This window comes from Schistocerca nitens, chromosome 5 (assembly GCF_023898315.1).
Source record: "Schistocerca nitens isolate TAMUIC-IGC-003100 chromosome 5, iqSchNite1.1, whole genome shotgun sequence".
Taxonomy (NCBI): Eukaryota; Metazoa; Arthropoda; class Insecta; order Orthoptera; family Acrididae; genus Schistocerca; species Schistocerca nitens.
The window spans coordinates 198,479,723-198,551,811 of NC_064618.1; the positions used below are offsets into that span (position 1 = coordinate 198,479,723).

At 44.3% G+C, this 72,089-nt stretch overlaps 1 non-coding gene across 1 annotated transcript; it reads right to left on the bottom strand.

The window, feature by feature from the left end:
- Positions 1–14,854: 14,854 nt before the first annotated feature.
- Positions 14,855–15,009, bottom strand: LOC126261362 (5.8S ribosomal RNA). The gene has a single exon (XR_007546683.1). It is a non-coding gene; the product is annotated as a 5.8S ribosomal RNA (ribosomal RNA).
- Positions 15,010–72,089: the final 57,080 nt, after the last annotated feature.

Here is a 72,089-nt window from a genome sequence, read left to right on the forward strand (position 1 = left end):
AATCGTGTGAAGTGTTGCAAGGATCGTTTGCAGCTGTTCAGGAAGAATTCGCAGGACTTTAAGTGACGTTTCGTCACTGTGGATGAAACATGGATACATTACAATACTCCTGAGACCAAACAACAATCTAAACAATGGATTACCAAGGGAGAATCTGCACCAAAAGAGGCGAAGACCATTCCTTCGGCCGGAAAGTTTATGGTGACTGTCTTTTGGGATTCGCAAGGGATAATCCTCATCGACTATCTGGAAAAGGGTAAAACTATTCATCGTTATTGGACGGTTTGAAAACCGAGCTGCAATAAAAACGACGGCAATTGGACCGCAAAAAAGTCCTTTTCCATCCCGACAATGCACCAGCACACACCTCACCAGTTCTGGTCGCAAAATTAATGGAAATAGGATTCCAACTCGTTTCACATCCCCCACCCCTTCTCCAGGCGTCGCTCACTCGGACTACTATTTGTTCCCCAATTTGAAGAAATGGCTGGTGGGACAAATATTTTGTTCAAACGTGGAGGTGCCTGTAGCAACTAATAGCTATTTTGCAGACTTGGACAATTCCTATTATTCGATAGGGATCGACAAATTAGAAGAACGTTGTACGAAGTGTGTAAGTGTATAAGTCTAAAAGGAGAAAAATAAAAAAGGTTTACGCCAAACACGTAAGCAGTTTTTATTTTTGCATGGACATTTCAAACGCCCCTCATAGAGAGAGAGAGAAAGAAAGAGAAAGAAAGACAATGCACCACGATGGAATTATCCGAATGGAACGGAAATCGGTGTATATGTTGTAAATGCACAGAAAAACGAATGATTAGAGCTGAATGATTTATTCAAGAGAAAGACCTCCACAAATTGAGGTAGGCAAGCAATTATTTGGCTCGGCATTGATTGATAAGAGTTGTTAGATGTCCTCCTGAAGGATATCGTGCCAAAGTCTGTCCAATTGACGCTTACATCGTCAAAAACTAGAGATGATTGGAGGGCCCTGTCGACAATGCTCCAAACGTTATCAGTTGGCGAGAGGACCTGCGACTTTGCTGTCCAAGAAGTGATTTGGCATCACGAAGAGAAGTAATAGAAACCCTCTTCGTGTGCGGGCAGGCGTTCTTCGTGAAATGTAAGACAAAAAACGAAGGACGAGAAAACAGGACATAGAAAATCGTCAACGTACCGCTGTGCTCTGGTAGTGCCATGGATGACAACCAAGAGTGATGCTCTGGGGTGCCATTTCTTTTCATAGCACGACTTTTTTACTGTCATCCACGCCACTCTTACAGCACAGCGGTATGTCGACGATATTCTACGCCTTATATTCTTAACGTTCATGACAGGGCATCCCGAGCTTACATGAGAAAACCATCACTCCTGGTTGCCGGGCTGAATGGTGGGCGAGAGACAGGTTGGTTCCCCACTGCTGTATGGGGCGTCTGCAGACGTGGCTTTGCTGGGCTCAGCTTGCAACAGGACTCATCACTGAAGACAATTGTGCTTCAGCTAATGAGATTCCAGGGTGAAGACGTGTCTGAAGACCCTCCAGGCAGCCATGAGACACCAACCTGACTGTCACTTGCCACATGGCCCGACAACCAGTCCGTGCTAATTCACTTCATAGGACGACCCCTTGATTTGTCATCCGCGGCATCCTTACAGCACTCTCTGTTTTGTTGTCCTCCATGACAAGCCATCCTAGACTTCCATCTCAGCAACTAATGCCCGATAGCACACGGCGATAGGCTCTACTTGTTGCCGTACCTTACATTGACCAGCACGTTCACCGGACTGCTCACCAATTGAGAGCATTTGGAGGATTACGGCCAGGGACCTCCGACCAGATCGGAATTTTGAAGATCCAATGCGTCTATTGGACAGACGTTCGTGCCGTATCCGTAAGGACAACATCCAGCAACTCTGTCAATCAAAGCCAAGCCTAATAACTTCTTGCATTAGAGCTAGCGGTGGACCACCGTATTATTGACTTGCTCAGTTCGTGAATCTCTTTCTCTTGAATAAATCAGTGATTCTGAAACTGTAAACATTTATTTTTTCTGTACAAGTACAACACATCTATCGATTTCCGACCATTCGGATGATCCCCCCGTAGTGCGTCGGTCTTCTTTTTATAATTATTAGAGTGCATTTTCAGGAGGTACACCTACAGCTTGTAAGTATTTGAAAAATATTAGGAGTAATTCGTCGAGCTGCTGATGAAATTCTTTTTTTAACAACCAGTTTCGGTAGACAGACCATGAGTAGATTCGTGTATACCAACGTCAAATAGTATATAAGTAGCCTTACAAGATTAAACTATTACAAATATGTTAAGTGGTGCAAATGCAAACGACAGTACACACGTAATGAAATGTCGAACCCACTCATAAACGCATGTACAGCATCGTATTAGGCGAATACAAATTCAGTGACGTCGGATAATCAAACTATGAATTTGTCACCGAAAATAAAAACATGGCACATAAATTGGTTTAACGAATTATATGAAATGTAGATTAAAACTGAAGAAACTGCAAAAAGGTGGGAATTTGAGGACATGGGACCTGGATAAACTGAAAGAACCAGAAGTTGTAGAGAGCTTCAGAGAGCATTAGGGAACGATTGACAAGAATCGGGGAAAGAAATACAGTAGAAGAAGAATGGGTAGCTTTGAGAGGCGAAATAGCGAAGGTAGCAGAGGATGAAGCAGGTAAAAAGACGAGCGCTAATAGAAATCCTTAGGTAACAGAAGAAATATTGAATTTAACTGATGAAAGGAGAAAATATAAAAATGCAGTAAATGAAGCTGGCAAAAATGAATACAAACGTCTCAAAAAAAATGGTTCAAATGGCTCTGAGCACTATGGGCTCAACTGCTGAGGTCATTAGTCCCCTAGAACTTAGAACTAGTTAAACCTAACTAACCTAAGGACATCACACACATCCATGCCCGAGGCAGGATTCGAACCTGCCACCGTAGCGGTCTCGCGGTTCCAGACTGCAGCGCCAGAGCCGCGCGGCCACTTCGGCCGGCGTCTCAAAAATGAGAGCAACAGGAAGTGCAAAATGGCTAATCAGGGATGACCAGAGGACAAATGTAAGGATGTACAGGCTTATCTCACTAGGGGTACCATAGATACTGCCTTTGGAGAAAAGAGAACCACTTGCATGAATATCAAGAGCTCAGATGGAAACCCAGTTCTAAGCAAAGAAGGGAAGGCAGAAAGGTAGAAGGAGTATATAGAGGGTCCATAAAAGAGCGATCTTCTCAAGGACAATATTATAGAAATGGAATAGAATGTAGATGAAGATGAAATGGGAGATACGATACTGCGTGAAGAGTTTGACAGAGCACTGAAAGACCTAAGTCGAAACAAGGCCCCGGGAGTAGACAACATTCCATCAGAACCTCTGACAGCCTTGGGAGAGTCAGTCCTGACAAAACTCTACTATCTGGTGAGCAAGATGTATCAGACAGGCGAAATTCCCTCAGACTTCTCGAAGAATATAATAATTCCAATCCCAAAGCAAGCAGGTGTTGACAGATGTGAAAATTACCGAACTATCAGTTTAATAAACCACTGCTGCAAAATACTAACACGAATTCTTTACAGACGAATGGAAAAACTGGTAGAAGCCGCCCTCGGGGAAGATCATTTTGGATTCCGTAGAAATGTTGGAACACGTGAAGCAATACTGACTCCACGACGTATCTTAGAAAATAGATTAAGGAAAGGCAAACCTACGTTTCTAGCATTTGTAGATTTAGAGAAAGCTTTTGACAATGTTGACTGAAATACTCTCTTTCAAATTCTGAAGGTGGCAGGGTTAAAATACAGGGAGCGAAAGGCTATTTAAAATTTGTACAGAAACCAGATGGCAGTTATAAGAGTCGAGGGACATGAAAGGGAAGCAGTGGTTGGGAAGGGAGTAAGACAGGGTTGTAGCCTCTCCTCGATGTTATTCAATCTGTATATTGAGCAGGCAGTAAAGGAAACAAAAGAAAAATTCGGAGTAGGAATTAAATTCACGAGAAGAAATAAAAGCTTTGAGATTCGCCGATGACATTGTATTTCCGGCAGACAGCAAAGGACTTGGAAGAGCAGTTGAGCGGAATAAACAGTGTCTTGAAAGGAGGATATAAGATGAACATCAAAAAAGCAAAACGAGGATAATGGAATGTAGTTGAATTAAGTCGGGTGATGTTGAGGGTATTAGATTGGGAAATGAGACATTTAAAGTAGTAAAGGAGTTTTGCTATTTGTGGAGCAAAGTAACTGATGATTGTCGAAGTAGAGAGAATATAAAATGTAGACTGGCAATGGCAAGGAAAGCGTTTCTGAGGAAGAGAAATTTGTTAACATCGAGTATAGATTTGAGTGTCAGGAAGTCGTTTCTGAAAGTATTTGAATGGAGTGTAGCCAAGTACGGAAGTGAAACGTGGACGATAAACAGTTTGGACAAGAAGAGAATAGAAGCTTTCGAAATGTGGTGCTACAGAAGAACGCTGAAGATTAGATGGGTAGATCACATAACTAATGAGGAGGTATTGAATAGAATTGGGGAGGAGTTTGTGGCACAAGTTGACAAGAAGAAGGAATCGGTTAGTAGGACTTGTTATGAGGCATCAAGGGATCACCAATTTAGTACTGGAGGGCAGCGTGGAGGGTAAATATCGTAGAGGGAGACCAAGAGATGAATACACTGAGCAGATTCAGAAGGATGTAGGCTGCAGTAGGTACTGTGAGATGAAGAAGCTTGCACAGGATAGAGTAGCATGTAGAGCTGCATCAAACCAGTCTCTGGACTGAAGACCACAACAGCAACAACAACAACAACGAATTATAAACAAATCACTTAATAAGAAATAAATGTTTCGTACTTATTCATAGTTACTTGTTGTCACTTCCTAGTTTCAATTACACCGTCAGTATACAAACTGCCCTAGGCAGCGCACATTTTCATGTTATATGAGCAGCTGGTGTTACCTCTATCAACTGATTCATACCACATACAGCAGATTGCACAGCTGATCATTTGCTTGTATAACCAAAGATGGTCACACATGTCTTAGTACATCGATATGATTACGTTCTTAAGAAAACAGAAACTTTGTGTCGTAAGGTACGATAAGTTGTCATGACAGGTATTCTGTATGTGGCACCTAACAACAACTTACATCTCTTACAATCACGGTAGTGGTTACAGAAACAAAATTCGTAAAAGTAACAACTTACGTACAGACATGGACGCTAGTGCGAAACAAGCTAGCCGGCGGCGGTGGACGAGCGCTTCTAGGCGCTACAGTCTGGAACCGCGCGGCCGCTACGGTCGCAGGTTCGAATCCTGCCTCGGGCATGGATGTGTGTGGTGTCCTTAGGTTAGTTACGTTTAAGTAGTTCTAAGTTCTAGGGGACTGATGACATCAGACGTTAAGTCCCATAGTGCTCAGAGCCATTTGAACCATTTTTTTGAAACAAGCTAAAGCCACATTACACATTTGTACTGGTTCCGTTGTACAATGCCTTTTAAGGAACAGGCCGTACAGATACGTAGATTGTATGCCTAACCGAATTGTCCAAATACAGTACAGTATAAAAGATGTAACATGCTCTATGTCATAGAAAGCAGTTCGATCAACGTCTCAAATTGCACACTAAAGCTGCAGTTCAGTCTAATGTGATCAATTACACTGTCCAGTCACATTACTGTGAACATCTTTTCAGCACGGACGTGCAGGAAGAGAGTCAGTGAGCTTCTGGAAGGTACCGACAGGGGTCTGGAGCCATACCGGCTCCTACGGCGTGGCCAGCTGCGCTAGGATTGTCTGTCGAGGATACTTGGCACGTGGCACGAACAGCCCAGTTGAGGGGATCCCACAGATTCTCGATTTATTTTAAATATCGCGAGTTTGGTTGGCAGGTGACCACGGTAAATTCATCCCGGTGCTCTTCGAATCGCTCACGTACGCTGCAAGCGGTGTGACATGTTACATTGTCCTGCTGATAAATGCCATTGTGCGGAGGAAAAACAGACTGCATGTAGGGTTGGACATGGTCCCCGAGGATAGGTCCATTCTTGTAATGGAATTCCACGAAAACATTCTCCAAACCCTGATCTTCCCTTCCCCGGTATGGACACTTCCGACGATTTGTGTGTTGGCTTTCAGTCGTTCCACACCTTGCACACCAACGGCCATCTGTCATCTAGAAAGGCCATCTGTCGCCACATAATTGATGCCCACTTGCTGTATTTGTGTGCAAATTCCAGCCTTCGTCGCCGTTGAGCAGCATTCACTATGGGTACATAAATCAGACACCTGCTGTGGAGGCCCATACGCAGCTACATTCACTGGACGCTCTTTGAGGATACACTGTTGGAACGCCCTTAGGTTCAACGCCGTAGCCGTCATTCACCCCTGACATCTTTGGCTCGTAGTGAAGCACAGTCGCCCTGGCGATAGTTTTCGATAGCGCCTTTTTGTTGTGCACGGTAGACTTGAACCACGGCGGCACGCAAACAGTTTACAAACTGTTTACAAAATGGTTCGAATCGCTCTGAGCACTATGGGACTTAACTTCTGAGGTCATCAGTCCCCTAGAACTTAGAACTACTTAAACGTAACTAACCTAATGACATCACAAACATCCATACCCCAGGCAGCATTCGAACCTGCGACCGTAGCGGTCGCTCGGTTCCAGACTGTAGCGCCTAGAACCGCTCGGCCACCCTGACGGCCAACGGTTTACAAACTTATCCGTTTGGAAAATGCTTCCACCCTTGGTCCGAAAGGCAATGATCATGCCCTTTGGAGGCCATATATATCGCTCCCATTTCCGCATTACGACAACGCCTGCATTGAAACTTCCTGGCAGATTAAAATTGCGTGCCGGACCGAGACTCGCCCGCGATAGGCAAAGGCCCCGAGTTCAAGTGCTCTACCATCTGAGCTACCCAAGCACGACTCACGACCCGTCCTCACAGCTTAATACCGCTATCACCTCATCTCCTACCTTCCAAACTTCACAGAAGCTCTCTGCTAACCATGTAGAACTAGCACTCCTGCAAGAAAGGATATTGTTGAGACGTGGCTTAGCCACAGCCGGGGGGATATTTCCAGAATGAGATTTTCACTCTGCTGCGGAGTGTGTGCTGATATGAAACTTCCTGTCAGATGAAAACTGTGTGCCGGACCGAGACTATAACTCAGGACCTTTGCCTTTCGCGGGAAAGTGCTCCACCAACCCCCGCGCTGTTTCCCGCGTACTCCCCCCATCCCCCCCCCCCCTCCCTGACACGCTTTATGTACACTCCACTGCTAGCACTGCACTCTGTGTAATTATTGCACGTAGACGTCGAACGTAGGAGGAGGTCACATTGATCCAACTCGACCGCGTGAAGTATTACAGGATAACGGAGACTTATGCAGTATTAAAAGCCATATTGTATAAAGTAGGCCTATATAGCTAAATGCTGTATATTACGACACATTTAACTTGAACCTTATGTAGACATCTTTAGCATGAGATTGAGTCCTATGAACAGAACGTCAGATACCATGGCGACATATCCCTGCTCTTCCTGCAGTTGGTTTCAAATGATTAAAAACAATACGGCAGCTATTTTACAGATGTTTTAAATTAAATAAAAAGAAAGATGTAATATGCTTGAAACATCTCTCTGAATATACAGTGTGGGAGAAATAGTTGCGTAATGTGATATTAACGTAAAATTAAGATCAGGCTTATTGATATTGTATTGGAACAATTAGATGGTTATGCTCTGAAATATTAAATGAAGAACCTATTTTCCAGACCAGTCGGAATTTTTCCCCAGATGTGTGCAAATTTCCAGTACTTCCAAAATATCCACATGGGGGGCCTTTGTCAGCTCGCTTCAACAATTGTAAACAGTCCAATACATTACCGCGTTGGTATTGTATTACCTTATCCAACTGAGCGAAAATAGACACTCCACTTTAGATGTTAGCAAAACATAAAAAAATTTTCACGGAACAGATAAAGGAGAAACAATTGATATGGTTGGTTGGTTGGTTGGTTTGTGGGATTAAAGGGACCAGACTGCTACGGTCATCGGTCCCAAACAATTGATATGTTGGAAGTTGTTAAGATATACGAACATATGATAAAGCACCTAACATATATATTAAATTATCAGACAGGCTTCTGAAATAGGTGGTTTTTCGACAATTTTAGTCGTATTTTCAGTTCTATGTGAATTGTTTTCATCGTCACGAAGCCTGACGGTGTTTCCTGTGCACTAGTGTGTTTCCGTGTTTACTGTTTGCCAATATTGTAAACACTTTTAACACTACACAACTTTGTATGGCATAGAATTTTTAGCCAAAGATATAGAATGTTTCTTACTGAGGCAGCGAGGAACAGATGTTGTTCCACTTTATGGTCTGTGTAGTGGTAACACGTAGAAACCACTTTTAAGAACGGCATATAACAAAAAAAATTAAAAATGATTTAATAATCATCAAAGTATTTACACAACAGCAACTAAAAACTGGTTCTAGTAGTGATGATTACAAGTACACTCAAGTTCAGAAAAGAAACAGAACACCTTGAACGACTGTAGACAGGACGTTCATATTCATGTACGTTAGTATGTTCTGTACAAATGATTACAATATCGCGGCGCAACAGCACCTGGCGGTAAAATGTGCCTGCTGCTCTCGTTATCACCATAAACCGATGGTAATGGATCAGTGTGACTTGAGTAGACGTGCAGGAGCGGCATCACAATGACTTCATTCGCACGAGACATACAGTATCAACTCAAGGCTTTATGGAAGGTGGTGCTAATGGGTACAACCACAAACCACAGTTGTTGCGTGTTCAGGGCACTCCGACCAATATGACCTTCGTGAATGGCATCCTGCGACCCATACCCTTTCTGCACAATAATCCAGACGCCACTTTTCAGCAAGACAATGCACGACCACATGTTTCTGTGCCTTCTTGGCGTCACAGGATGTCAGCCTTTTGCCCTGGCCCACCATATCACCAGGCTTGCTGCCAATCGAAAATGTGTGGAATATGGTGAAATAACGGGTACAGCGCGGTGATCCATTACCAGCCACCACAATGAAATTTGGAACCAGGAAATTGCAGCATAGATAGCTATGCCACAAGTAGCCATTCACTCCTTAAATGCGTCGATGCCATCACGCATGGAACTAGTTATCCATGACGCACCCTGTTTCTACTAGGCAGCAGGACACATGCTGAACCGAGGCGACTAAATTGCTAATCATATCTGCAGAATATACTTAACTGCATGTCCTGTGAATATGTGAAGAGCCTATGTCTTGCTGTCTAAGGTGTACTGTTATTTTCCAAATATAAGTGCTTCTATAACACGTAGATTCTTGTTTGAAAATGCATATACCATGATCTATATTTCTTCAGCAACAATTACCTTACATCAGGCAACTTCAGGAAAGCTAAGTAAATATAAAATGTTCAAGAACTTTCGCCTGCGATAATTCTTCTAAATTGATTTGGTTTGTGTACCAAAATATGGGACGGATACCTCTAAACAGTATGGTTCAAATGGTTCAAATGGCTGTGAGCACTATGGGACTTAACATCGGAGGTCACAAGTCCCCTAGAACTTAGAACTACTTAAACCTAACTAACCTAAGGACATCACACACATCCATGCCCGAGGCAGGATTCGAACCTGCGACCGTAGCAGTCGCGCGATTCCGGACTGAAGCGCCTAGAACCACTCGGCAACCGCGGCCGGCCTAAACAGTATGTATGTTGCTGTTGTGTCCGTGGGACTCTATTTTGTTCACCTTTGCTGTCAATAGCAATACGGGGTGCGATGACAGTTACAAGTTGCTAGGCCTGGTGGAAGGGACTGAGTACATAATATTTTGAATAGGATTCCGTGTCCGGAAACTCATCCAACGGCGCTATACAGCGTAAAATTGTAGGCGCCAGCGCCTGCAGATGTATGTATATACAGGCTGATTCCGTGATGATATTACAGATCTTCTGGGATGACGGAGAAGGGCAACTGTATCAATTTTAGGTTTGGGTCCCAGTACCGGAAACGAAAGAATCGAAAGCTAAAAGCGAAACCCGTTTTGATACCTCTGACACTGGAATACTGTTACTGTTGTTGCGAAGATTCTAAGCTAGGCAACTTTGGGTGGTAGTATGGACAAAAACAAGAAATAATGCCCAGCAAACGTGGGGTGTAAAATGCATACCTTAAAAATTATGAGCAATTGTTAAATAGAGCGAAGATAAGCAAATGCTCATAGCTCCTCGGTAAGCCTTTTAGAGCCCGTGTTTACTGAAAATGATTTCCTTGTTGTGGTCGATGCTACCACCTCTAAAAAGTGCTTGCTCTACAAGCTTAGCAACAACAGTACCAGTACGTGTATTCCACTATCAGAGTATCAGAACGGTTTTGACTGATAACTTTCGACACTTTCGTTTTCGGTACAGTAGCCCTTATCGTCGAAAAAAGTCTGTAACATCACTACGGAATCGCCCTGTATACACAGGGTGGTCGGAAATTCCCGTTATAAATTTCTAGGACACGTAGAGGGTAGTGAGTACATAACATTTTGAATAGAAACCTATATCTGGAAACGTATCGTTTACGTTCTACGACAGTTTCAATGCAGATGATTATCTAATTCACACCCACGTGAGGAATGTACTTGGGCGTGTCCCGGTACAATTGTTGCAATCCATTTTAAAAGAATACAGACTCGTTCCGTTATTACTTACGCATTTGCATTACAACATTCACCTTATGGTTTACATTAGTCAAAACAAGAACCCAGCATCTACGGGACCACCGCAACGTACCGATGCATTACAACAGCAGATCGATGTGGCGACCAACAACGTTGTAACATTGCCCCTCTGACGCATGTTCTGGTACACCCTTTCCATCCCACCTGGTGTCTCTTCAATGTCTTGTGCAGCGACCAGAACTCGTGCCAGCAGATCTTCCTCTGTCTCTACCGGTGTCCCATAAATTAGGCTCTCCATACGACCCCCACAAGAAGAAGTCCATAGGGGTTAAATCCGGCGATCGTGTCGGCTACGTGGTTGGACCACCACGGCCTATCCATCTTTCACCATGCCGTCTATTGAGATGTCTCCGGAGAGCCAGTGAAAAGTGAGGTGCTGCTCCAGCATACTGAAACCACATTTTATGACGGGTATTCAATGGCACAGCTTCCCAGAACGGGTCCAGTACGTGTCGTAGGAAGTCTAAGTATGCGGGACCCGTGATCGTGGATGGAAGGAGGTATGGTCCAATCACATGACCGTCCAGAATACCTCCCCACACCCTTAATTCCAAACCTGTCTTGAAATCCCTGAACATGCTTGGCATGAGGGTTTTCGTCAGCCCAGACATGGCTATTTCGAGCATTCAGAACACAATCCCTTGTAAACCTACATTCATGTGTCAAGAGAACTCGACGTGGAAACAGGGGTGCGTCGATGCAACGGTGCAGGAACCATGTGCAGAAGGCGACGCGTTGTGGAAAGTCTGCTGGACTCATAGCGTGTACCCTCTATAAGTGGTACGGATGTAATCGTTGCTCATGCGGGACGTCAAAGACGGTACTGTGACTAGCAGCCATGGCACGAGCAATTGTTAGCGAACTCGTCGACGGTTTATCTTAAATGCTACGCCGTATACCTTCTTCATATTCGGGAGTGCGGCGACGCCATGGAGCACCACAGTCCTGCCTCCTCACGGTGGAGGTATCCGTTTCTCGTAGCAGTTGTGTAACTTGGGCAAACAGTTTGTGCGAAGGAGTGTGACGGTGTGGAAAGTGTTCGTGATACAGCCGACTAGCAGCTCTTCCGTTACCTCCGGCTTCGCCATACACAAGGAGCATGTCGGTGTATTCCGCAAATGTGTACTGCACCATGTTTCCTCTATCGGAGATGCACAGGGATTGACTCGGTCTCACAGCAAAACGGACAATAAGTGACATCTGGGGATCGTTTGACGTAGTACACGTCATCGTGTCTACCCTGTTGCATACCAGGACAGGGAACTCTGAGACGTTTCTCTTGCCCTAAGCAGACGTTGAATTGAAGCTGTCGTAGAACGGAAACAATACGATTCCGGACATGGGATCCTATTCAAAATGTTCTGTACTCACTACCCTCTACATTCCTAGAAGTTTGTAACGGGAATTTACGACCACCCTGTATATACATTTACAGGCGCTGGCACCTATAATGTGACGCTCTGTAGCGGCGTTGGATGACGTTTCTAGACATTGACTCCTCTTCAAACTATTATGTACTCAGTCCCCTTTACAGGTCCTAAAAATCCGTAATGCGAATTTCGAACACCCTGTATAACGTGAGTAATGTGACGCTGCGCGGGCTTCTTGAAGCAGTTTAAATTATACATTCACCGTGTGTTGTCAGGCATTCACCGAAAATTCTTTTTGTATTTAATTATTTTTGACTGCATATGATTAATTATCTAATGGTATGCAGGTTCGGAAAAATATTTTTCGTCGTAATCTTTACCGGAAGTCATCGTAACATACGCTCTGAAAGCCAAGTTAAAACAAATGACAATCGCCGCGGGAGTTGCGAAGGCTTCAAGCTTCATTTTTCAGTGGCCGGCCATCGACCAAATGAATATTTTATCCGATGACGTGAAAAATCCCGAGTCGCGCGAAGAACAGTCTTTAGCGCTGTTGAGATTTCTGCGACGTAAGTGCAATAAAAGATAAACGTATAGTTAGTCGTTTTTCAAAAACAAATTTTACAATAAGAAAGTAATCCAATTTGTTGTATAACATACCATATATCGTACTCTACTAGTCATCGTCTAGGCGGGAAAGTTCTTGGCGGCACAATACAAACTTTGTATCACTACACAGTGTCTCCCACTGCCCAAAGTCATTTACTAGGGAACCGCTGTGAGAAGAAGGCGACTGCTGCTGCCATCTCTGTATTCGCTGATTTTGCAATGACGATGTGCGAGTTTCTTGATTTTACGCGAATACACACTAAAATGATTACATATCCACTTGGACGACAAACTGAATCGTGAAGTTTTTTCCTAACAAGTACGAATAAACTCTGAGCAGCATATGAAGCTATGTCCAGGTGGGATTGATATTTTCAGCTTTCCACTACCGCCAGTGTTCACTCATATTTGTTCGCAACGCTTTTTAGAAAAGGAACTGCAGAAACGAATCTACACGACGTCCCACGCCGAGACCACGGCACAATAATAGTTGCGGATTGTCAGTTCCTTCTTTCCCGTCGACAAGAGTTCCGTAGCTGCACGGATAACACGTGCATCACAGTTTGCAAGCGAAATGACGCAGTGACTGGAAATGTATTCCAGAGTTAAAGTACGTGGGATAATGCGATTCCTGTCGACAAAGTATTTAAATTGAGTAGAGATTCACCGTGGAATTCTGGCGATATATGCATCAAACACAAAGTCGGCTCCTGCTGTAGTGAAATAGTGTCAACAATTCGACCAGGGCTGCACAGACGTGTGTCCAGATCTTGCTTCATGCCATTTCCATCTTTCTGGCAGTCTGAAGAAACGTCTGGGGGGAAAGAAGTTTACCATATTCACGCAGCGGTTCCTGAATGACTCTCACACCTGCCTCCGGTCATCCAGATTAATTTTTTCCTTGATATACCTAAGTCGCTCCAGAAAAATCCTGGGATGGTTCCTTTGAAACGGCATAGCCATTTTCATCCACATCTTTGACACAATCCGAGCTTGTGCTCCATCTGTAATGACCTCGATGTCGACGGGACTTAAACCCAGTCTTCTTTTCTTCCTTCCGAATGACTCCGTGACCAAGGAGAGGATTTCTGTAGTCAATGAACTGAAAGAAAAACGTTCTGCTAGTTGTTTACAGCGACCGGGTGTCGTGTACGAGGTGACTTCAAAAGTATGTTACGCATTATTAATATTACGGCAGGTAAAGTAACTTTTCTTCGCTGCTGTACTATACTTCGAAATCACAGACATACATGACACTATGTGTCATCACAGTCGCAAATTCTCTGTAAACAGAAATCAGAACGTTCTACCACTTGTTCAGTTCCTTGACTATAGATCTTCTGTCTTTGGTCATGGAGACATTCGAGAAACGTTGTGAGAACGTAATCATCGATGGAAAATCTGTGACTGCTGCGAATCAGTAGTTCGATTGCCTGGACATTGTCCTCTCTGGTCAACGCCGATGGCCTCCCTAAATGTAAAGCAGCAAGAGCATAAGTCTGCTGGCCTTGGTGGACACGACGCGCCATTGAAACGAGGCATGGCGAGTCAACGAAATATGCTCTTCAAAATTGCCGTGGATGCATTTATAGTGTACTGTGCCACACCGTTATTTTCAAAATAAACACTCTCCATATTTACCCTTCATCTTATAAAAACTGCATTGACATTGTCAGTGCTGGACCAGCCTGCACAAAAAAAGAAAAATAGTTCCATGGCCGAGGCAGGATTCGAAGCTGCGACCGTAGCAGCCGCGTGGTTCCGGACTGAAGCCCTTTTTTTTAATATCATTTTGTTCGCTTTTGTTCGTTGCATCTGCTCGGGGCGGACGTCGTAAGACATCCGTTTAAGTTCGTTGTTGATCGATTAGCTCATTTTTTTTTTTATTACAGAGGCCTGCTAACCCTCTGACCGAACACGCTGAGCTACCGTGCCTTTTTTTTTTTTTAATGCGAACCGCCAGGCGACGGGCGCGCATCGCACGTTTAAGGAGACGCGGCCGGCCACACAGGCGGCCACGACACTACCAGGTCTCCGAAGCGGGACAAACGCCGCGCGCTCCAGTATACGTAGCCGACCCTCAGCCAGACGTGGCCCGGGAACGGAATCCATGGACCGCAGTGTGCGTTCGAAACGTCGATGTTCATGTGTCCTGCAGTTCACATGTCGACGCGCGACTTGCTGCGTTCTTCATCGACCCACGAGCCGAGTGATCCACCGTCCTGGGTGAAGCGCCTAGAATCGCTCGGCCACAGCGGCGGGCTGCACAAAAAACTTACATTTTCACCTGCCGTAGCTATGTCACACCACCCAGTCACGTGTGCAAAGCGAAGAGCTGTTTCATGAACCAAGCAAGTCTTTTCAGAGGCCCAAACTCGATTGATCTCTCATAAACGGTACTCCAGTTGATCGTCTTCAAAGATTAATTGTATAGCCGACACCGAATTTTTTCCGTAGTCACAAGCTTTTATCATCGATCTACTGCACCACCAGGATTTTATACAGGTCGAATTGAAAATCCGAATGTACCATGTCGATCACTGTGTCACGGTGCATCAGTAGGTAGTATGCGTGTTGACCTGCTTATCGTCTCGTACCCCTGATGATTGTCTCTCGCACGATGGCGATGTTTTTAGGTATTCTCACTTCTTACAGTTCTTCGTAAGGATATACCTTGATGTTCTGACTGTTGTAGCCCTTCATAAGATCCTGTTATGACAGTGCAACTAAAATAGCGACTGTGTTGCTACGACAGATCCACCATTTAGGAAAAGGGTGTCGTACTCGAACATACGATTCTCTATCGCCCATTGTTCCATTGCTACTGAAATAGCGCAGGTCACAGAGCGAATGGTGTATACTCAGACTACTTTCCCCAATAGACAGCAGTATCTTTTTTTCTTTTTTTTTCATTACTCTTCGGACTAGTCTGATGCGGTCAGCCACGAATTTGTCTGCTCTGGCTAAAGTCTTCATCTCACAGCAGAACCTCCACCCCACTTCTTTAATCAATTTGTTGGATGTAGTCAAATCTCTGTCTACCCCTAAAACACCTTTTACCGTTCTCGTGGCCAGAAATGACCTCTTTGCCTGTTAAGCACAATTTACGTGTCCTTCTTGTTTCGTCCGCCGGCCGCAGTGGTCGTGCGGTTCTAGGCGCTGCAGTCCGGAACCGCGGGACTGCTACGGTCGCAGGTTCGAATCCTGCCTCGGGCATGGATGTGTGTGATGTCCTTAGGTAAGTTAGGTGTAAGTAGTTCTAAGTTCTAGGGGACTGATGACCTATGATGTTAAGTCCCATAGTGCTCAGAGCCATTTGTTTCGTCCACCATGGACCATTTTGCTTTCTAGGTAGCAGAATTTCTTATCTTCGTCTACTTCTTGATCCCCACTTTTGACGTTAGGTTTCTCGAAGTTCTCATTTCTGTTGCATTTCATACCTTTGTCTTTCCCGATTTAATCTCAGATTGGGAAAGTTTTACAAAGTTGGAAATATAGCGCGTACTTCAATGCGAGATTCTTTTAATACTTTCTGTAACGAAATTCTGTCTCGAAATCTGGCAGAAAACTAAAGAGATTCTGGTCATACATAAAGGACACCAGTCGCAAGAAGCAATCAATACCTTCACTGCGCGATAACAACGGTGAAGTCACGGATGACAGTGCCATTAAAGCAGAGTTATTAAACACGGTTTTCCGAAACTCCTTCATCAAAGAAGACGAAGTAAATATTCCTGAATTCCAATCAAGAACAACTGCCAACATGAGAAACATAGAAGTAGATATCCTCGGTGTAACAAAGCAGCTTAAATCACTTAATAAAGGCAAGGCCTCCGGTCCAGATTGTATACCAGTCAGGTTCCTCTCAGAGTATGGTGATAAAATAGCTCCATATTTAGCAGTTATATACAACCACTCGCTCACAGAGAGATCTGCACCTAAAGACTGGATAATTGATCAAGTCACACCAATACCCAAAAATGGAAGTAAGGGTAATCCGTTGAATTACACGCCAATATCACTAACGTTGATTTGCAGTAGGGTTTTAGAACGTATAGCGCATTCGAAAATTATGAAGTACCTCGAAGAAAACGATTTAGGGTCACATAGTCAGCACGGATTCAGAAAATATCGTTCTTGTGAAACACAACTAGCTCTTTATACTCATGAAGCAATAAGTGACAGGGGATGTCAAATTGATTCCATATTTTTATATTTTTAGACTTCGAGAAGACTTTCTATACCGTTCTTCACAAGCGTATTCTAACCAAGCTGCGTGCCTACGGAGTATCGCCTCAGTTGTGCGAATGGATTCGTGATTTCCTTTCAGAAAGGTCACAGTTCATAGGAATAGACGGAAAGTCATCGAGTAAAACGGAAGTAATATCCAGCGTTCACCAAGGAAGTGATATAGGCCCTTTATTGTTCCTGATCTATATTAAAGACATAGGAGACAATCTGAGTAGCCATCTTAGATTGTTTGCAGATGATGGTGTCATTTACCGTCTTGTAAAGTCATCAGATGACCAAAACTAAGGAAGTGTTATAGGCCCTTTATTGTTCCGGATCTATATTAAAGACATAGGAGACAATCTGGAGACCCGTCTTGTAAAGTCATCAGATGACCAAAACTAATTGAAAAATGATTTAGATAAGACTCTGTATGGTGCGAAAAGTGGCAACTGACCCTGAATAAAGAAATGTGTGAAGTTATTCACATGAGCACTAAAAGAAATCCGCTAAATTTTTATTTCGTGATAAGTAGCAGACATCTAAAGGCTATAAACTCAGCTAAGTACTTAGGGATTACAATTACAAATAGCCTAAATTGGGACGATCACATGGATAATGTTGTGGGTAGAGCAAACCAAAGACTGCAATTCATTGGCAGTACACTTAGAAGGTTCAACAGGTCTACTGAAGAGACTTCTTACACCACCCCTGTCCGACCTATTCTGGAGTATTGCTGTGCGGTGTGGGATCCGCATCAGGTGGGACTGACGGATGACATCGAAAAAGTACAAAGAAGGGCAGCTCGTTTTGTATTATCGCGAAATAGGGGAGCTAGTGTTACAGACATGATATATGAATTGGAGTGGCAATCATTAAAACAAAGGTGTTTTTCGTTGCGACGGTATCTTCTCATGAAATTTTAATCACCAGTTTCTCCTCCGATTGCGCAAACATTCTGTTGGCACCCACCTACTGTGGTGTGCGTACTGTACGCCCTTCGGTACACACACCATCAGATTGCCTTGTCGCTCTAACGAAGTAGGCGAGTGTCAGCAATATGTCTCGTGGTCTTATCGTGGCGTGTTTATCTTCTGCCGTTAGGTCAGACAATAGAAATGCCACTTGCACGCTTAGAGTAGCAGATTGACGGTGACCAACTTTAAACAGAACTTGATTAATTTTCACACACATTTATTAAAATAATAAAAAGCATAGACATTACGTAACTTGATTCTGGATGCTATTTACAATTGACAATCTGAAGTTCCTTTGGTCTTGGTACGTTAATCTTATTCTCACATATCTCTGAAACTTGACAAAGTGTCTATACATTTATCTTCATGGCTATGCACAGGAATATGATAATCTTATTAGGTGCAGACTGAAACAGGACTATAGACTGGTACAGACTAATGTAGACTGGTACAGACTGGTGCAGACAAATGCAGACGTACAGACTGGTGCAGACAAATGCAGACTGACTAATCGGAGGTCTGTACACTCGTTATAATACTTCGCGCGTTCAGGTATCACTGCGCGAGTGTGATCCGCAAGGAGGAAAGGTTCTACTTTAGCAGCAATCTCATTGGCTGCTTTACATATTAATACTCGGATCATCGGAAGCAGAATTTGGTCCGTCTCTAAGTCAGCGCCGGCCGAAGTGGCCGTGCGGTTAAAGGCGCTGCAGTCTGGAACCGCATGACTGCTGCGGTCGCAGGTTCGAATCCTGCCTCGGGAATGGATGTTTGTGATGTCCTTAGGTTAGTTAGGTTTAACTAGTTCTAAGTTCTAGGGGACTAATGACCTCAGCAGTTGAGTCCCATAGTGCTCAGAGCCATTTTTTCTAAGTCAGCGCCATCTCGTAGTGCAGAGACGGACGAGCGCGGCGCCTGTGCTGTTGTGCTTAGGGGGGCGCTCTCTAGTGGGAAAGTTGTGTACACGCTGACTATGCGGAACTATGTACACAACACCTACATAGGAAGAAATAACCATCACGATAAAATAAGAGAAATCAGGGCTAGCACAGAAAAATGTAAGTGCTCGATTTTCCCACGTGCCGTTCGAGAGTGGAATGGTAGAGAGACAACATGAAGGTGGTTCATTGAACCGTCTGCAGGCACTTTATTGTGAATAGCAGAGTAATCACGTAGATGTAGATGTGATGTTCTGTACTCATTAGACTGTTCACTCAATCCAACAGATCCTGTGAATCTTCCTCGCATTCACTGAGGATAGCAATATCATCAGCGAATCTTATCGCTTCTATCCAGTCACCCAGAATTTTAATCCCACACTTGAATATTTCTTTTCTTTCAGTCGTTGCTTCCTCGATGTATAGATTGCACAGTAGTGGCGAAAGCTACATCCCTGACTTACGCCGTTTTTAAACTGGCCACTTCGTTATTTGTCGTTAATTCTTATTATTCCTTCTTCGTTCATTTTATATTGTCGACCACTTTTTCTAGTCCGAAGATTGCAATGAGTGTGTCTTGAGTTTTCTTCAACGCTGCCTCCGTTACCAAGCGCTATGTGAGCACTTCCTCTCTGGTGCCTTTACTTTCCTACAGCTAAGCTGATCGTCATGAAACTGATCCTCTATTTTTCTCTCCATTCTTCTGTATATTATTCTTGTCAGCAGCTTGGATGCACGAACTACCAAGCTGCTACGGTACTGCAATGCTGTATTCCGAAGTACGATGCAAAGTTCCTTCGGACCTGTATTTGTGTCTGAAGGAACAGCCACTGCGTCGAGTACGGAAGTTATGAAATACATGAAAGGTATTCGCGTTTGCGAATATGGATGATGAACAGCTGTATAATGGAATGACGACAAAGAAATGTTCTGCCGAACCGGGACTCGAACCCGGACTTTATCCTTATCTCGAGCGGTCGCCTTCCCTTTTTTTATCACATTTTGTTCGTGATAATTCGTTCTATTTGTTCGGGGCGGATGCTTGTTCAAGTTCATCGTCGTTCCACGAACACAGTTTTTTTTATTGTCTGATCCTTCTGTCATCTACGCGTGTCCGAAGGAACACTTCTAAACAACATGGTCACCGCAATATCGTATTTATCAGCCGACATCGGCCAAGAGACTTTCTATTAAAATATTTCCCTCGTACAGGAATGTACATAATGAATGTATGAGTACAGGTTGCACTACATATGGTTGACGAAATATGAAAATTTGTTTCTGGCAGAGAGTTATGCACCGATAGCCTAATGGTGCAGTCTGCCTTCGGCAGTGTTGAGGCGAACGCGTCTTGTTTGCGTCTCGCCTGTTTTGCTGCTTGCGAGCGAGAGCCCGTTTGTTTACTTCCGCGTAACAGCTTGTCTTCGTATCCCTATTCATCGACCATCAAGGGCCGACCGGAGTGGCCGAGCGGTTCTAGGCGCTACAGTCTGGAACCGCGCGACCGCTACGGTCGCAGTTTCGAATCCTGCCTCGGGCATGGATGTGTGTGATGTCGTTAGGTTCGTTAGGTTTAAGTAGTTCTAAGTTCTAGGGGACTGATGACCTCAGAAGTTAAGTCCCATAGTGCTCAGAGCCATTTGTACCATTTGACCATCAAGGCGTTTCCTTATCGCCAAGAGACGATTAAGCTATGTTTTCCTTTGGGTCATGCAAAGCCAGAAGTCGATGAAGTCGAACGGTTTATACGAGGCGAAATGCGTCTCTCACAGATAAATCGTTTCGGAATTCATTTTTCGATCATTAGTTGCATCAAGATGGAGAATGAAGAGCTCAGGACGTCAAGTTCCGCTTTCATAAGACGGCTGTCGTGGTTGCTCATACTGGTTTTCGCCTCCAGCCGTTGAGGTTTTTCGAACTCTCGTTTGGTTTGCCGTTGGGCGGTGTGGCAGCTGCCTTTCAGCCATACGAAATGTTGTCAATCACGTTTCTGAAACGTGGAAGACGTTCGAAACCTACACTGTCCGTCAGACTAAAACTGAAATGAGGAAATACGCGCCTTCTTACTTGTGAGACGCCCGCTAAACCCTCTGGGCAGAACAGGTGATTAGGATTGTGGAAAGGGCCAGATAAGATGTCGGTCAGTTTCACTTCAAAACTGTAATTTATTGTAATTTAATAGCACCCTTAAACCAAAATGGCACATAGCCGAACCTTTGCAACTACGAGTTTCAAAATCCAATTCTTTGACTGCTGAAGGCCTCCAAACAAGTAATCTTAAAAAGCAACAAGATAAATTTCAAGTGACCGAAGACAAGCAGTTAAAATTGCACATAAAATACTCCAGGCGGAAAGCCTCAAGGCAAAAGTGGATAGAACAAACATATACAAGGAGAAATACAAACGGCTGAAGGCCACAATTAAATTTCAAAATTTTAAAAAATATTACCATAATCTTTTAAGGCAGAAGGCCGCAATGTTTTCGCTTAAGGGGGAAATTTGAGAATAAGGCTTTAAGTGGCTGAAGGCCCACAGTTGATTTTCCAAAAATTCAAAACTACCTTAATCTTTAAGTTTTCAATGGCCGAACCCACACTAAATGAAAAAGCAACGCAACGACAGTAACTACATTTAAGAACAATGATTTAAGGGGCTGAAGGCCTACAATTGATTTACATAAACTGATTAACATAAAACACAACAATTTTTTTTTCTTTTAAAGCATTGGCTATAATAGATTACCAACAGACCATTAAACACCAATGAAAAGGACAGTATAGACAACGGCACCCAGTCGCCTCCAGGGGAGGGGGGGGGGGGGCTGCCCTCGAAACATTAACGTTCACGTAGGTGAAACAGGTGGTGGGCCCAACTACACTCGATCCGTCGGTAACCCAACCAAGAGACAGTCACGGACCGACCGATCAAACGACTTGCTTGCCACCAATCGGTACATAAAAACTGAACGACCAAACTGTTATTGATGTGATTATCCACAATAAAATATGTATTAAGCTGTCAAAATTACACACCATGTTGGACAGCGACAACAGGTGAGGAAGGAACGCTGCCTGAAATTACGTTAGTGATGGAACACTAACAGCTACAAGGCAGAAAATTCCGCTGGAATACTTGAATTTGAAATAAGATAATATAGTTAACTTCATCAAAAGGAACACTGCCTGAATTTACATCAGTGGCCGGGGCAGGTAACCAGAACACTAACGGCCACAAGGCAGAAAATTCCGCTGGTGCACTTTAATTGTAGTGAACCAATATATTTAATTCCACCGCACGGCGGCTCGATTTCACATTACAAATACTCGGTGTTGCTCACAGGAAAAGCTGCTCGTAGCGATCAGACAGCTCCAACACTGTGCAGGGACCGCCACTGGACCCAGCCGACTGCACCGCACGGAAATGTCTTCCCTGGTCCGCACCAACCGACCAACTGCCCTCAAATACTGGCAACATGTAAAATAGTGGTCAGTGAAAATAACGCTAATTACACACACAACCTGACAAACACTTGTACGAAGACCTGAACGATACCCAACAGTAACCAGCACGCACGAGGACAAATCGGGAGTCGATGCACACACACATACACACACACGGCCGACTCATGAACGATAGGAGAGCCAAAACGCGTTGTCCTGTAGGACGACCGACCGACGATCTACCAAGATCGTGGCCAGACTCAAGTGATGCGTGGCGGCAATGGTCGGGCGAGCTATGTCGACACAGACATCACTGCTCGAACACGACTGCACTAGTGCCGCATTGCAACTCCCCGACTGGCAGATCTGGACTGCGCTCCAGAGGCGTTCCAACTGACTGGCAGCCCGAACCCTCAACCCGAATTCGTTTACGACAGACAACGAACGGGAAGTACTATCAGTCGAGCAAAGATACTGCGAGAGGCGATATATTGACACGCGCTGCTAGCGGCGCTCACGGTCAGTCAAAGCAGCTACTCAGTGACACCAGTAATTTAAATTAACGTAGTGAGGTGGAAGTACGTTAAAGACAGGGTGTAAAATACATGATGGCGGGAACATGAGCCACGCACGGCTCAACTTGGTTACTGGCGGCTGTCATCATGTACAACGGCCACCTGCGCACTTGCTCAGATTGTGTTGAGGAATGACATGTCCATTTAGAATGTCTCCGACTCAAACTGGCATAGATGCCGATCGGAGACGTCTCTCTCCCTGCGGCACCCTTGTGTTATCTCTGTTGTAATCGTCCGCAGTGGGGCTGCCTGCTGCGCCTACTCTGAAGAGTCATCACTGGCGTCGACTTCTCTCGACGACGTGATGGATGTTCTGCCTGTCTCTCCTACACTGCCGCAGATAGCACAACAAGCCGTCTGTCCCGATCCCATGGCTGTTGATTACCGATCTCTACAACTGAGAAGACAGTCGTCCGTCATCCAACACAGAACAGTAAGATAGGAAGCGAAAGTCGCTGAGGGACTGGAAGTGTCATGACCCATTTGATGACTACCTCCATTGGATATGTGCACGGGACGACGACCCTCTTTCTGATGATGTGCTGTCTGCGATGCTCTGACGCTGCACGACACGACGTCTGTGCCAACCACTGCCTCTGGCCAGCATCCACATGTGGACGCCGACCTTCTGCCGCTTGAATCTGGTGCCGTTGGTCCCCTTTCTGTGTCTGACGCACTGCATGTGAGTGCCTCTGAAAGTGTTCCACTGAACTGGCTCTCTCAGGATCGAGTCTCCTGGGCGGACGACGTCGATGCTGAGATGGACGTTCTGGATGTTTACAGTGCGATAGAACCCCCTTGGTGGAGTCGACTCCCTCCCTGTCACAGTGATGTTCCCTTCCCTGGGGAGCTAGCGGGAGCTCTTCGTGCTTCCTCCATCTTTTCATTGTCCACTCAACTTCCGATGGCAGCTTTTCAAACTTATCTTATATCTGCGGTGAATGTCAATAAAATTTGCGTGTGCAGCAAACTGGCAGTACACCATCAAACTCTATAAACTGTGGACGTTGATGTTGCCCTGCTTCAGTAGGTGCTTCTCGTTAACTTCTCTACTCCTCGTGGCTCTACAGCACACGTTTCCCGTACTTCCCCTACTGGCAGTGGTGAGGCGATCCAGTTACGCGACGTGATGGAGTCGCCTGTCTCTATTTGCATATCATCAGTTTCTATTTACACATGGCCCTTGAATGCCATTCAGCGGATTTCACAAGACTACATCTTGCAGATGGAGTGAATTTTCAGTTGTGCATCGAAACGAAATTTTACCAAAGTGCCAGTTGCAATTTACGGTCAACGTGATATTTCTTAGGGGTCTCCAAGTTCGCTGGCTCCTTCATTGACCAATGCGCGTCGAGTTGATGTGATGAAAACGCAGCAACAACAGCCACTTTGCATCCTGCATTTCAATTGGTTCATTTTCAAATGAATTTTCACTGTGCAACGATTTTAAACTCTTTCGCAAATTGTAAGTGTGTGCCGACCAGTTCTCGAAACGTGGACCTCTGCCTTCCACGCACAAGTGCTCTACGGTCTGACCTAGTTAAGCACGACTCACGATCCGTCTTCACAACTTTCTTCCACCGGTACCTCACCTCCCTGCTTCCAAACTTCACAGTAGTTCTCTTGCATACCTTACGGCTGGAAGAAACGATATTGCGGAGGCTTAGCCTAGCCACAACCTTGGGAATTTTCACTCTGCAGCAGAGTCTCCGCTGATTTCTAACTCGCTGCATGATTAAAATTGTGTACCGGATAGACAGATGTCATTCTAGCAGTATTAAGCTGTGAAGGCGGTTCGTGAATCGTGCTTAAGCAGCTCAGTCCGTACAGCATTTACCTACGAAAGAACAGGCCACAGGTCCGGGTCTCGGTCCGGTACGAAACTTCGATCACTCAGTAAGTTACAGGTTCGTTTCAGTTGGAATTCTGCAGCATAATTTTCGACGCGATTTCTTTTTTCGTTTGGGTTAAAACTTTATTGTGAAACTAATTACCCGACAACTTGTAATTCAAAACTGTGTGACGTTTAAATTCCGATTAGTCTCACCCATGTACTCCGCTGTTCTCCTGAACATGAACATTAATTATGTAAATTACTTTCGATGTGTGTTGTGCCAGTCAGTCTAAATTGAATCTGACTATCTGTAAATGGAACTTAATACAAAGAATCGCTATAAACAGTACAATACCATGTCAAATAATCACAACACAACGTCTAATTGCGCGTATTGAAACTGTGCCCTGTAGAAATGGCATCTACTGAATTATATGAAAATTTTACAAATGAATACAGGTCGGAACTTCTTCTTACGTACTTTGTTTAGGCCCAACAGCTGTTTCCCACCTGCAGCAAATGACCCAGCACTGCTCTGTTTACTTACTGCATAGCATATTGAACTGCGTGTACCTGAAATAAATCTTTGTGCTGCTAATTGTCTTATCATTTACTTTTATCTGTTTTGCCAAATGAGACTTCTGCTATCTTCCCAAAAATGCAGCTAGTTGTTCACGCGTTACTGCAAGGCGCGACCGGTGGCGGACTACTCCCGTCGAAGGCCCGGAGAGGCAAAACTAAATGAGGCCCACGATCTGCTTACAAACTGATGTATTTGTACGTAAAACAAATTCTAAAATATATCTAATAACGATGTAACGGCTAACAAAAAGCAAGTATTTTTAATGTCTGTACCCTGCGCTCTAGTAATTGTATTACGACTCATTATACAACACAGCAACCAACGGGTGGAATGCAAAGAAAGAATAAAGAATAGAAAAGAAAATCATCTTTTATTTTATGTGTCTGGAAATAAAGCTTGTACAGTTACGATATTAGCTGGTATCATACCTAGTATGAGGTAGTAGTTATTACTGATATTATCGTAGTATATGACTGCGAGTCTTTATTTTACTGAAATTTATAATAACCTCTTTAATTTGAAACTTCTCTTTGTGTTGATAAAAGTGACTGGTTAGTCGTTCTTGAGTCATCATGGAGCTTAGATAATTTTTAATAGTTTCAGCGTACAAAAACTCCTCTCGCACGATGCGACTGACATAAATGGTCAAGAAATATTGGATTAAGAGTAATGTTATGGATAATTATTCACTGAAGCCACATTTAACTATAAATTGAAGGATTACTTGGGTTGTCCATCTAGTAGCAACGTCCACACTCGTATCGGTTGCACGCAGATGTCTACGATACGTTTTTATTTCTTGCAACACCTGTTCCTTATTAAATTCATCGTAAATTCCTACCTGTCTCACCAATGCTACAGCCAGAGCGTCGGAAGCTTCAAGCATAAAATTTTTTCAACAATTCCGAAAATTTTCGTTATTTACTCCATGGCCTTGAATCATTGGCACACTTCTTGTATAAATTCGTCTGTGCATCCAGACTTTGATCGACGAGCGTCTTCTTCAATAGATAAACCGGCGTCATGAACTGGTTCACCCGACATTGTTCTACTAACCGTCCTTATTCCTCGTCGGTGAATGTCAATGCCCATATCACTGCATTTCTTAGTGCCAAAAATAACACCATTGCCCATAATTGTATTTTTTCCGTCACTAAAAACTCATTTAGGGATATTAATTTTTCTAATTCTTTACCAAAGATATTTTTGAAGTCTGTAGATACTGTTACACTAAATGTAAATCCTCCAGAATACTATAGCGTGCGAAAACCTGATACAAGTAGGTCAAAAATATGAAGTCATATATAGCTGTAAGAAGCAAGCTTGCTGCAGTAGTATTAATGTTTGTCTTGGATGAATCTTCCTCATCGTCCATAAGTGCTCAGTATTGTTTCGAAGTCTTCTTTTATGGCTTTAACTGAATTTCAATGAGCACTCCATCCCATACCAGACAATAGTTTGAAACTCTTCCCTGTTCTTTTTTTTCCGTGGAAGTAATTCCCATCTACATGTAGCACACAAGAAGAACAAATAATTACAACTTCTCTAGATTGCTAAAATGGTGATAGTAGAGGGAACACATGAGAATGCATGAACTCCACAAAGATTTAACAAATGATTAGCACAGGGACTGAACAGACCTTTTGAACTGACTTATCGAATGTTGCGTTGTACTCATCCGTATACACCTGACACTCACGCAGAAAAAAAAGTTCAAATGTCTCTAACCACTATGGGACTTTCCCGTAGACTTAGAACTACTTATACCTAACTAACCTAAGGACATCACACACATCCATGCCCTAGGCAGGATTCGAACCTACAACCGTAGCAGCATCTCGGTTCCGGACTGAAACGCCTAGAACCGCTCGGCCACAGCGGCCGTCTTTAAGACTTTGACTATAGTTTCCTTCACCATCTTTGTTTGCTCCACGAGCGGAAAGGTATTTGGATAAATATCGAGCATGTGGTTTAGCATATTCAGTCTTTCCTTTTCTTATCTTTCTTTTCATAGAACCAGATGTGTGAATTATTTTCACAAAACGAAGAGAAAAAAATTCGCAGGTCTCGTAGTAGATAGTGAACAGGTACCATCATGATCATTAACGCGTGGTCGTTTTCAAAAAAAAAATTGTATGTATCTTTTACACTACGGCAGACAATAAAGCTTTTTTTTCCGTGGATAAAAAGATTATTTTTACTTTGTTATTTGATAAACCATTCATTGGTTGTTAAACAGCATGATTCAAATAATTATAACACGTTTCAATTTCACATAAAAGTTTTATTTGCTATAAAACAGTGTAAAGAAGGAATAATGTTTGGAAGGGATTCAGCCGGCCCGTGTGACCGAGCGGTTCTAGGCGCTTCAGTCTGGAACCGCGCGACCGCTACGGTCGCAGGTTCTAAACTTGCCTCGGGCATGGATGTGTGTCATGTCTTTAGGTTAGTTAGGTTTAAGTAGTTCTAAGTTCTAGGTAAGACACCACAACAAAAATTAAAAATACATTTATTACCTGCACTCCTAATAGAGTTTTATGAGGAATAAAACGAAATGAACACGAAATTCAAAGTATTCTAGAGTGCAAGCGCGAGCAGACCGTTTGCGTTTTGCCCATTATGATGGGTATTCCCCGAGAGTATCAAATGGTAGTCCCGCAGCGGCTACCATCTTAATTGGTCTCGTAACAGGTTACAAGTTATACCGTAATTTGATTGCCTCTGTGCTACTATCTAATACGCATATTGCTCCTCTTACAAAAGATATCGTCTGCTAATTTCTCTGTTGTTCAGATCTATTACGCATGTATGTTTCGCGCGGAACTGTGTACAGCGAGCGGGGTTCGTTACCTCAAGGCGCTGACTATAGCTAGGTAAATATTTATGGGATATAGGTTGTGTGCAGCAGAAAAACACGTTAAAAAACGTTTTTCTACAGTCAGCTCCGGCGTATAAAGTCTAGACGACTCTAGAGTTAGTTTTGATGTCTACAGTTGGTAAAAATATTTGCTTAAATCAAATGACTAGTTCATCTAGTAGGATTTTCATCTTCATAAAATAAATTATATAATAATTATGTGTAACATTTCAAAACGTTATTTTTGGAATGTATTTCTTCGGTTAAAAAATTAATAAATCACTGGTAATATCTTCTCTGCACTTGTGTTGTTGCTGTGGTCTTCAGTCCTGAGATTGGTTTGATGCAGCTCTCCATGCTACCCTCTCCTGTGCAAGTTTCTTCATCTCCCAGTACCTACAGCAACCTACATCCTTCTGAATCTGTTTAGTGTATTCATCTCTTGGTATCCCTCTACAATATTTACCCTCCACGCTGCCCTCCAATAGTAAATTTGTGATCCCTTGATGCCTCCGAACATGCCCTACCAACCGGTCCCTTCTTCTTGCCACGTTGTGCCACAAACTCCTCTTCTCCCCAATTCTGTTCAATACCTCCTCATTAGTTATGTGATCTACCCATCTAATTTTCAGCATTCTTATGTAGCACCACATTTCGAAAGCTTCTATTCTCTTCCTGTCCAAACTAGTTATTGTCCATGTTTCACTTCCATACATAGCTACACTCCATACAAATACTTTCAGAAACGACTTCCTGACACTTAAATCTATACTCGATGTTAACAAATTTCTCTTCTTCAGAAGCGCTTTCCTTGCCATTGCCAGTCTTCATTTTATATCTTCTCTACTTCGACCATCATCAGTTATTTTGCTCCCAAGATATCAAAACTCCTTTACTACTTTAAGTGTCTCATTTCCTAATCTAATTCCCTCAGCATCACCGGACTTAATTCGACTACATTCCATTATCCGCGTTTTGCTTTTGTTAATGTTCATCTTATATCCTCCTTTCAAGACACTGTCCATTCCATTCAATTGCTCTTCTAAGTCCTTTGCTGTATCTGACAGAATTACAATGTCATCGGCGAACCTCAAAGTTTTTATTTCTTCTCCATGGATTTTAATACCTACTCCGAATTTTTCTTTTGTTTCCTTTACTGCTTGCTCAATATACAGATTGAATAACATTGGGAAGAGGCTACAACCCTGATCACTCCCTTCCCAACCACTGCTTCCCTTTAATGCCCCTCGACTCTTATAACTGCCATCTGGTTTCTGTACAAATTGTAAATAGCCTTTCGCTCCCTGTGTTTTAACCCTGCCACCTTTAGAATTTGAAAGAGAGTACTCCAGTCAATATTGTCAAAAGCTTTCTCTAAGTCTACAAATGCTAGAAACGTAGGTTTGCCTTTCCTTAATCTTTCTTCTAAGATAAGTCGTAAGGTCAGTATTGCCTCACGTGTTCCAATATTTCTACGGAATCCAAACTGATCTTCCCCGAGGTCGGCTCCTACCAGTTTTTCCATTCGTCTGTAAAGAATACGCGTTAGTATTTGGCAGCTGTGACTTATTAAACTGATAGTTCGGTAATTTTCACATCTGTCAACACCTGCTTTCTTTGGGATTGGAATTATTATATTCTTCTTGAAGTCTCCCTTTTCCTACACTCTAATTCCAGTCACCCATGACTATTAATTTTCGTCTCCCTTCACTATCTGCATAATTTCTTTGATTTCATCATACATTTCTTCAATTTCTTCGTCATCTGCAGAGCTAGTTGGCATATAAACTTGTACTACTGTAGTAGGCGTGGGCTTCGTGTCTATCTTGGCCACAATAATGCGTTCACTATGCTGTTTGTAGTAGCGTACCCGCACTCCTATTTTTTATTCATTATTAAACCTACTCCTGCATTACCCCTATTTGATTTTGTATTTATAACCATGTATTCACCTGACCAAAAGTCATGTTCCTCTTGCCACCGAACTTCACTAATTCCCGCTATATCTAACTTTAACCTATCCATTTCCCTTTTTAAATTTTCTAACCTACCTGCTCGATTAAGGGATCTGACATTCCATTCTCCGATCCGTAGAACGCCAGTTTTCTTTCTCCTGATAACAACGTCCTCCTGAGTAGTCCCCGCCCTGAGATCCGAATGGGGGACTATTTTACGTCCGGAATATTTTACCCAAGAGGACGCCATCATCATTTAATCATACAGTAAAGCTGCATGCCCTCGGGAAAAATTACGGCTGTAGTTTCCCCTTGCTTTCAGCCGTTCGCAGTACCAGCACAGCAAGGCCGTTTTGGTTATTGTTACAAGGCCAGATCAGTCAATCATCCAGACTGTTGCCCCTGCAACTACTGAAAAGGCTGCTGCCCCTCTTCAGGAATCACACGTTTGTCTGGCCTCTCAACAGATACCCCTCCGTTGCGGTTGCACCTACGGTACGACCATCTGTATCGCTGAGGCACGCAAGCCTCCCCACCAGCGGCAAGGTCGATGGTTCATGTATTTTTAAACAGTAGTTACATTACCCTGTTTATATGTCATAGGTCTCCGCTAGCAGACGACTGGTTATCGTTCTACAGCCTCCCCACCAGCGGCAAGGTCCATGGTTCATGTATTTTTAAACAGTAGTTACATTACCCTGTTTATATGTCATAGGTCTCCTCTAGCAGACGACTGGTTATCGTTCTACAGTTTTTAAGCTTCACGCAACGTTTTGCAAAAACTCTAAAAAATCTGAAAACACATACTGACAACTGCCACGGTCTGATTGTAGGTAAGTATGTACTTATGTTTATATTTTGCGTACATTTGGGGCCTCAAACTACAAACTGCAAATACTTATTGGACATATTTTGGCCTTATTTGGGATTTTACTAAAAATGATCTGGCCCTGGGAGGCCTCCAAATCTTGCGGCTCCTCAGATTTCGAGGTCCCTGCACGAGACCCCCGGGACGGGCCGTCTGTTCCACTAGCGATGGCGGTTACCGTTGAAACAACCAATATTCCGTTAATACGGTTCTTTTCGTCTCCGGTTTAACCTGACTGTTAATACCCCTCAAAAATAACCTGTTTCTGAAGTAATAGATTTTAGGTTTGTCATTGCTATTACTTCGAATAATAATCCCAGACTTCGAACACAGATTGAAAAATTCTAATGAATATGAAGAAGTAGGAAATCGCGATCAATATGGGATTGGACCTGCGGCAGGAATCGGTCACATTGTCTCCAGCAAAGATTGTGAAGGTGAAGAAGACGGGTACGGTGACGGCGAGAACGAAAGTCACAAACTGAAGACTTCCCTGCATCTTCAGTCTTGCATGATATCAGTTTTTCACCCTGAAGCAACCACAGTATTTAGGGTTCAGTTATTATCCGAAGTGTATTGTACGTAAATAAAGTTATACAAATATCAATCAAATTTAGATTCTCCTCCCACATCTACATCTATATGGTTACTCTGCAATTCACACTTAAGTGCCTGGCAGAAGGTTCATCGAACCATTTTCATACTACTACTCTACCATTCCACTATCGAATGGCGCGTGGGAAAAAAGAACACCTAAATCTTTCCGTTCGAGCTCTGATTTCTCTTATTTTATTATGATGATCATTTCTCCCTACGTAGGTGGGTGTCAACAAAATATTTTCGCATTCAGAAGAGAAAGATGGTGATTGAAATTTCGTAAATAGATCTTGCTGCAAAGAAGACCGCCTTTGTTTCAGTAACTGCCACTCCAACTCGCGTATCATATCAGTGACACTCTCACCCCTATTGTGCGATAACACGCTTTGCACTTTTTCGATGTCCTCCGTCAATCCTACCTGGTAAGGATCCCACACCGCCCAGCAATATTCCAGCTGAGGATGGACAAATGGCGGTCACCTTAGTGAGTTTATCGCATCTTCTAAGTGTTCTGGCAACAAAGTTCAGTCTTTGTTTCGCCTTCTCCACAATATTATCTATGTGGTCTTTCCAATTTAAGTTGCTCGTAATTGTAATTCCTAGGTATTTACTCGAATTGACAGCTCTTAGATTTGGGTGATTTACCATGTGTCCAAAATTTATCGGATTTCTTTTAGTATCCATTGTAGTGGGACGCGAAATTGAAGCGTCACCCATCCACCAGTGTCAGCCCAGTTTGCAGGTGAATATAAGTTTAATTTAGTTTTGTTTATGTATTTTTGTAATATTTGTAATGGTTGTGAATTGTCTAAAGTTTTTGTATTTATTTTTTATGTTTCATGTACGGAGAGGGCGGCGCAACGAACGGAGACAGCATCTTCGCTGCCGGGACCCGAGAGAAAATTGCTGGCCACTATACGTCGCGGGTCGACAGCCAAAGAGCGACAGAAGATCCTGAAACCGAGTTGTTGCGTCGTGCTTCTAAAAATAAAATAATTGAGAATTTGTAATGTTTTGTACAACAATGATATCTTAGGAAGTTTAATCTTATTGAAAATGTTAGTTTTGTCTCGTCAAGGCTCAGGTTCACGTCTGTATGTAGGAAGATAATAAACTAGTGGATGCTATTAAAGTTGAAATACGTGTTCCGAGGATTTATTTATGAAGAATTATGTGGATGAATTAATAATATATTTGACAAGATTATTGAATTTTGACAGCGTTCATCGCGACTTTGAATCTCAAAAAGTTTATTCAATGTGGTCCTAATATCGATTAAATCAGACAACGTGTATCAATATCATTTCTGAGGAGAAAAAAACATCTAAAATTGAAAAAGTTTACGCAAACCAATTGGTCCGAGTGACGTAATTCTGCGCATACGACTCAAATGATGATGTTTTAATTACAGTTTCGTTCAAGAACCATTCAGAGACAATTTAAAAAGAGTTTAAATAATTTTGAAGTGTGTTGTAACTGACGTAGGTGACGAAGTCTGCACATGGTCATATGTCAAATGAAAATCATTTATAAGAAACTTACGTCGTTACACTACACCATGTGGATGTTTAGTGCCAATTGCCACTTTTCGCACCATACAGGAATTCGGTCTAGATCATTTTGTAATTGGAATTGATGGTTTGATGATTTTACTAGATGGCAAATTACAGCGTCATCTGCAAACAATCTAAGGGGGCTGCTCAGATTATCGCCTAGATCATTTATGTAAATCAGGATGAGCAGAGGGCCTACGACACTACCATGCGGGACGACAGAGATCACTTCTGTTCTACTCGATGATTTACCGTCTATCACTTCGAACTGTGACCTGTCTGAGAGGAAATCACAAGTCCAGTCACACAACTCAGACGATACTCCACATGCACGCAATTTCATTAATAGTCGCTTGTGAGGAACGGTATCAAAAACCTTCCGGAAATCTAGGAATATGGGATCTATCTGAGATCCCTTGCCGGCAGCACTCATTACTTCATGGGAATAAAGGTTCAAATGGCTCTGAGCACTATGCGACTCAACTGCTGAGGTCATCAGTCGCCTAGAACTTAGAACTAATTAAACCTAACTAACCTAAGGACATCACACACATCCATGCCCGAGGCAGGATTCGAACCTGCGACCGTAGCGGTCACGCGGTTCCAGACTGAAGCGCCTTTAACCGCACGGCCACACCGGCCGGCTGGGAATAAAGAGCTAGCTGTGTTGCACAAGAACGATATTTTCTGAATCGGTGTTGGTTATGTATCAATAAGTCATTTTCTTCAAGGTGATTCCTAGAAACACAGTGGAAGTTTTCTCCTTGTATGATGTCGGAAGTTGGTTGTACCTGCTAAGGTTTCTAATCTCTTAATGGAACATTGTACTTCATGGATACCTCACTACGTAAAACCCTGCAAAATCATCGATCGTACGATTGTGCATTACAACTGACGTTCCAGGAGGACAGCGAAATACTACCGTACAGCCAAGTTGGGGGCAAGACTTGCACACTGCCACGTCACATAGCGACAGATGCATTATCGTCTCAGCAGTGCTGTACCAATTCTTACGTGACATGTTTTTAACTGAAGGTGGTGTTATTTAAAATAGCACTGATCACTTTTACTATCAATTAAGTGACTCACAATTGAGGTGGGGGTTCGGTAAAATCTCACCAAATCTCATGTAAAAGGAGAGGGGGGGGGGCGATGAAAATCTCATGTCAACTACACTCCTGGAAATGGAAAAAAGAACACATTGACACCGGTGTGTCAGACCCACCATACTTGCTCCGGACACTGCGAGAGGGCTGTACAAGCAATGATCACACGCACGGCACAGTGGACACACCAGGAACCGCGGTGTTGGCCGTCGAATGGCGCTAGCTGCGCAGCATTTGTGCACTGCCGCCGTCAGTGTCAGCCAGTTTGCCGTGGCATACGGAGCTCCATCGCGGTCTTTAACACTGGTAACATGCCGCGACAGCGTGGACGTGAACCGTATGTGCAGTTGACGGACTTTGAGCGAGGGCGTATAGTGGGCATGCGGGAGGCCGGGTGGACGTACCGCCGAATTGCTCAACACGTGGGGCGTGAGGTCTCCACAGTACATCGATGTTGTCGCCAGTGGTCGGCGGAAGGTGCACGTGCCCGTCGACCTGGGACCGGACCGCAGCGACGCACGGATGCACGCCAAGACCGTAGGATCCTACGCAGTGCCGTAGGGGACCGCACCGCCACTTCCCAGCAAATTAGGGACACTGTTGCTCCTGGGGTATCGGCGAGGACCATTCGCAACCGTCTCCATGAAGCTGGGCTACGGTCCCGCACACCGTTAGGCCGTCTTCCGCTCACGCCCCAACATCGTGCAGCCCGCCTCCAGTGGTGTCGCGACAGGCGTGAATGGAGGGACGAATGGAGACGTGTCGTCTTCAGCGATGAGAGTCGCTTCTGCCTTGGTGCCAATGATGATCGTATGCGTGTTTGGCGCCGTGCAGGTGAGCGCCACAATCAGGACTGCATACGACCGAGGCACACAGGGCCAACACCCGGCATCATGGTGTGGGGAGCGATCTCCTACACTGGCCGTACACCACTGGTGATCGTCGAGGGGACACTGAATAGTGCACGGTACATCCAAACCGTCATCGAACCCATCGTTCTACCATTCCTAGACCGGCAAGGGAACTTGCTGTTCCAACAGGACAATGCACGTCCGCATGTATCCCGTGCCACCCAACGTGCTCTAGAAGGTGTAAGTCAACTACCCTGGCCAGCAAGATCTCCGGATCTGTCCCCCATTGAGCATGTTTGGGACTGGATGAAGCGTCGTCTCACGCGGTCTGCACGTCCAGCACGAACGCTGGTCCAACTGAGGCGCCAGGTGGAAATGGCATGGCAAGCCGTTCCACAGGACTACATCCAGCATCTCTACGATCGTCTCCATGGGAGAATAGCAGCCTGCATTGCTGCGAAAGGTGGATATACACTGTACTAGTGCCGACATTGTGCATGCTCTGTTGCCTGTGTCTATGTGCCTGTGGTTCTGTCAGTGTGATCATGTGATGTATCTGACCCCAGGAATGTGTCAATAAAGTTTCCCCTTCCTGGGACAATGAATTCACGGTGTTCTTATTTCAATTTCCAGGAGTGTATTTAATTCCAAGAATATACGAAGGTTGGAACTTTAATAGTGTCAACTATTTATTTACAGGCGGCTGGAGTGGCCGAGCGGTTTTAGGAGCTACAGTCTGGAACCGCGCGACCGCTACGGTCGCAGGTTCGAATCCTGCCTCGGGCATGGATGTGTGTGATGTCCTTAGGTTAGTTAGTTTTAAGTAGTTCTACGTTCTACGGGACTGATGACCTCAGAGGTTAAGTCCCATAGTGCTCAGAGCCACTATTTATTTACAGCTCGTACAAAATAGATACGTGTTTCAAAATTTTACTGACCTTCAAAGTAGTCACCAGCATTGTGTATAACCCGTTGCCAGCGATGTGAAAGTCGTAGGATACACTTAGCAGTGCCAGTTGTGTTGACAGTTCGAGCGGCGCGGTCTATTGGCCAACGAATTTGTAGCAGCTCTGAAGCGAATGCCGTGAAGTGTTTCCTTCAGCTTAGAAATTGAGTTGAATTTGTTGTTGTTGTTGTCTTCAGTCCTGAGACTGGTTTGATGCAGCTCTCCATGCTACTCTATCCTGTGCAAGCTCCTTCATCTCCCAGTACCGACTGCAACCTACATCCTTCTGAATCTGCTTAGTGTATTCATCTCTTGGTCTCCCTCTACGATTTTTACCCTCCACGGTGCCCTCAAATGCTAAATTTGTGATCCGTTGATGCCTCAAAACATGTCCTACCAACCGATCCCTTCTTCTATTCAAGTTGTGCCACAAACTTCTCTTCTCCCCAATTCTATTCAATACCTCCTCATTAGTTACGTGATCTACCCACCTTATCTTCAGCATTCTTCTGTAGCACCACATTTCGAAAGCTTCTATTCTCTTCTTGTCCAAACTAGTTATCGTCCATGTTTCACTTCCATACATGGCTACACTCCATACAAATACCTTCAGAAACGACTTCCTGACGCTTAAATCTATACTCGATGTTAACAAATTTCTCTTCTTCAGAAGCGCTTTCCTTCCCATTGCCAGTCTACATTTTATATCCTCTCTACTTCGACCATCATCAGTTATTTTGCTCCCTAAATAGCAAAACTCCTTTCCTACTTTAAGTGTCTCATTTCCTAATCTAATTCCCTCAGCATCACCTGATTTAATTTGACTACATTCCATTATCCTCGTTTTGCTTTTGCTGATGTTCATCTTATATCCTCCTTTCAAGACACTGTCCATTCCGTTCAACTGCTCTTCCAAGTCCTTTGCTGTCTCTGACAGAATTACAATGTCATCGGCGAACCTCAAAGTTTTTACTTCTTCTCCATGAATTTTAATACCTACTCCGAATTTTTCTTTTATTTCCTTTACTGCTTGCTCCATATACAGATTGAATAGCATCGGGGAGAGGCTACAACCCTGTCTCACTCCTTTCCCAACCACTGCTTCCCTTTCTGGTCCCTCGACTCTTATAACTGCCATCTGGTTTCTGTAGGAATTGTAAATAGCCTTTCGCTCCCTGTATTTTACCCCTGCCACCTTCAGAATTTGAAAGAGAGTATTCCAGTTAACATTGTCAAAAGCTTTCTCTAAGTCTACAAATGCTAGAAACGTAGGTTTGCCTTTTCTTAAGATAAGTCGTAAGGTTAGTATTGCCTCACGTGTTCCAACATTTCTACGGAATCCAAACTGATCTTCCCCGAGTTGAATTTACGAGGGCTTAAATCAGGGGAGCGCAGTAGGTGGTATAGCACTTAACAGGCCCATCAGTCAAACAAATCAGTAACAGCTTGCACTGTACGTGCTTGAGCATTGTCCTGAAAAATGATGGTCGGGTCCTACAGAAAGTGTCATCACTTCTGTCTCTAAGCTGTTCATTTTTGAAACGCAACCTACGACCAGCTTCACGGCTTCGTGCAGTCTGTGCCACACTCGAACCCTCCCATGAGCTCTTACAAACTGAAACCAGGACTCATCTGACCAGGACATTGTTTTCCAGTCGTCTAGGTTTGGGGTTGTTCGGGGGAGGAGACCAGACAGCGAGGTCATCGGTCTCTTCGGATTAGGGAAGGACGGGGAAGGAAGTCGGCCGTGCCCTTTCAAAGGAACCATCCCGGCATTTGCCTGGAGCGACTTAGGGAAATCACGGAAAACCTAAATCAGGATGGCCGGACGCGGGATTGAACCGTCGTCCTCCGGAATGCGAGTCCAGTGTGCTAGCCACTACGCCACCTCGCTCGGTCCCAGCCGTCTAGGTTCCAAGTGATATGGTTACGAACCCAGGAGAGGGCCAGCAGGCGATGTCGCGCTGTTAGTTAAGAAAATCATGTTGGTCGTCTGCTGCCATAGCCCATTAACGTCAAATTTCACCGCACTGTGCTAACGGATACGTTCGTCGTACGTCTCATACAGATTTCTGCGGTTACTGCACGTAGTGGTGCTGTATGTTAGCACTGAAACTACGCAAATGTGGCGCAGTGGTTGCACACTGGACTCGCATTCGGGAGGACGACGGTTCAATCCCGCATCCGGCCATCGTGATTTAGGTTTTCCGTGATTTCCCTAAATCGCTTTAGGCAAATGCTGGGATGGTTCCTTTGACAGGGCACGGCCGACTTCCTTAACCATCCTTCTCTCATCCAATCAGACCGATGACCTTGTTGTTTTGCCGGACGGGGTTGCCGAGCGGTTCTAGGCGCTACAGTCTGGAGCCGCGCGACCGCTACAGTCGCGGGTTCGAATCCCGCCTCGAACATGGATGTGTGTGATGTCCTTAGGTTAGTTAGGTTCAAGTAGTTCTAAATTATAGGGGACTGATAACCTCAGAAGTTAAGTCGTATAGTGCTCGGAGCCATTTGAACCATTTTGAACCTTGCTGTTTGGTCTCTTCCCTCAAATCAACCCAACTCTACGCAAACGCTGCTGCTGTCGGTAGTTAAGTGAAGGACGTCGGCCAGTGTGTTGTCTGTGGTCAGAGGTAATATCTGAAATTTGATATTTTCGGCACACTCTTGACACAGTGGATCTCGGAATTTTGATTTTCCTAAACTGATTTTCCCACACGTCTAACTTCACCTACCATTCCGTGTTCAAAGTCTTTTAATTCCGGTCGTGCGGCTGTAATCACATTGGAGACCTTTCCACATAATCACCTGAGTACAAATGACACCGTCAGCGCACTGCCTTTTTATACCTTGTGTAAGCGATGTTAACGCCATATGTATGTGGCACATCGTTATCCCATGTCTTTTGTCACGTCAGTGTACACCTCAAAGCCTTCAATACAACCGCGAAGCTGGTCCATCAGTCCGCAAATGCTTATTCTCTTCATTAAGTGGTGATACAGAACTATGCCAAAGACCCTTCGTGTGTCTAGGAATTCGACAGTTGTTCACAGACTGTCCCAATCTGTCAAGGCCTTTAACAAACATGGAATGCGAAGTGATCAGTGGCAGTGAACTGGCTTCACAAAGGAACCATATCCGAATTTGATTGAAGTATTTTAGGGTATTCGTGAATAACTTATACCGGGAGGGCGCCACTGAGATTTGAATCCTACTGTTCCCGAATGCGAATCTAGTACTTTCACCACTACGCTGTTTTGTTCAGTTACTCCAACGAACGTCCGCAGTTCGTGGTCTTGCGGTAGCGTTCTCGCTTCTGGCTCACGGGGTCTCGGGTTCGATTCCCGGCAGGGTCAGGGATTTTCTCTGCCTCGTGATGACTGGGTGTTGTGTGTTCTTCATCATCATTTCATTATCACTGACTCGCAAGTTGCCGAAGTGGCGTCAACTAAAAAGGATTTGCAATACGGCGGCCGAAATTCCCCGCATGGAGCCTCCCGGCCAACAATGCCACACGATCATTTCATTTTTCGCTCCAGTTAATGCCAAGAAAATACTGATTAAGTGCTCTTGGTATTTTAATACGTCCACTGATTCCAGTTAACCCAGTGATAGCTTGGAAAGGAAAAATAGAGGCCTATTGAATGACTTTTCGTATTCAGCTGCCAGTGAATATAGAAGCACCTGCTGCAAGAACAATAACTAATTCTGGCACAGTGTCTAGAAGCTTACTGAAGTGCCTTTTTAATTTCAAATGCTCCTTTGTTTGTTCTGCACGAGTAATTATTTCTTGTGTGCATACACTCACGTGCCAAGGCGCCTCGGGCAGACGCTGCTACATGTAAGAAGCGCAGGAGCTGTATGTGACAGCTTTCATTCCGTTGACGAGGCGCACACTCGGTTTACAATTACTGTTTGGCTTAATAACACAATAAGGCTTACCTCTCATACAAGTCTGCAGAAATTGTTGCTTTAAATGTCTTTGCCCTTGGCTTATACTGCAGGCACGTTTCTGTTGACATTTCCTGAGTTGCATTACATGTCGTAAGTGTTGGCATACGTAACGTGAAATAGTTGAAAGGAGTGTAATTTAGTACAGAGTTGTTAGCCAGATCGCCAGAAAGACCCCCATGATTTCAGCATGGTGAACTATTGCAATGTTGCTTGTTTTTCAAAATACTGAGAGGTAAGCAGTCGCCTTGAATTCATCATCAGATTTCGGTGATCCCAGGCTGAGTTCTTTTATTGTTGCCTTTAAGTTTTTGTTTCCATTACATTCAAGTAGAGGTTTTAGGATTCGCATCCTTAGACAATGTCTGGTTTATTCCTCATACACCGCTGACAATTAAAACTGCAACGTAAATAACGGTTTTAAAAAATTGAAATTATACTTACTGTGGTTTTTTTTATTCGTGTCAGAAGCACCATGGATACAGGAATATAAAAAATGAATAGCACACAGAAAAAAAATTAATTACAGGCATATGAAAATATATATAAATATATATACAAATATGTGTGCACAGATACAAAATGTTATAGGCATTTGGCCCATAAGCGGGCTACGTCGACAGCATTTGGGGTTGCCAACATCAGATCCTCTAAAGTGCAGTGTGAAGGAAATTCAGGGCAGTTATACATGTGCTGGGTCGTCTGCACCTCTCCACAGTCGCAGAGATTAGATGTAGTGGAATATCCCCACTTCAGAAGGTTATCTCTTGACCGTGCAGTGTTGGTGCGTAGCCTGTTTAGTGATCTCCAGACCACCCAGTCCTCATCGTAACCTGGTGCCAATTCTTCCTTTGGTTCCATCCAGTGCCCTTCTCCCGACCGCTTCCATCTCTCCACCCTAGATCCAGGTTGGTCACTAAAATCTTCGGTTGCTCTGAGAAAACTGCGTCTAGATTTCAAGCGTTTGGTGGCTGGCTGAGTTTTGTGGAGGAGGTGGCTCTCTGCCATCTCAGCCCTCGCTCTTTCACTATAGGCTGCCGCTTCTCTTCGCACTGCAGGAGGTGCAATCCCAGCAAGATGGTAGAGCTTGCCTGTTGGCGTCGGTTTCAGACATCCAGTGACGAGGCTGCAGGTCTCGTTCAGAGCAATGTCGACCTGTTTAGCGTGGGTAGAGTTGTACCAGACACTGCTTGCATATTCGCCTGCTGGGAAGCAAACTGCTAGTGCTGTGGTCCTCACTACCTCTGGCTTTGCGCCCCAGGAGGACTTCGTTATTTTCCGAAGAATATTATTTCTGCCGCTCACCTTCATTTTGGTGTTAATACAGTGCTGTTTATACGTCAGAGCCCTGTCTAGGGTTACTCCTAGGTATTTGGGGTTAACGCAGTGTTCGAGGAGTGTGTCTTTCCAGAAGACACGCAGCTTACGGGATGCCTGCTTGTTACGGAGTTGGAAGGCGCAAACTTGTGTTTTGCTAGGGTTCGGCTTGATTGTCGGCGTAGTACTGACAGAGCATGTCTAGCGCATCCGTGAGCTTTGTCTCAACATCCTCAAAGGAGTCACCCTGTACGGCCATAGCACGGTCATCGGCGTAGATATAGTTTTCCGTACCAGCTGGCAGTGGTTGATCGTTGGTGTATATGTTAAAAAGTAAGGGTGTCAGTACGCTGCCCTGAGGGAGACCATTTTTCTGGGCCCGCCACCTGCTATGCATCCCTTGGAATTCCACAGAGAACCTACGGTTCTCTAACAGACTTCTAACTGTGGATGTGAATTTAAAGTCCCTGGTAATGGCATACAGCTTCTTCATTAGCAGACGTAAGTTGACGGTGTAATATGCGGCTGTCAAGTCTATAAAGGCGACACCGGTTATTTTCCGTTCTCATAGCCGTCTTCAATCAGCTGCGTGAGGTTAATTACCTGAGATGTAGTGCTTTTCCCTGGGCGGAAACCTGCTTGTTGGGGGATTAGGTAGGATTCTATGGCACTGGAGAGGCGATCCTGGAGTATTCTTTCAAAGATTTTAAAGATATGGCAGAGAAGTGATACGGGTCGGAAATTTCTGGGGTCATCAGTATTTCTGCCTGGTTTTAAAATGGCAATAACTTTAGCCTTCCTCCAGATTGTGGGAATCTGACCTGTTTCCATGCAATTGTTAAACAGTGTCAGTACCCATTGTTTAACGTTGGGACCAAAGAGTTTGATCTGTTCAACAAAAATCCCGTCCAGGCCCGGGGCCTTCCTTAGCTTGCATTTCGCTATGGCTTTGTCCAGATCTGCCATTGTGAGAGGGGTGGTCAGAGTTGAATTTTCTTGGTGTTCAATCCTGTCTATTTTGGTCTCCGACTTCCTGATTTTGGTGTCGGGTTTCCCATTCTTGAGAAGCTGGTGGGCTATTTGGTCGGCTGTGACGGGAGCATGTCCTGGAGAGAAAGTCGGGTCATTGTTGAGACGTTTAAGGAGTGTCCAGGCTTTCTGACTGCTCCTTTTCATGTCCAATTCCTCTATTGTCCTCAGCCATTTCTCTCTCCTGGTTTTAGCTGGTGACTCGGTTAGCTGCTCACCCGCAGTGATAGTTTCCGTGGATAGAAGGTTTGCGTCAAACAGTGTCAGGTATTGCTGCAACTGGTCCTCTAATTCTGGCGTAAGGCCTTCAATATAATTGCTTCTGCATCCTCTAGGGATCGATTGCTTGGAACACCACTGCACAGCCTTCACGAAATTGTCATAGAATCTTGGTTCAGGTGATAGGTTGTTTACAGAATCTTCCATGAGGTTTTGAAAGGTTGACCATTCTGCTTTCTTAAAATTGTACCTACGGCGAAAAGGTACGCTATGGGGTTTAACAACAGATGTGATCTGGCACATTATTGGACGGTGCTGGGTGTTTGGTATTGGTGAGCAAACTCCTTTTGAGCATTGGGACGTTACTTGATGGCTAACGAAGATGAGGTCCGGGTTATAACCTCTCCCCCATCTGCCACTGTTGTAGGAAGCAGGCAGTTTATTGTCATGTATCAATTTTAGGTTGTTTAGCTCGGCCCAGCAGATCACAGCCGTGCCACTGTCGTCGTCTTCTTGGTAGCCCCACTGCGTACTGTGGCTAGTGAAATCACCCATTACAAAATTAATTCTGTCTTTATTAAAATTGTTTACGTTGGAGCTGGAAAAGTCCACAGTTGGTGGTTTGTACACTGATGTAACAGTGCAGTCACTAAGTTCAATGGTTAGCACTTCAGTATCATTGGTGTCGTTTATACTGCTTGAAAGGATCTGTATGTTTGGCCTGGTAAAGATTGCACTGCCATACTGTCGGTGTGGCCTGTGAGCTAATAGTCGCATGCCGTTTATCTTGGGTCTTTTGAGTGTGCTATCTCTGTGAGTTTCTTGTAGACACAGGACGTCACATTTCTCTTTCTGACGGAGGTCTTGTAGTAGACGTTCTTTGCATGCAGACAGGCCTTCAATAATTACAGAGATAATCGTCAGTGCTGGGCCTGATAAGGTCCTTTTTTGTAGGATTGTCATGTTGCTTCTTACTGTGGTAATATGGTACAGCGTGAAGAATAGATGATTAAATAACGAGTGGTCATAGATAATGTGCAGCAACTCCACAGGTCCAGTGTGGGTCATAATAATCGTATGGCAGCGAAACTTCGTAGATACTCTAATGCGTTAATGCGGAACCAATTTACACTGGAAAAGAAATTTGTTCTACTTTTTGGACACCAGGGGCAAATCTGGGCCTGTGAATGCAACAAAGACGTATAGACATGTGTCCATACGCAATGAGTTACGAGCCGGCCGCTGTGGCCGAGAGGTTCTAGGCGCTGCAGTTTGGAACCGCGAGACCGCTACGGTCGCAGGTTCGAATCCTGCCTCGGGCATGGATGTGTGTGATGTCCTTAGGTTGGTTAGGTTTATGTAGTTCTAAGTTCTAGGGGACTGATGACCTCAGATGTTAAGTCCCATAGTGCTCAGAGCCATTTTTTTGAATGATTTACGAACGGGACATGGGTAAGGAAGGGAAAACAATTGAGAAAGATGATTTTGGAAACATTATTAACCGACGCTTGCACAGTTTCTTCGATAAAAGCATCGGAGACTCGATGAGATGCTGCGTCTGTAAAACTGGTCAGCAACTGGAAGCAGTTAATTCCATAGATTATCTGGGAGTAGGCATTAGGAGTGATTTAAAATGGAATGACCATATAAAATTAATCGTCGGTAAAGCAGATGCCAGACTGAGATTCATTGGAAGAATCCTAAGGAAATGCAAACCGAAAACAAAGGAAGTAGGTTACAGTACACTTGTTCGCCCACTGCTTAAATACTGCTCACCGGTGTGGGATCCGTACCAGATAGGGTTGATAGAAGGGATAGAGAAGATCCAACGGAGAGCGGCGCGCTCCGTTACAGGATCATTTGTTGAAGTTTCGAGAACATACCTTCACCGAGGAGTCAAGCAGTATATTGCTCCCTCCTACGTATATCTCGTGAAGAGACCATGAGGATAAAATCAGAGAGATTAGAGCCCACACAGAAGCATACCGACAATCCTTCTTTCCACGAACAATACGAGACTGGAATAGAAGGGAGAACCGATAGAGGTACTCAAAGTACCCGCCACACATCGCTAGGTAGCTTGCGGAGTATGGATGTAGATGTAGATGTAGATAATCAGTTGCTCGCAGCAGTTCCGACGGAATCTGAGCATCGTTTTCTGTATATAGGCCTTCAGATCAGGTACAAACCAAAAGCGTGACTGGTAAACGTGATCTTTTAGCTATCCTCACAGTAGCAGGGTTTCAGATTAGGTGATCTTGCATGTGTAATAACAAAAAATCTTGCCTTTTTACAAGTATTTCCTCCGCTGTTTATCGAAATAGTGAAGTAAGCTGATTCGCCGTTTGGTACCTGAAAATATGTAAGTATTACATACCAGGTAATTTTTATGTAATTTACGTAATCATAAAATACATTTTAATTATCGGTCGCGGACGCTGAATAGAATACGAAAAGAACCAGAAGTTCAGAGTGCAGAAAAGATTTGAAACGGATCTAGAACAGGAGTGCGAAGCGAACGAAACGAACAATAACTCGATACTGAACTAACTATGAGCAGTCGGCAGTGGAACCCGAAGAAGGAAGAGTCCTGCCGAGCGAGAACGAGACAGATGGGAACGGGACCGAGGCTGGAACGAGACCGACAGACGTACCGTTCGGGAACGATACCGTCCGTTTCCCGTTTCCGGGAACTATAAGTAGAGAGCTGCGACCGAAGTGAACTATGAACGATCGCTCCTTAGAATTCGTTCCTCGCTCGTTCCGTTCATCTTGGTGAACCGTTCTTTTGGACTCGTTAGTACGCGAACGACACATCTCTAGTGCAGACCACAAGACTTCCGCCAGCTGACGCTAGTGGATTCGGGTTATAAGCTGTTCGCAAGCATACTTCGTCTTCAACGCTTCACTACCTTCAAGGATGTCGTTCGTGCCAACCAAAATTTCTGGAACGTGGTAATAATATACACATGACATTAAGCTTTTATATATATGTGGTGTTGCTCACGTCGGCGAGCTATTTTGAAGGTGTAGTTGTTGCGGCCGACCTAGATCATGCATTAGACCCATTGAGTACGGTCTCTTTCGGGCCATCTTCGGGATGAGGGGTCCATCCGGTTTCGGCTGGAGTGGTTCTCCGCCTCATCAGTGGGTCCACTTCCACCTGGTAAACGGCTAACTCTTGCCACCATTCACTATTGATTGTTCGGTAGACAAGGCTGCTCTGTCAGCCTTTCTCCTTGTCGTCGCCGTCAAGCCTGCACTTCATGGTTTACACCAGTGCTTGGAGGGCGTTGACCTCAACAGTGAGCGTCTCAAGTGTTGTACCTGTGCGGACGATGTAATTTTGTTGGCGAGGTCAATGGAAGATAAACTAACGGCGATAAAGTTGCTCCTGCGCTACGACGAGATAAGCTTTTCAACAGCCGTGTAAAGCACATTGGTTGGTCACACCTCTTTTTTACTTCTTCTTAGGAAAAAATGTGTGAGGCTGTGTTGTTATACATCGATCGTGGCCCCCTTCACGATGGCAAACATGACACACGTTACCGCATATTTGTCTCAGAACGTTTATTCCTAATACAATCTACTACATAAAATTGCGATGTGCAGGTAGACTGTGCTGCTGTTATCCTCAGAAGTATCGGGCTCTTGTTTTACCTGATCATGTTTCGTCATCGACGACATTGTGTTGTCAGAGCTCTAACGATATGTGAGGGGGAGATTCGTAACAGAATATTAACGTCTAGCACCTGCTGATTTTATTATAACCGATACCATATGGACTGTTTTTGCTACTGTCTGTATGCAGAAGCTCACAAACTTGCAACATAAATTAATTTTAGAACGTTTCTTATTCTGAAGTCTCTGCTGTCTGCTTTGCGTTCGACAGGCGGTACCCACGTAGCTTTATCAAGCAGGTCTTTGGGTAATACCGGCCACGTGTGTGCGATCCTCAGCTCATCTGCCACATTACGGTCAATTCGGTGCTAGTTATCAGAAAAAAAGCTCTTAGGAAAGGATTCTGGACCATTACACCTCAGGGGTTCCCCTCCATTTATCAGCTTTGCGTGGACAGCTTCCCGTGAATACTCGGGGTTAATGACCCGGCGCTTCCCCGCGACAGGTGGGCACATATGTGGGATTGTGTTGCAAGGATGAAGTATGACCATTATTCCCAAGTCTGCCTGCAGCCTCGCAGGTGCGATATCAGCTCTCGTGGTTCCTGGATCTGTAGCGCCCACAGATACAAGAAGCAGCTCGTCGTAAATATGGTTCTCTTTGCACAGCACCAAGCATGTACAACTCGCTTTTGCGGTGATCACTGTGCATGTTGTTGCGACTGTAGTACAGAGGGATACAGTACTGTTCGTACAAACCTGCATCACATTAACTGAAGATGGGCTTAGTTGTGAGAGTCATACCATTGCTACAAAGTTGCACCACATTAACTGAAAACTGGCGTGCATGATGTTATTCGCCATAGAATCCAGTGGCGTTTCTGACGATAAACATCTCTGTGACAGGGGAGATAAGAGCGGCAGCTAGTACCCTGTCAAATGCTGAGCCCTGCTCGCCCCGTCTTTTGCGTTGGTTTAAACCTTGATTGTTACTCTGCGTTTGGTTTCCCGCGGTTATTGCGGTTATGCCGTGGTTCTTCTTCTTTCTACGTGTGTCAGCAATGGTGTGTATCGATATTCGCACCTTTCACTGTCCTTGGTCTGGTGCTTACAGTTTCCGGCTAGCCGGTGTGCGGCAGTCGGTCGGTTGGTGTGGATCAGCCAGAAAATCGCGCGGCGCTGTGAGCCGCGCCAGCTGGCGGTCTCTACGCAGTGTCGGAGTGTGTGGGAGCTGTTCCGATTCCTACGAGGTTTGTGGCTCACCGACCCAGGACATCAAAGTTGAGTGGTGATTTAATTACCAAAGCCAGTCTGTTCACTTTGTGCCGCTGGTTTCACGGTTGTTGTTGCGTTATTCCCGTGAGCAGCAGCGAGTGTTCGAGTTGGCGAAAGTTTGGTCACCATCCGGTGGACTTTAACTGTGTTTTGGTTATCTGAAGCCCAAGTGCACCAGCGGAATTTTCTGCCTTGTGTCCGTTAGCGTTCCGCTTACCTGCCCTGGCCTCTGACATAAAATTCAGGCAGTGTCCTTTCCTCACCGTGTTGTCGTTGTCCAACAAGTGTGTGTAGTTTTGACAGCTTATGAATACTTGGTTGTGGGCGGCTACGCCTTTTACGTTTTGGCTTTGGAGTTCCTTATGTACTGGTCGGGTGGAAAGCAAGTCGTCTTGTCGATGGGTCTGTTGACTGTCTCTTGGTTGGGTTGCCAGCGGATCGGATATAGTGGGGCCGACTACCTTTCTCCTCTAAGCGAACGTTAATACTTTAAGTCCAGACCGACCCCCGGAAACTTCTGAGCGCCGCTGGCTGTACTGCCTTTTGTTATTGGTGTTTTATTGTGTACTATAATGGCTCATAGCCGATGTTTTGAATTTGTATGCTTTAAGTTGAGTTTTAAGTAATGGGCCTTCAGCTGTTCTAAAATTGAAAGTCTTGTATTGTTCGGGCCTTCAGCCTCATTTAAAATATTCTTTTGGATAAAGTTTTGGACCTTCTGCCTTTTGAAAATTTATTGTAGTTTCGTTTTTCAATCATGGGCTTTCAGCCGTCTTAGACGTAAACGCGTGCGACAGGGTGCTCCAGAGAATTTCCTCAACGAGCAGCTTCCGACAGAGTCTCTCTGACACTCGGCTTCAGGGTCGTGATTTAGAATTCGGGCAGGATCTTGCCTGAGAGAACAATTGCAGAAGGTTATACTCCTTTCAGATGTGCCCCAGTAGAGCCTTCGCTATGCATTTTCAGGCATCGGAGTGTTTATTTAACCTTTCTACAAACCTGCCTTCTCACCACGTTCCCTAGCCTACATAAGCTTTCAGCTCCCAGATTCATCAGACAGCTTCGAGCGACCTGCCGAACGGACTCGACAACCACTTGCTCATTTAGGTTTGCTGTCAAATTACAACTGTCCATCTTAGCTCCCTCTCCACGACCTGACAGCGTGTTGTTCAAATTTGTGAATCAAGTTGGTAATTCGTCTTTGAACAATCGGTTTATCGTTATATGAGGCTCGATCTCTAAGTAACATTAGGAATGGAGCTATGGCTTAGCAGTTATTCATAAATCAGGACCATGCTAAAGGCATCATGACGTAGACGCTGTGATGACTTCAGCCGTAAATAGAAATATTAAAAAAGGTAGGAAGATTTTTCTGTTTAGCAAAAGTGACAAAAAGCAGATTACAGAGTACCTGACGGCTCAACACAAAAGTTTTGTCTCAAGTACAGATAGTGTTGAAGATCAGTGGACAAAGTTCATCGTACAATATGCGTTAGATGAGTATGTGCCAAGCAAGATCGCAAGAGATGGAAAAGAGCCACCGTGGTACAACAACCGAGTTAGAAAACTGCTGCGGAAGCAAAGGGAACTTCACATCAAACATAAACATAGCCAAAGCCTTGCAGACAAACAAAAATTACGCGAAGCGAAATGTAGTGTGAGGAGGGCTATGCGAGAGGCGTTTAATGAATTCGAAAGTAAAGTTCTATGTACTGACTTGGCAGAAAATCCTAAGAAATTTTTGTCTTATGTCAAAGCGGTAGGTGGATCAAAACAAAATGTCCAGACACTCTGTGACCAAAATGGTACTGAAACAGAGGATGACAGACTAAAGGCCGAAATACTAAATGTCTTTTCCAAAGCTGTTTCATAGAGGAAGACTGCACTGTAGTTCCTTCTCTAGATTGTCGCACAGATGACAAAATGGTAGATATCGAAATAGACGACAGAGGGATAGAGAAACAATTAAAATCGCTCAAAAGAGGAAAGGCCGCTGGACCTGATGGGATACCAGTTCGATTTTACACAGAGTACGCGAAGGAACTTCTTGCAGCGGTGTACCGTAGGTCTCTAGAAGAGCGTAGCGTTCCAAAGGATTGAAAAAGGGCACAGGTCATCCCAGTTTTCAAGAAGGGACGTCGAACAGATGTGCAGAACTAGAGACCTATATCTATAACGTCGATCAGTTGTAGAATTTTGGAACACGTATTATGTTCGAGTATAATGACTTTTCTGGAGACTAGAAATCTACTCCGTAGGAATCAGCATGGGTTTCGAAAAAGACGGTCGTGTGAAACCCAGCTCGCGCTATTCGTCCACGAGACTCAGAGGCCATAGAGACCGGTTCACAGGTAGATGCCGTGTTTCTTGACTTCCGCAAGGCGTTCGATACAGTTCCCCACAGTTGTTTAATGAACAAAGTAAGAGCATATGGACTGTCAGACCAATTGTGTGATTGGATTGAGGAGTTCCTAGATAACAGAACGCAGCATGTCATTCTCAATGGAGAGAAGTCTTCCGAAGTAAGAGTGATTTCAGGTGTGCCGCAGCGGAGTGCTATTCACAATATACATAAATGACTTGGTGGATGACATCGGAAGTTCACTGAAGCTTTTTGCAGATGATGCTGTGGTGTATCGAGAGGTTGTAACAATGGAAAAATGGACTGAAATGCAGGAGGATCTGCAGCGAATTGACGCATGGTGCAGGGAATGGCAATTGAATCTCAATGTAGACAAGTGTAATGTGCTGCGAATACATAGAAAGATAGATCCCTTATCATTTAGCTACAAAATAGCAGGTCAGCAACAGGAAGCAGTTAATTCCATAAATTGTCTGGGAGTACGCATTAGGAGTGATTTAAAATGGAATGATCATATAAAGTTGATCGTCGGTAAAGCAGATGCCAGACTGATATTCGTTGGAAGAATCCTAAGGAAGTGCAATCCGAAAACAAAGGAAGTAGGTTACAGTACGCCTGTTCGCCCACTGCTTCAATACTGCTCAGCAGTGTGGGATCTGTACCAGATAGGGTTGATAGAAGAGATAGAGAAGATCCAACGAAGAGCAGCGCGCTTCGTTACAGGATCATTTAGTAATCGCGAAAGCGTTACGGAGATGATAGATAAACTCCAGTGGAAGATTCTGCGGGAGAGACGCTCAGTAGCTCGGTACGGGCTTTTGTTAAAGTTTCGAGAACATTCCTTCACTGAAGAGTCAAGCAGTATATTGCTCCCTCCTACGTATATCTCGCGAAGAGACCATGAGGATAAAATTAGAGAGATTAGAGCCCACACAGATGCATACCGACAATCCTTCTTTCCACGAACAATACGAGACTGGAATAGAAGCGAGAACCGATAGAGGTACTCTGGATACCGTCCGCCACGCACCGTCAGGTGGCTTGCGGAGTATGGATGTAGATGTAGATGTAGATGACGTACGCCACGGGACAAATTGTAGAAAATGTGTACAACTGAGGCTACCCCCATATCTGCCTGGGTGAGGCCAGTGCTCGTATCTATGAAATATTAAACGAACAGATCTCAAGTGAAGTTATTTATTATTAACAGACCCTGCTTATCCCTAAGGCGCACAGCTCCAGGGTGCCCCAGCTTTTTTTAAGGATGCAGTTGAGGAAGTAGCCTCAACTGAGGAGGTAGCCTCAACTGAGGAGGTAGCCTCAGTGTCAGTGATTGACCCGTGGCGCGGCTGTCGGGCGCAAGACGCGATCGATTACTCCTCTGGTTGAGGTTGGCACTATGTGCGATCGCGAGCGCCTCCTGTCGTAACGGGTCCTAACGGGGGAGTGAGTACGAGTAAAGTGGAGTCTGGGGCGGACAGGAGGAGAGAACGGACATTGCGGCCGCACTCTGAGGCGACAAGAGAAGAGTTGTTGTGCACGGCCGAGAAGGGGCGTTGAGCACGGCGGTAGTCAGCATCGCTTTCCGGGGAACAGAGAGTTGCGGCAGTCCAGCGAGCAGACACCAGCTCCGGGAGCAGTGCTCCGGGTTGTGGACGTGACGTGGGTCGTATTTTGGCGCCGTATAGTTTGCTTGGTACGCATCTACTGCTCCCTTATGCCCACGTGCGTTGTTCTGTCCGTATGTGCAATGAAAAGGTTACGCTCCGGCTGTAACAGTGGCTTGTGCTTTACGTTCATGCACCCTGACTCATTTGTTTTGCTGCAGGCAGCTGTCATTTCAAAGATTTTTTTTTGTGTGTGAACAAGACGGCTAGCATGTGACCTGTTTTGGGTTTTGGAGTCCTATTTGGGCAACCTAGTTATCATGCACACAAATGTATTGCTGCCGAGTGAGGTTAGCCTAATCTTGTGAAACTGAGCTTTCAGTGACTGGCTCGTCTGCAAATTAATTAATTTAACCTTGTGGTGTGTTTTGCTTTCAATGGTGAATCTCTTGTCATTCATTGCTGTATGTTTCGCCGTTAATGATAACTGTAAGATAGCAAGGTCTTGAAGGGCTTCCGTATCGTGACTGTATTTTGGCTCTGAGCACTATGGGACTCAACTGCTGAGGTCATTAGTCCCCTAGATCTTAGAACTAGTTAAACCTAACTAACCTAAGGACATCACAAACACCCATGCCCGAGGCAGGATTCGAACCTGCGACCGTAGCGGTCCTGCGGTTCCAGACTGCAGCGCCTTTAACCGCACGGCCACTTCGGCCGGCGACTGTATTTTGGCTACTGTTTAATTTGATTTCTTGTTTATCGGTCTGGTGAAGACTTATGCCAAGTTTACTAATTTCCGCCTGTGGTTCGTAAGTTGGTTTGAAGGTATATCCGTGGGTAAATCTTTACTGCACCTAACTGTTAACTGATCTTGCGTTGAACTAATGCCATTATTAAATCGTTTCTTGTGTGCTATAAATTGCATTTCACTAGACAAGGAGACAGGGCACATTCTGTGGTCGAGGGGTAGGAACGGTTGCTGCTTTGCGCGTGGCGTCTTGTCGCTCGCTATCATATCCCGCGTTAGTACTGGCGGCGTGAGATTTGTTTGCTCGCGGTTGTATGGCCGCTAGTCAGCTGTGCCTGCTCCCGCTTCAGGGTGTGCCGTGTATCGTAAGGCGTACGCCGACTTTGTCACTGCACTCCTGTGTTGTGTCGGTCGCTTACCGAAACGTTAGTCTGTTTTAGCACGGCGGCCACTGGGCCGTGACGATGTCGGTTGATGACCAGCGTTGGGGCGGTCGTCCGCTCCGAGTAGCTTCGGTCGCTTGGACTTGGCAGTTACCTTCTGATTAAAGAGATCAAATTTGTTTATTTGTAGTAAATTCCTAAGTAGTTTGTGAGAAAGGTTGTAACTGAGCTTTCCATGATTTTACACAATTCAAGCATTTTGGTAAGGCATTTTCCTATTTATGTTTTATTTAAATGAGAATTATTTATTGAGGTTATTTACCTGTTGAAGTTTAACATAAAAAAATTGTAACTTAGCTTTCATGATTTTATTTAATTTAAGCATCCTTTATCTACGTTTTATTGATTGGTAATTCTTTATTGGTGTTATTCGCTGGTTGAAGGTTAACATATGTTTGTAACCAAGTTCATGTCCTTGCTTAATTGGGATTTGTTAAGAGCCTTTATTGCTGGAAGATCATTAAAGCTTAGGTGCTTGTAATTGTGAATACTGTTTATGTTGTGGGCTACCCTTCCACTTCCACAGCCAAGCTGTGCTACCAACCAGTACAGTGATGTCTAATTCTGCACTGCGGTTACCTCGGAGCGTCACGATGTCGACGCGACGTCGGGAACGGTATTGCGTAATTGGACATAATACACAAAATTGCGGGAGAACCGGTAGTAAAATTATGTAGAATTGAGGAAAATATGAGAAATACGTAAAACTGAGGGTGAGGTCTCTGCTGGTGCGACGTAACATTGTTAGTAACAAATAGAAATGTGAATTAATGTAATTTGTTATTAAGAAATAGACACAGCCTAATCTTCTCTCTATGCTGTCCAGCTTCAGGGTAACCTCTCCCAGACAAATGGTCCATAGGAGAGGAGATTGCCGTCTTTTTTGTGTGTCATGACTTTGAATATAAGTAGCACTATTGCCTGGGTGATTCCTCCGGGTGACATTGATCAACTCCCGATGGTTCCTTGGGGGTCAGAGAGTCGGGGAGGCAAAGAACCCAGTGTGTAACCCGACACCGGATGCGTAGCATGACACTGGATGCTATAAGATTGTTGTCTCGTCCAGAAGCCGCCCTTAATAACTGCGCTTGATATGTAGGTTATGGACGTCCGACACACACTAAAAAGAAAGGAGGGCCGACGGATTTTCCCGCACACGCGAAGAGAGGGGACATTTTGCTGGCTGCCCTGCCTTATAAGCAACCTCCTGTGAGTATTTCCAGTGTAATAGCGTAGTACTACAGGCAGGACTCACTGCACCACGACTGTTACGACACTTGCCTCTCACACCTCCGCAGCGCCGCGCCCGACTCGTGTGTACGCAACCCACTAACCACCCTTCCTCCCAACAGACGTCTGTGGACTCCCCACCACACATCCCACCGACTGGTGTGACGGTATGAGGAGCGGTATTCAGTGAGGTTCACTCAAATGAAACCTGGTCAGTGCGTCTACCTTTGACTTACACGTAAGGTAAGACTGACGCGGGCGCACCTCGTCGAAGAGAAGGTGGTCGCACAAGTTATCGTCCACTACCGAACATGCAAGCAAGTAAGCGGGAACAACAAGGAGTTATTCGATTTTTAGCGGCGGAGGGAGTTGGATGCCATGAAATGTATCGACAGATGAAGGCTGTGTACAGTGAGTAGAATCTGAGTCGTTCAAGTATTGTGGAATGGCGCAAACGATTCCTTGACGGACGCGTGTCACTGGAAGACGACGCTCGTTCTGGACAGGCTCATTGTGTCATCACACCGAATATGGTTGCGGAAGTGAATGTTTTAGTCTTGGACAACCGCAAAATCACCGAGGACGAGATCTATCGGTTATTTGGTATTAGCGTAACCACTGCCCACAGCATAATTCATCACTTGACCTTTCGAAAAACCTGTGCACAGTGGGTTCCCCACCAATTAACCGCCGAACAGCGAAATACTCGAATGGCGCTGGCTTTGAGTCATCTGCAACGTTAAAAGACTGCAACGAGAAATACGACTTTCTGACGCGTATTGTCACAGGTGACGAAACATGGTGTCACCATTTCGAGCCGGAAAGCACACATCAGCGAAAGCGGTTGAAACATGCGACTTCACAACCTCCAAAGAAATCAAAGGCCGTGCAGACCAGTTCTGGTAAGGTCGTGATGTCCTCCTTTTTGGACAACAAGGACCCATTGCTTGTCGAGCTTCCGGATCGGGGAACCACCATCAATGCCCAGCGTTTTCAAGCCACTTTACAGGACCTCAGACGAGCAATGAAGTCGAAACTCCGAGGCATGTTGTCCAATGGCGTTATCCTCCTGCATCATAATGCCGGCCCACACACGGTCAATGCGGTGAAGAAGTCATTGCAGCAGTTTTGGGGGGCAACGCTGGAACATCCACCGTACAGTGACGACCTTTCACAGCGTGACTTTCTTGTGTTTGGACCTCTAAAACAAGCTCTTCGCAGACATCGATTCGCAACGGACGACGAGGTGTCTGACTGGGTCCAGGCCTGGATCCGACAGCAGCCTACTAGCTTCTTCAAGGATGGAATCGACCGGCTAGTATCGCAATGGGATAAATGTGTGAACAGTTTTGGCGACTATTTTGAGTATTTGTACTGTGTATAACTACATTTTTGAGTTAATAAAATCGTTACTGTTACTTTACACTGGTGACCTGGTTTCATTTGAATGCCCCTTATACGTTCTATGGATGCTTGTTCACCTTTAATGTTCCTAGTGCGCTCCGTGACCACTGCACGGCAGTCCTGCAACGGCGCCCCTTTCGTTCCTGAACCTCACACCCATGCCATGGTTCAATAGGACAACTCTCGTCCTCATACTGGCACCACCTCCAGGTCATCCAGCTGTGGGTTCTGTGGGAAGACCGACTGCATCGCCCTCTCCCTGATTAAGAATATGTGGGATTCCATGGAGCCCCACCAGTCTGAGGGAACAGATCACGCTGGTGCAAGCGGTGTGGGATTGAGAATCAAAGGACGACATCTGAGATCTTTACAGCTCCATGTCACGACGTCTGCGAGCTTGTATTCACAACCACTCTATCTTAACATGTATGTGTTGTGGCCCTGCAGCGCAATAAATATTGGTCTATCGAAGTTGAGTGTCATCATTCCGTAGGTGAGGCACCACCTTTCAGAAGGTTATGGAATTTCTCAGTGTTTTCTTTGCTGAACCCAAGAGCAATGTTATAACATGTTCCTATAAACTCTGACAGATTGCTTTTGTAGCGTTTAAAAAAAGATAAAATATCTTCCACTTCTTTTGGCCGTCTAGTACAGCAACCTTATTGGAATCCGTTCCTTTATTAACAACACGTTTGGCCTTTGTACTGCATCTTCAGACTATCTTAGGCAAACAAGAATTGTACACCATTCTGGTCTCATGGTAAAACTTCGTTAAGGTCTCTGCAGGTTCATCTGAATCGATGCGTGCATCAGTTTGGCACGAAGCCGTTTTAAAGTTTTCAAAATGTTGTAAAAGGAAAATTTTAATATAACCTGAAGATGCCCCACGAATTAAAAAAAATACGAAGCCAGTTTTTATCAAAGATTTCGTCTTTCAGAGAGTGCTGAGTGTTATTTCTCTCTGTGAACTGTACAGCACTCCTTCAGAAGCCCAAAGAAAGCAACTTTCTCAACAAGACAATAGTAAACCATTTCTTACTCAGTATCTGTGCCCAAAATTGTAGGTCTGCCTATTTTTGTTTTTGCTACTTCTTCAGGTGTACTTCATGTTGAAGTATCGCATAAGTGTTGCTTTTGGAACATTAAACTGTTTACCAGCGATCTTCCAAGCCATCATCTTTTTGTGAACTGCATCAGGCAACTAGGCATTTTGAAAAGAGTTTGGTCACTCTTTCCCATTATTCTCTTGGTACCTGCAAGACAATAAGAACGTGTACTAATACAAACAGTCTTAAAACACGAAAAAGTAAATGGTCTAGTTGCGCTACCACGCCTAAACTGAATGCCGCAGTTTCCGTATCCCAGGCGGCCTGTATCAAAAGAGCTTGCTACAGTTAGCGGGTGAAATAAATACTGGTAGGGCGTCGGGATAGACAGTGGGAAGACATGGTAAACGACCCTACATACACTGAGTCACTGATTTGAATAAATACTGGGGGAAGGAGATAGAAATCGCATCACAAATAAAAGACTTCGAAATTTGCTCAAAGAGATATATTCTGAAATTAGCATGGAACAACGTACTCTCGACCAATGGCACCATCCACTGACTTAGACACGTTCACAGAATGACATATAGAGATAGACATGTAGAGAAAGCATTCGCCTACAGCTATGTAAGTTGAACTGAGAACACTTCGGAGTGAAAATCCTGAACCATGAGAACTGTTTCGGCAACAAAAGGGGGTGGTGGGAAGGGGGGGAGGGGCTGGCACAATTCGGTGAACCTTACCACATCGCTAGCACTGCTACTCTCACATAGTATCGCGAAATACAGCGATCGAATTCCACTATCATTATTAGACTTTACTCGAAATCACGAACCGTTATGCTTTACCGTCGCACAAAGAACATTGTTGTTGTTATTGCTGTGGTCTTCAGTCCTGAGACTGGTTTGATGCAGCTCTCCATGCTACTCTATCCTGTGCAAGCTTCTTCATCTCCCAGTACCTACTGCAGCCTACATCCTTCTGAATCTGCTCAGTGTATTCATCTCTTGGTCTCCCTCTACGATTTTTACCCTCCACGCTGCCTTCCAATACTAAATTGGTGATCCCTCGATGTCTCAGAACATGTCCTACCAACCGATCCCTTCTTCTAGTCAAGTTGTGCCACAAGCTCCTCTTCTCCCCAATTCTATTCAATACCTCCTCATTAGTTGTGTGATCTACCCATCTAATCTGCTGCATTCTTCTGTAGCACCACATTCCGAAAGCTTCTATTCTCTTCCTGTCCAAACTATTTATCGTCCACGTTTCACTTCTATACATGGCTACACTCCATACAAATATTTTCAGAAACGATTCCTGACACTTAAATCTATACTCGATGTTAACAAATTTTTCTTCTTCAGAAACGCTTTCCTTGCCATTGCCAGTCTACGTTTTATATCCTTTCTACTTCGACCATAATCAGTTCTTTTGCTCACCAAATAGCAAAACTCCTTTCCTACTTTAAGTATCTCATTTCCTAATCTAATTCCCTCAGCATCACCCGACTTAATTCGACTACATTTCATTATCCTCGTTTTACTTTTGTTGATGTTCAACTTATACTCTCCTTTCAAGACACTGTCCATTTCGCTCAACTCCTCTTCCAAGTCCTTTGCTGTCTCTGACAGAATTACAATGTCATCGGCGAATCTCAAAGTTTTTATTTGTTGTCCATTGATTTTAATACCTACTCCGAACTTTTCTTTTGTTTCCTTTATTGCTTGCTCAATATACAGATTGAATAACATCGGGGAGAGGCTACAACCCTGTCTCACTCCTTTCCCAACCACTGCTTCCCTTTAATACCCCTTGACTCTTATAACTGCCATTTGGTTTCTATACAAATTGTAAATAGCTTTTCGCTCCCTATATTTTACCCCTGCCACCTTCAGAATTTGAAAGAGAGTATTCCAATCAACATTGTCAAAAGCTTTCTCTAAGTCTACAAATGCTAGAAACGTAGGTTTCCCTTTCCTTAATCTTTCTTCTAAGGTAAGTCGTAGGGTCAGAATTGCCTCACGTGTTCCAACATTTCTACGGAATCCATACTGATCTTCCCGAGGTCGGCTTCTATCAGTTTTTCCATTCGTCTGTAAAGAATTCGCGTTAGTATTTTGCAGCTGTGACTTATTAAACTGATAGTTCGGTAATTTTCACATCTGTCAACACCTGCTTTCTTTGGGATTGGAATTATTATATTCTTCTTGAAGTCTGAGGGTATTTCGCCTGTATCATACATCTTGCTCACCAGATGGTAGAGTTTTGTCACGACTGGCCCTCCCAAGGCTGTCAGTAGTTCTAATGGAATGTTGTCTACTCCGGGGGCCTTGTTTCGACTCAGGTCTTTCAGTGCTCTGTCAAACTCTTCACACAGTATCGTATCTCCCATTTCATCTTCCTCTACATTCTGTTCCATTTCCATAATATTGTCCTCAAGTACATCGCCCTTGTATTGACCCTCTATATACTCCTTCCACCTTTCTGCTTTCCCTTCTTTGGCTAGGACTGGGTTCCATCTGAGCTCTTGATATTCATACAAGTGGTTCTCCTTTCCGTAAAGGTCTCTTTGATTTTCCTGTAAGTATCTATCTTACCCCTAGTGAGATAAGCCTCTACATCCTTACATTTGTCCTCTAGCCATGCCTGCTTAGCCATTTTGCACTTCGTGTCGATCTCATTTTTGAGACATTTATATTCCTTTTTGCCTGCTTCACTTACTGCATTTTTGTATTTTCTCCTTTCATCAATTAAATTTAGTATCTCTTCTGTTACCCAAAGATTTCTACTAGCCCTTGTCTTTTTACCTACTTGATCCTCTGCTGCCTTCACTATTTCATTCCTCAAAGCTGCACATTCTTCTTCTACTGTATTTCTTTCCCCCATTCCTGTCAATTGTTGCCTTATGCTCTCCCTGAAACTCTGCACAACCTCTGGTTTAGTCAGTTTATCCAGGTCCCATCTCCTTAAATTCCCACCTTTTTGCAGTTTCTTCAATTTTAATTTGCAGTTTATAGCCAATAGATTGTGGTCAGAGTCCACATCTGCCCCTGGAAATGTCTTACAATTTAAAACCGGGTTCCTAAATCTCTGTCTTACCATTATATGATCTATCTGATACCTTTTAGTATCTCCAGGGTTCTTCCATGAATACGACCTTCTTTCATGATTCTTGTACCAGGTGTTAGCTATGATTAAATTATGCTCTGCGCAAAATTCTACCAGGCGGCTTCTTCTTTCATTTCTTAGCTCCAATCCATATTCACCTACTATGTTTCCTTCTCTCCCTTTTCCTACTCTCGAATTCCAGTCACCCATGACTATTGAATTTTCGTCTCCCTTCACTGCCTGAATAACTTCTTTTATCTCATCACACATTTCATCAATTTCTTCATCATCGGCAGAGCTTGTTGGCATATAAACTTGTACTACTGTAGTAGACGTAGGTTTTGTGTCTATCTTGGCCACAATAATGCGTTCACTATGCTGTTTGTAGTAGCTTACACGTACTCCTATTTTTTTGTTCATTATTAAACTTACTCCTGCATTACCCCTATTTCATTTTGTATTTATAACCCTGTATTCACCTGACCAAAAGTCTTGTTCCTCCTGCCACCGAACTTCACTAATTCCCACTATATCTAACTTTAACCTATCCATTTCCCTTTTTAAATTTTCTAACCTACCTGCCCGATTACGGGATCTGACATTCCACGCTCCGATCCGTAGAACGCCAGTTTTCTTTCTCTTGATAACGACGTCCTCTTACGTCCACTTGACTAGTCCCCGCCCGGAGATCCGAATGGGGGACTATTTTACCTCCGGAATATTTTATCCAAGAGGACGCCATCATCATTTAATCATACAGTAAAGCTGCATGCCCTCGGGAAAAATCACGGACGTTGTTTCCCCTTGCTTTCAGCCGTTCGCAGTACCATAACAGCAAGGCCGTTTTGGTTACTGTTACAGGGCCAGTTCAGTCAATCATCCAGTCTGTTGCCCCTGCAACTACTGAAAAGGCTGCTGCCCCTCTTCAGGAACCACACGTTTGTCTGGCCTCTCAACAGATACCTCTCCGTTGTGGTTGCACCTACGGTACGGCTAACTGTATCGTTGAGGCATGCAAGCCTCTCCACCAACGGCAAGGTCCATGGTTGATAGGGGGGACGCAGAGCGTACGAATGGGCAATAGGTGGTCGCAGGCGAGACCTTACAAGACCATGTTGCGGAATGTAGCTGGAGCGGCGAAGATCAAGTCGTTTGTTACCTGGTCGGCACCTCACGCTAGTGTGTCTATGGCTGAAAGTAGCTCCGGTTCCAACAACCTGGGTGCTCGAGCGGCTAGCTGTCGCCTGTTGGTCCACAGACCTGGCCGCTTCTATTTACCCAAGAAGTTTCCTAACCTGGGGCAGCCTCCGCCGTTGGGAGGCGGGATGTTGTGTTCGTGCGAGCCTTAAGACGAAGAAGAAGCTCGGTTTGACACTGAATCGTTTAACGGCCGCCACCATTTTGAACAATTTATTAATTCCTCTCAAAACGACATCAGGAGAGATCTATCTACAATTTTCGATTCCTCTGTGTGCAGGAAATAATTATTACAAGGTGGTTTCGTTGCCGCAATTATTTAGATGCTTCTTCGCTGTTGAATACTTAGATAGGTCCAAATAAAATTGATATGCAAATTACGGATAGAGCAACAATTTGTTCTTCGTTAAAAGGTACCGAATCTGTCACCTGATTTCATATTCAATAATTCTCTTGACTGATCCTTTGTTTCCGACATTGCGCTGCCGCCCACGCGCTTGACACTGCACATGGCGTTCTTGGGGGAGTTCGTAACACGATGTGTTATGTTACATGGTTTAAGCGCCGAAGAGAGTCCAGTATACGCGACTAGAGTCTAGTTTCTACAATTTTGTTAACGGAGTACATTTCAACCAAACATGTAAACGAAGCAGTTTAATCATAAATATTAAGCTTATGTCTCACCGCTCAAAAACACTTACCGGTTTTGAGGATCACTAGGCAATTTGTTGTAGAAATAACGAAAAATATAGTACAATTTGTAACTTCCACTATTAGCAAAACATGTAATGGCGAAATGGCGATCAACAAGTGAAGCAGTGAAGCGGCCGACTTGTGCATCCCTCTTCAGACTAGACACTTGATCCAGTTTAGGTCACTTTGCACTAACATTGCACTTTAGAGTGCCACATGGCTATCTTACAGCAAAGCTGTTTCTGTAACGTAGCATATTATCTTAACAAATTATTGATACCAGAGTACTCATTGTAACTAATTTAATAGTCAAATTTTTCCCAGAAAGTCACAGAAAATTTGCGCATAGGCGTAGACAACCGTGGATAGGAATTTAGTAGCCTCACTGACTTTTCAACTGAAACCATTATCCGCAGCTAATATAGTTGGTAACTGCGCTCTGTAGCATAACAGGAATTAGTTGGGTTAACTTTAAATGCTCACACTTCCTCGCGGTCCTCGCTGACGGCTGTCTTTTACCGCTGTGGATCTATGGTTCATTTACTTCCTAAAAGCATTTAGAAAATTTTCCTTTAAATATGTACACAAATAACATCGACAGCAATACCGTTTATTTCGACGGTTTCTGTCAGTTTTTGACCATTCTCATACCGTCATACGATTATGATGTCCGCCCCGATAGCTGAGTGGTCAGCGTGACTCATTGCCGTCATACGGGCCGGGGTTCGATTCCCGGCTGGGTCGGGGATTTTCTCCGCTCAGGGACTGGGTGTTGTCTTCATCATCATTTCATCCCCATCCGCGCACAGGTCGCCCAATGTGGCGTCGAACGTAATAAAACCTGCACCAAGGCGGCCGGATCCGCCCCTTAAGAGGCCTCCCTGCCAATGGTGCTAAACGCTCATTTCCATACCATTATAATAGGCGATAGCGACGAATGGAGGGGTGTTTTAATTCCACGAACGTCGTAAACATGATGGTAGTCGGTGGCGGTGAATGGAGTGGTTGTTGTAACTTCACGAAAGTCAAAGTTTACTATCATGGAGTTACAACACCCGCTACATTCACTGCCACCTCCTACCATCATGGCATGTGGGTCTGAGAATCGATTGGCAATCATCGAAATTAATGTCAAGTCAGTTTGTGTCCATTTCTAAAGTTTTATATAATGTTGTTTTCTCCACCCTGTAAGGTAGCATTCTTCTAAGTGAAGGTCACGACTGTATAGTCCGTGAACTTAGAAGTGTTTAATACCTGTATATCGAGCTCTTATTAATAAATGAACACGACTGTTCCTACGATAGGACGGCATTGCAGCATTTGGATCCCGCAATACACTGTTCTTGTTTTTGTACCTCGGGAGTTGCGGAAACGCAGAGAACATTATCGGCGACCGAGAGATTTCCTCGTTTGTACTCGGTATCGGATCGCTGGAAGGGAAACTGAGTAGGAATCTTTAGAGGTTGGCAGCAAAAACAGCGCAGCCGAAGAGACGTGCCGTAACTTCGCTAATTAGTTGGCCCTGGGGGGGATCAGGAGGCATTAGCGCGGGCGGCGGTTTCAAAGACTCTTTAGGGACAAATGAAGACAGAAGTAAACCAAAGACCTCATCACGCCGAGTCTGAGACTTTCAAAGCCGCGCCGTGCCATTCACAAGTTTCCCTCCTTTGATTAAAGCGCGCCGGCCCAACAAGCCACTTTGGCCCATTGCTCGCCCTGCGGCAGGTGCAAGAATTGCAAATGGCGGAGACAGACAGGGTGGCGGGGACAATGCGCAAAGTGAAGCGCTTTCTCCGCCGCAGCTGGGGGTGGGTGAGTGATAGCGTGGCCGCCTTTCTGCGCCGGCGCAGGTGGTAATTGGCACGAGGTGCTTAAAAGCTCACAGTATCTCCGTAATGTAAGCAGATTTCTACCGAGTGCACGGCGTCTGCAACACCTGTATCTTGTGGCGACGCCTATCCCGCTTTAAAGACGGCACAGTGCAGACTTTAGATTGAACTTGGGGTTATGGCGTAAAACACATTTAAATAAAGTTTGTCACAGTTGTCATTGATGATAAAATGTTCTGGGCCGTTATGCCGCATCATGTTCTCTTTCAAATTCCTTCACTGCTCGATGTTTCAATCCCTCCACTGGGATCTTCATCAGAATTCCATTGGTGCATCTGGGTGGCTAGACTCTATCGAAAGACAGTGTTTTGTTCACTTATAAAAGGCTATTTATTCTACCCATTTCCGGAGGAATCTTGAAGCTACTATTGGAGAGCCGCCGGCGTTTGATAAACGCTGACGGTAGATACTGGAAGAGAAAGGTAGTCAAAAATACAGCAAAACCTCGCTAATTCGTCCCCTAAGGAACCGGGAGCACGGTCGGAAGGCAGAACAGGTCGGATTATCACAGGAACATTTTTTGATCTGCATCACATTACAGTGCGGTACAACTTTAATTTTCGACTGGAAATACTGTCTGAAATATATTTACGTTACAACAGCAGCAAAACGAAAAGATGATGTCGACACACTAAAAAAAAACTTACACAAAAGTATAACGTACAATAGTGCCTGTACTGTAAAATACGTCTCTATTGTACAGTACGATATTGCTATTGTGAGTGAAATTTTAACAACTGTACATACTCTATTATAGTACTCCATTGACACACAACTGACTCACTTCGTGCAGCAAAAGTTCTTGTAGGGAGCATTTTGTAGTTGAAGTCAGACTGATGAATGTTATACACTTGATGAGCGAACAGCTTAAGCTCTTGAACTAAGTTTTCGAATTTCGAAACAAATTCATTGGCAGCTGTTTCGTCACCAGACAGCTTCTCATTGGAATTAATAACATTTCCAATGCCACCGATATAGCCAACCGTTACTTACTGTAAACTTTTAGTTTTCATTGTGTCCATCTAATTTTTCATAGAAAATCAGTGCCCCTTCTTTTATGATTGGTCCAGATGACGAAGTTCTTTTTCTTCTCTCATGCTCAAACCTCGCCCAAAAACTATTGCCTTAAATTTCTCTTTTGGTTCTTCTTGAATATTTTCAGATCTTTCCTATCAACAGTCATCATTGTAAGAATTTCAAGTGTTCTCCTAATTTTTCTCCAGTCTTTAACAGTTGTTATACCAACTCCTATCTCACCTGCAATGTTTTCAACACAATTACCTTTGCCTAAACTTACAAGAACTTTCGGTTTCTTCGCTGATGGCAGCGTCACATGTTTACGTTTAGCTGATGTCACAGTTTAGTTTTAATTAAATGAATATGTAAGAAGAACAATTACATTAATTTACAAAACGTAAGTGTGGAAAATAACACTTACTGATTCAGTTAGGTACAAATTATTTCATACTAAAACTGATCTAACTACCGCACCCATGATCGACAAGTACAGTCTGATCTGTATCACAGACGATGAGTCATTGACAAGTCCACACACACCACAAATTAGATGGGCCGACTAAACAGGAAGTCGGACCATCTGAGGTCGGATTAGTGAGGTTCTACTCTACTATTGTTGTTTTGACGCCCCTGTTCTTTCGTGGCACTTGTTTTTGTTACCGCTCGCCGTGGTTGGGTGTTTACTTCCGCGATTGCATGTAGCCACAATTACGAAAGCCTGTGGCGATCGTCTCTATTGAAATTGAGGCCATACTTCGATATTTCAACCGTCTGAATGACTTTACTTCTATAAACACTTATTTCTCTGTCTATCACTCACATGTTCTTAAAGTCCACTACCCGATCACATTGTTATTGGTGTTTCGCTACTGCCGATTTAACATTTTGCCTTCATCGCGTGTGGCGTTCGTGCTTTTTGACGTTCTTTTATCGTCCATCCAATTTTGCTAATATGTACTTCGCCACGTCACTTCATATTCTCCAGCGGTGTGGTAACAGTCAGACTAATTCATTGTACGTCGGTAGAAGTCTCTTATATTTTACTGATTGAAAAATGTAGCCCCTATACCAGTCTTCCAAAGGATTCATACTGTGTAAGAAAATAAAATGCCTACAGCCGTCCTTATGATCTTACTTATTGTGTAGCTATCAGTTTCGCCGCTTCGGTGCGTCATCTTCAGGCCTCAGTTGATTCTGAAGGGGTTATCACGATCCGTATATATGCTGCATCAGTGGTCAACATAACTGATTTGCGCAGGCTACCTGTAACTGTGACGTCAGTACTCCAACCATTAACTGCCAGCTGACTGGATTGTAGTAACAAACGGTATCCTTATAGATGGATTTAAAAGTCGGTCACTGAAGAAGTTTGAAAGAGAATATGGGACCAACTAAGGAGCGAGATCTTACTATCAACATTTACATAATGTTAATTGATTCAGATTCGCTAAAATGAATTGAGCGGAGGATGAATATGGAATTTACGAGCAGGATGTCAGTTCAGCGAAAACCAGTCAGAAAGACTGAACCCACGGTCTAACAAATATGCCTGTAAAAGGCAAATATCTGGGTTCGAGTGCCGGTCTAGCATTTCATTGTGTTATTGCTGAGGTCTTCAGCCGAAAGACTGTCTTGATGCAGCTCTACATGCCAGTTTGTGCTGTGGAAATCTCCGCACCAGTGCAAAACTACTGCACGCTACTTACAGGCTTTAGAAGTAAAAAATATTGAAATACCGCCAGAAATTCATGCTTGAACGTAAGTGCAGATGCTAGCAAAGTACGTGGCCACGGAGGGCACCTAAGCAATGTTCTCAATACGTTGCAAGTGTCAATGGCAGTCATAACAGAGTTCTGTATAGTTGTGAGTGCATTATAACGGAGCTAAGTGAAATCGAACGTGGGCTAATGTTGGTGCACCTATGGTGGATGCTTCCATAACTAAGGGAGTTGAAGTGTTTGGGGCGTCAAGAGGCACCATATCGAAGATACATACTCCATACAGAAGAGGCGGAAAAACATCATCCCCCAAGTTTCAAAGAGGAGAAGACTGTGTGCTGAATCACAGTGACAGTCGCTCATTGAAGACAATTGTGTCGAAAAATGAGGACAAGAGCTGCAAAAGGTCAGTGCAGAACTCCGTACTCGTAAACCCTGTCAGCAAAAAAAACTCCATGACACGAAAACTTGGTGCCGAAGCCATACCAGAACTACGAAGAAAGTTGATTTGTAGGGTGAGTCTTGTTTCACACTGTATCCTATTTTCGGCCGAGAGTGAAAAACGGACTGGCGTTCGGTGATGATTTGGGCATCCATATAGTGGGATTCCATGGGCTCCACAATTACTCTGCTAGGTCGTATTGCTGCCAAGGAATTTTTTACCAGTTTCGCTGAACAGGTCCATCCCATTGTAAAATGTTTGTTCCCCAATGGTAACGCTGTGTTCCAAAATGAGAGTGCCACTGTTCACACAGATCGCATAGTGCAGGGCCGGATCTGTGAGCAAGAGGATGAATTGTTGGACGTCTCCCAGCCACCACAGCCAACGTATATAAATATTACTGAGACTTTGTGGTCTATGTTCGAGAGAATATGCGTTATCGCTCTTCATCTCCACCATCGTTAGGTAGACTTGCCCCTATTTTGCAGGAACAATGGTTCATCATTCCCTTGAACCCATACAGGATGTGTATTTATCCATTTCGAGACTTGTATTTATCCACTTCGAGATGACTGGATGCTATTTGGAATATCAAAGGGTGAATTACACCCCATGATGCATAGTAATGTGTTGCGTGTTTGATGGTTCCGTATTTCGCTCCAGCCCCTGTATATTTGAACGTGCCTACTTTATTCGAGTGTCCGTCTCCGTTCGAAACTTTTACCCCTCTGCCCCACTTCCTTCCTTTATCAAACTAGCATTTCCTCTACGCCTCGAAATAATCAGCAGCCATCTATGCAAAAGAAATCTAATTTCTTAAGCGGTTTCAGGCATTTAGTGAAATTCTTCAGAAGGTTGTCACCGATAAGATGCATGCAACATATGCTACTTCTTTATACCACTTTTGTACAGGCAGTATGAAGTACATGGAGACAGCTGCTGCATCTTATTGTTGGCAGCCGCAAATAATGCATACTTACAACTACCTGAAGAAGCACACTAAGTGCCTGAAACCGGTTAAGAAATTAAATTTCTTTTATGCATCTGGTCGCTGATAATTCCGATGTTTACAACTGCAGCTGCTGAAGATGGATAAAATACTATTTCCCTTACACCTTGTGTTGTGTCCTATCGTCCTAGCCTTTCCTTTAATCAGGCTGAATCAAACATTTTTACCACATTTGTTCAGTACCTTCTCGTTAGTTATTCGTAAATCATCTTCGGTTCTTCAGCATTCTTGTGTAGCGACGCATATGAAAACTTTCTATTCTCTTCTTTCCTGAATTTTATGATCTTATCGTTCCATTTCGCACAATGCTACACTAAAATCATTTCAGAAAAGCCCTCCTAATACTTAAATTAAATTGTTCATTTTTGGAATCCTTTTTTGTAGTTGCGTCGGCATTTTATACACTGCTTCGACCATCATAATTTATCTTGCTATTCACATTGCAAAATTTATTCAATTCTTTCGTTGTCTAATTTCCTAGCTTACTGTGTAAAATGTGTCGCAGGGTCATTATGAACTTTGGTGTTCCTATATTTTTAACCCAAAGTGATCATCCCAAAGGTCGGTCTCTACCAGTTTTTCCTTTCTTCCGCAAATAATGCGTGTCAATATTTCGCATCTACCACTTATTAGACACACAATTCGGTAACATTCAAACCTATCAGCGTCAGCTTGTTTGTTGCAATTAGGATTTTTATTCCCTTCCTTTAAAGTCCATGGGACGAATAGAAAAGTGAATCAAAAAAATGGCTCTGAGCACTATGGGACTTAACATCTATGGTCATCAGTCCCCTAGAACTACTTAAACCTAACTAACCTAAGGACAGCACACAACACCCAGCCATCACGAGGCAGAGAAAATCCCTGACCCCGCCGGGAATCGAACCCGGGAACCCGGGCGTGGGAAGCGAGAACGCTACCGCACGACCACGAGATGCGGGCGAAAGTGAATCACCCAGAAAACATATCTATGTATCTTTGTGCATGTATCGAACCTCTGAGGGTATGTAATTTATTAGAGTTGTAATTTTCTATTACAGGTGGAAAGGTAAACAGAATGCATCAATCCTGTTTCTCTTTAGTGTCTGGTCTGATTGAATGTATAACGGCATGAACAGCATCACCTGTTGAGTGATCAATGTGAAGGACAAGGATATGTTGCATACTAGTGGGAGACAGCGTTATAAACACTTGAGGGAATTGTAGATCACCTTTCGACCAGCTGATCGAATCACGCAGTATCCAGATTTGTGGAGCATTCGAAAGTGACAGTGGCCGGATGTTGTACTACATGGGATCTACATCTACAGCTACATCTTCGTAGATACTCCGCAAGCCACCGTACGATTCACGGCGGAGGGTATCCTGTACCACTACTTGTCATTTCCCCTCCTGTTCCACTCGCAAATAGAGCGAGGGGAAAAAGACTGTACGCCTTCGTATGAGCCCTAATTTGTCGTATCTTATGTTCTTGGTCCTTACGAGCGACGTATGTTGCCGGGAGCAGAATCGTGCGGCAGTCGGCTTTAAATGCCGCTTCTCTAAATTATCTCAGGAGGTTTCCCGAAAAGAACGTCGCCTTCCCTCCAGGGGTTGCCATTTGAGTTCCCGAAGCATCCCCGTAGCACTTGAGTTTAGTTCGAACCTACGGATAACAAATCTATCAGCCCTTCTCTGTACTGCTTCGATGTCTTCCTCCAATCCGACCTGGTATACAGGGTGAGTCACCTAACATTACCGCTGCATATATTTCGTAAACCACATCAAATACTGACGAATCGATTCCACAGACCGAACGTGAGGAAAGGGGCTAGTGTAATTGGTTAAACCATAAAAAAATGCATGGAAGTATGTTTGTTAACACAAACCTACGTTTCTTTAAATGGAACCCCGTTAGTTTTGTTAGCACATCTGAACATATAAACAAATACGTAATCAATGCCGTTTGCTGCATTGATATTGTAACCTAAAGTTGACGCTTGAGTACCACTCCTCCGCTGTTCGATCGTGTGTATCGGAGAGCACCGAATAACGGGAACGATGATGGACCTTAGGTACAGATGAGACTGGAACAGCACATTACGTCCACATGCTAACACCTTTTTATTGGTCTTTTTCACTGACGCACATGTACATTACCATGAGGGGTGAGGTACACGTACACACGTGGTTTCCGTTTTCAATTACGGAGTGGAATAGAGTGTGTCCCGACATGTCAGGCCAATAGATGTTCAATGTGGTGGCCATCATTTGCTGCACACAATTGCAATCTCTGGCGTAATGAATGTCGTACACGCCGCAGTACATCTGGTGTAATGTCGCCGCAGGCTGGCACAATACGTTGTTTCATATCCTCTGATGTTGTAGGCACATCACGGTACACATTCTCCTTTAACGTACCCCACAGAAAGAAGTCCAAAGGTGTAAGATCAGGAGAACGGGCTGGCCAATTTATGCGTCTTCCACGTTCTATGAAACGCCCGTCGAACATCCTGTCAAGGGTCAGCCTAGTGTTAATTGCGGAATGTGCAGGTGCACCATCATGCTGATACCACATACGTAGACGCGTTTCCAGTGGGACATTTTCGAGCAACGTTGGCAGATCATTCTGTAGAAACGCGATGTATGTTGCAGCTGTTACAACACGCAACTGAACGTCGGAGGTCTCATGCGTCAACTTTAAGTTACTATATCTCCGGATGTAATTAACATTTTACAATACAACAAACGCCACTGATTACGTATTTGTTTATATGTTCAGATGTGCTAACAAAACTAACGTGGTTCCATTTAAAAAAACGTAGGTTTGTGTTAAAAAACATACTTCCGTGCATTTTTGTATGGTTTGTATTAAACAATTATACTAGCCCCTCTCCTCACGTTCGGTCTGTGGAATCGGTTCGTCAGTATTTTATGTGGTTTACGAAATATATCCAGCGGTAACGTTAGGTGACTCACCCTGTATATTCCAAACACTCGAGTAATACTCAAGAACAGGTAGCACAAGCGCCCTGCATGCGGTCTCCTTTACAGGTGAATCACTCTTTCCTAAAATTCTCCCAATAAACCGAAGTCGACCATCTGCCTTCCCTACCACAGGCCTCACATGCTCGTTGCACCTCATATCGCAGATATGCCCAGATATTTAAACGACATGACTGTGTCAAAAGGGTTCAAATCGCTCTGAGCGCTATGGGACTTAACATCTGAGGTCATCAGTCCCCTATAACTTACAAGTACTTAAACCTAACTAACCTAAGGACATCACACACATCCATGCCCGAGGCACGATTCGAACCTGCGATCGTAGTGGTCGCGTGGTTCCAGACTGAAGCGCTTAGAGCCGCTCAGCCACACCGGCCGGCTGACTGTGTCAAGCTGAACACCAGTAATACTGTATCCAAACATTACAAGTTTATTTTTTCTACTCATCCGGCTTAACTAACATTTTTCCACAATTAGGGACAGCTACCATTCATCACACTAACTAGAAATATTTTCTAAGTCGTCTTGTATCTTTTTGCAGTCACTCAACCTTGACACCGTACACCACGGCATCATCAGCAAACAACCGAAGACTGCTCCCGACCCTCTCCGCCAAATTATTTATATACGAACAACAGCGGTTTTACCATACTTCCCTGGGGCACTCCTGACGATACCCTTGTCTCTGATGAACACTCGTCGTCGAGGACAACATAATGGGTTCTATTATTTAAGGGGTCTTCGAGCTGCTCATGTATCTGTGAATTTATTCCATATGCTCGTGTCTTCGTCAACAGCCTGCAATGGGGCTCGGTGTCAAATGGTTTCCGGAAAGCTAGAAATATGGAATCTGCTTGTTGCCCTTCATCCATAGTTCTCAGTATATCACGTGAGAAAAGGGCAAGCTGAGCGATGCTTTCTAGAACCACACTGATTTGTGGACGTACGCTGCTTATCGTAAAGAGAGTTTATTATATTCGAACTAAGAATGTGTTCAAGGATTCCGCAGCAAACAGAAATTAGGGATATTGGTCTGTAATTTTGCGGGTCCGTTCTTTCACCGAAAGCCAAAGCATGAAAGAGGTCCAGGCCTAGGAGTATGCAAGCGCCAGGGTGGGCTACTACCAATATGGGAGCCCTGAGCGTCTTTGACGCATACCGAATCTGGTCAGGAAACGCTCCCGTGACGGAGATGAATTCGTTACTGAAACTATGGAGAGGGGTGTCAAAATTTAACAAGGGGAGTGCTCCCAGCTTCTGATACGTAGGCCAGTCGGTAATTGTAATATGAAGAACCGGTGTCAAATTGCAGGTCCACCGGTGCTTCATTAATGAAAGAAATAAGCTATTATCTTCTTGGAGGGCGTAATAATGGAATGCACAATTCAAGAGACCAAAATGGGGTCGGCAGCGTCGTCTGTCCATCCCGAATCGGGTAACCGGCACCGCATTTGAAGACTGGGAGTCTCCCGCTTTGTGACCCGACTTTCCACAGGTGATGCATTTTGTCCGCCTGTAGCAACATCGTTGGCGATGGCGGCTGACAAAACATTGGCTGCGGGAAGGAAGCTATCTGTACCGAGGCTACCCGGCGGGACCGCATCCCGCTTCTGGAAGGAGTGACGAGTAGACGGAGTACTATGTGCGAGGTGGAAGGCAAATACAAAAGGCAGATCTAGCGAGG